The 72,089-nt window shown below is 36.3% G+C and overlaps 2 protein-coding genes across 2 annotated transcripts; one reads left to right on the top strand and one right to left on the bottom strand.

Moving 5' to 3' along the window:
* Positions 1-45,769: 45,769 nt before the first annotated feature.
* LOC6045897 lies at positions 45,770-48,021 on the top strand. The gene is made up of 3 exons (XM_038250675.1): positions 45,770-46,180; positions 46,237-46,839; positions 47,097-48,021. The coding sequence occupies exons 1-3, from the start codon at positions 45,938-45,940 to the stop codon at positions 47,823-47,825; spliced, it is 1,575 nt and encodes a 524-aa protein (XP_038106603.1). The 5' UTR covers positions 45,770-45,937; the 3' UTR covers positions 47,826-48,021.
* Positions 47,869-52,825, bottom strand: LOC119766234. The gene is made up of 3 exons (XM_038250674.1): positions 52,623-52,825; positions 51,363-52,559; positions 47,869-47,936 (listed from the first exon to the last, which is right to left on the bottom strand). Exons 1-3 carry the CDS (start codon positions 52,723-52,725, stop codon positions 47,869-47,871), a joined length of 1,368 nt encoding a protein of 455 aa, XP_038106602.1. The 5' UTR covers positions 52,726-52,825.
* Between the last annotated feature and the right edge of the window lie 19,264 nt (positions 52,826-72,089).

Here is a 72,089-nt window from a genome sequence, read left to right as displayed (position 1 = left end):
CTGTGGATTTTTGGAATTATGCAATTTTAATTTAAAAAAAATTGAATATAGAGACTTTGGATTTTTCGTGATTTGGAAAATTATTGTGACATTTTGGCAATTCAACGCTTTCTCCACAATTTTTAATGAGTTTTCAAAGTAAAATAATTTTTCAACTTTGAAAAATCTTGTTTTGATGTGAGTGCGTATATTCCTGCAATATTACTCATATTTGTGAAGAGGAAGAAGGGGGGTCTGAATTGTGGCGGGGTGCATTAAAAACCAATAAAATTATTTTTGGGATCAAAATCTACTTTATGAACTTGATATGATTTTTGGAAGATTTCAGTTGTTTGCTACTATAAACTCAACTTGATGTGGCATTGTTGGTCAAATAAACTCAACAAGATTTTTCGCAGATACGCCTCGAACAATTTATGTTCGTGGCCATGTTCGGTTATCTCTTAACCATACCCTGGGGTGAACTTGACTTGTTCGTGTTTTTACGAACATGGGTAGATTTTTGCAAGATGCAACTTTCTGCCCGGGTTTGTTCTCTTTTTTTTAATCTTTTGTATTTGTAATAAAAACTGGATTGAAGCAAAATTTTAAGAAAAAAAACTAAAACTAATCAACGTTTCAATGATTGCAGTTTTTAAAATGAAGTTGTCGTAGTTTAAAATATTTTTTACAATCTTCTAATTGCTAGAAATTTATTAAAAAGAGATGCTTAATCGTGGGAGTGACAAAGGATCGACAAAGTCAATTAAATTGGAAAAAAAATTGCTAATGTCGAGATAACTTTCAAATAATTTGAAATGGCGTGTTTCATTATTCATTCCCCCTATTTTCATAGTTAAATAATTTAATTGAATTCGTAATCAGGTTTATGACATTTTTTTTTTAAATAATTTCCTTTTTCCTTTAACAAAAATATGGCTTTCAAAAATAATTGCAAGCAAAATATTGCATTCATCTAAACGAGCGGAACGTAAACGGTAAGGAGCGTTATATCGATAATGGCATTTTGAGTCAGTTCCTGATCAAACTGGTGATCAGAATTTATTGTATTGATTGTATTGAATTAACTGAAGTATAAATTTAGAAATATAAAATTTGAAATTGATCAAAAAAAACTCTCTGCGATGGAAGTTTGGGTTTGCTCCTGGTAAAACTAGAGATCAGAATTTATTGTTTTATATCTCTGAAGTATAAATTTAAATTTTGCCAAATTACCAAGTGAAATTTAAAAATGTTTAAAATCTTAGAACGTCAGTTCTTCCTATAAATTATTAAATAATTTAATAAAACTTTCGGTGATGGCAGTTTGGGTAAGTTCCTGGTAAAACTAGTGATCAGAATTTATTGCTTTATATCTCTAAAGTATAAATTCAAATTTTGCTGCCAAGTAATTGGTGAAATTTGAAATTGATAAAAAAAATCTAAGAAAGTTAGTCATTTCTAGTAAATTATGAAATAATTTAAAAAAAACTCTCTGCGAAGGCAGTCTGAGTCAGTTCCTGGTCAAACAAGTATTCAAAATTTATTGTAGTATAAATTCAAATTTGATTGAAGTATAAATTCAAATTTTGCCAAACTAGTGAAATTTAAAATTGATAAAAAATCTTGGAAGGTCAGATATTTCTAGTAAATTATTAATTAATTAAAAAAAACTCTCTGCGAAGGCAGTCTGAGTCAGTTCCTGGTCAAACTAGTGATCAGAATTTATTGTTTTATATCTCTAAAGTATAAATTCAAATTTTGCTAAATTACAACAAATCTCTCTCTCTCTCTCTCTCTCTCTCTCTCTCTCTCTCTCTCTCTCTCTCTCTCTCTCTCTCTCTCTCTCTCCTGGTGAAACTAGTGATCAGAATTGAGTGTTTTATATCTTTGAAGTATAAATTCAAATTTTGACAAACTATCAAATGAAATTTAAAATTGATAAAAAATCTTGGAAGGTCAGATTATTAAATAATAAAAAAAAACGCTCTGCGAAGGAAGCCTGAGTAAGTTCCTGGTCAAACTAGTGTTCAGAATTTATTGTTTTATACCTCTAAAGCAGGGCTGTGGAGTCGGAGTCGGAGTCGGAGCCGGAGTCGGTGGAGTCGGGTCTTTTTGGGGACCTGGAGTCGGAGTCGGAGTCGGAGTCGTCAAAACTCGAATAGCTGGAGTCGGAGTCGGAGCTGGCTAAATTTTATGAGCTGGAGTCGGAGTCGGAGCCGGAGTCGTAAATTTCTGATAGACCCGGAGTCGGAGCTGGAGTCGGACTTATCAATATATTTTATATAAATTATGAACTTATGTATTGTTCAATATTTGTTATAATTCAGGTTAATTACCAATTTTTAAAATTTATTTATTGAATCGCGTGCACTGTGTTGACATTTTTTTTAATCAATTTATTTTTTGGATCAAGATAATTATCAGATGTCATGTTGTTTTTGAAGCATGGTGATTGGAAAGCTCTTATTGTGTTATTTCACTAAGATCACAGCATGACAATCTGTTAATCCTCTCTTGTCAATGTTTGTATATACTAAACTATAGTTTCATAACTTATACAATAGTAAACAATTGTTACTGTGTAGTCAAAAAAATTAAACATATTTAAATAATTCCTATCTGCCTCTTTTTGCTTATATTTACAGTATTTAAAAAAATTATTTACACCCCTTGGGCCCTATGCGCATTTTGTGATGAAACATGTAAACAATTCAAAGTTTGACAAAAACCTAGTACTACGTTTTATTTGCTACAAAATGCTCATGAAAAAATAATTTCTATAAAAAGTTTTATAACAAACAAGCTTTTCCCGGCAGACTTCGTCCTGCCCTTTTTTCGTTTGTTGACGTTTTTCGCTTATTTGCTTATTCAGCCTCCTGTGATCAAAATTTGATTTTACGCAGCTTTTTCCATACAATCTGCAGATTTTCCGGAATCGGTTCCAGAGTGGCCAAAGTGTCAACTAATTAGCGTAAAAACCTTCCTTGGGCTTATACGAACCCAACGCAACAAAGAGCGCTCCAATCCGACTTTCCGTTATCAACTGATGCGCGTTCGAACAAAACCGTCGAAATTTTTTATATATATAGATACTATTACAGAAATCAAAAAATGTGCAAAAAAAGTTTGTACACCTTTCGAAAAATTAACATAAATAAAGTTATTTGTTGACAATTCACCATAACTCCAGTTTCCCAACTCCAAATAGGCATACTTGACTGATTAAAAAAATAAAAATCTGGAAATTCTATATAAAACTTATCTAAACTTAATTTTGAAAACTTTAATTCAACTTAATGTCAATATATTACCATAGAATTGGGTACTAAAGCCCTATGTCAATTTTTATGTACAACGGTAAAAAACACGATTTAAATCCATTTCTGATCACTTTTTTCATTTTAATGCAAAATTTTTTTTTGACAAGGCAACACTTTTTCGATGGATTAACTATGGTCCCCTTGGAACGAGCTGTCAAGTAGGAGCTTTTCTGTCAAGAAGGACCGCGAGGTTAATTTTTCAAAATCCATTTTAAACTCTTTGTAGTCGTCCAAAGGGTCATTGTACTGAGAAAAATGATCTTTATCGTTGTAAACAATAATATCAGCAATCGAAGCTTCATTTTAGGACCCAATTGCTAAGATTTTAAGTAGATCCTTTTCAATAGAAAATAAAGGTTCACTATCGGTACTAACGAAAAAAAAAAATATTTAAAAACATTTGTAAAATTGACATTATAACTCTACTAATAAATTATCAACTATTATACTGCCCCTTATCACATAAATGTCCCATATGCATTTTCATCGTTTTTGAGTTATTGATGCAGTTTGATTCAAAATCGTGTGCTCTTTCAAAAGAGCATATAACATCCAGTACTTTTTTCTAGAAATTAGAAATGCGTTTTTCTCAGGGACATTTATGCGAACATGGGCAGTATCAATCTACTTCTTGGAACGCAAAATGCTCATTTTGTATGTGAATAAAAATAAATCAAAGTGTCCTGCTGAAAACATTTGAAACAAACAAAAAATATCGAAATTAATTTCCAACTAATTTCGAAATAATCATTGAATTTATTAGATATATCGATTACCTCAATGTTTACAATTTCTCATAAAGTGTTGATCCTTAAGGATCCACTACACGCGAACATTTTTTGCTTCGACTTTTTTACGGAAATTGTCATAACTCTGAAAAGAAAACAGTTCCAGAGTTTTTTTTTTTTTGAAAAGGACCAATAAACTATTGTCTTTCATAAATGAAATTAAATATGTCTTTATTGAACTTTCTTATAATAATTACATTTCATTTACATTCTAAGTGGTATGGCTACATGCTCTTCATCTTTGTTATATTTTTCGTTTTCTTATTAACTGTTCACATTCATTTATTTACTTCAAATTGTTTTACATTTTTGCATTAAATCGAATACATTTGGGTAAAAAAGAAAAAAAAAACGCTTTAACAACTAATCCTAACTTAAAACTAAAAAAGGAAATTCATTGAAATATTCAAAATCATTAGAACGAGTAAACTACGAACTGTATTTTAAGATAAATCCTCCAAGCGTTCTTACTTGTTCCGCACGAGTTTTGCAACCACGCAGTGTTGTTGTCATCTCGATGAAAATGTTCAGGAGTTCTTGTGGTGAAAACAGGTCACTACTGCCTTCACCCGTTGATGTTGATTGGTTTTCCCTCGGTTGCTGACTGAACCCTGGAGGTGTTGTATGCTCTGCAACTCTTTGCCGCTGATTCAACGGCAATGGCTGCAGATTTGGAACCACTCGAACAGATCCCGCTCCCGCAGGTGACGCCAAAGCAGGAAAATCCACGTCCGTGTATGCTGGTGGTGTTTTGCGACGATTTGGTTGGTGCCTCGTCGTCGCTTGCTGCCGAATTTTTACAAACTCAGCACGTTTTGGGCAGCTCCGATTCTTGGTCGAATGGTCGCCGCCGCAATTGAAGCATTTCGTTTCGATGTTCTCGTTGATTGTTTCGCAAGCTTGAGTTTTGTGCTCACCTCCGCAGGTTGCACAACGACTCTTGATGAAACAGTTCCTTCCACCATGCCCAAACTGCAAGCAGTTCGAACATTGCGTCACGTCACGGTGCACTGGACGATAACGTTCCCAAGTCACGATGATGTTGAAAATTGCCCGAACTGCTTTCAGCTCAGACGGCGTTGTCGATCCTTTCTCGAGATGAACCAGGTACAGTTGATCACGATACTTGATGTCCTTGTTGTGTCTCGTCATCTTGAAGACTTCGATCACGTTCAACTTAAGAGTTTTGAGCTCTTCTTTCAGCACACTCACATCCATGTCGTACAGACCTCGGAGGACCTGTTTCATGGGGCGTTTACCTGGATCGTCATGGCTGTAGTATTCAATCTTTGTGTTGTTCAGGAAATCCCGAACGTAGTTGTAATCCTTTCTGGTAGGTAGCAGAATTTTGAGTCCATCAGCACACAAGCGAATGGAAGCTCGTAAAGCACCAGATTTGATAAACCCGGTCAGCCACTTTCGCACCGAATCCGATGACGATGTTTTCACAAAAATGGGTGGCAACTTTTCCCGTCGTTCAAATTCTTCCTTCTCGCTCACGTCCACAGGGAGGGTAGCGAACTGGTTTCCAGACAATTTTTGAGCGTCCTTGCTCAAACTGCCTGGCTTTGCAGGTAGCGCTTCGGCATTCTTTAGCTTCTTCAAATCTGCCGATCCTGCTGGTGAGGACCGCCTCTTTTTCTTGCCGTGAGGCATTTTTGCACTTTTTAAGCACTTTTTTGGTTTGTGAGGGACGCACGTCTGACTCGCTTCTCTGCTGATCGCAGACTCATTGTCTTTCATATGTTTATAGGACCTAATAAAAAAACTCTAGAGTTAGAGTCCCACTTTTGGCATTAGGTCCTGTAGAAATGTTATGCAAAGTTAACAAAATTTCCAACAAGTTTTTTTTGGCTTTTTGAAGAAACTATTGAAACGATCAGATTAGTTTAGGTCTTGTTAACTTGCATAACTTTTCTACAGGACTTAATACAAAAAATGGGACTCTAACTGTTTTCTAAAAGATTCTAAAGATTAGGTGTCGGAGTCGGAGTCGGAGCCGGAGTCAACAATTTGTGGAAAGCTGGAGTCGGAGTCGGAGTTGGAGTCGGCTAGAGTTGGAAGGCCGGAGTCGGAGTCGCAGCCGGAGTTATCAATTTGTGGAAAGCCGGAGCCGGAGTCGGAGTCGGAGTCGGCTTAACTCAGAAAGCCGGAGTCGGAGTCGGAGTCGGAGTCGCTTGAAATATGACCCGACTCCGCAGCCCTGCTCTAAAGTATAAATTCAAATTTTGCTAAATTACAAAATGAAATTTAAAATTCATAAAAAAAAAATCTTAGAAGGTCAGTCATTTCTAGTAAATTATTAAATAATTTAAAAAAAACTCTCTGCGATGGAAGTCTGAGTTTGTTCCTGGTCAAACCAGTGATCAAAATTTATTGTTCTATATCTCTGAAGCATAAATTAAAAATTTGTAATTAACAAGTGAAATATAATATTGTTTAAAAATCTCGGAACGTCAGTTCTTTCCAATAAATTTTTAAATAATTTAAAAAACTTTCAGTGATGGCAGTCTCAGTCAGTTCCTGGTCAAACTAGTATCCCTGAAGCATAAATTCGATTAGAAATATTAAGTAAAATTTGAAATTGTTAAAAAAAACTCTCTCTCTCTCTCTCCTGGTAAAACTAGTGATCAGAATTGAGTGTTTTATATCTTTGAAGTATAAATTCAAATTTTGCCAAACTACCAAATAAAATTTAAAATTGATAAAAAATCTTGGAAGGTCAGATATTTCTAGTAAATTATGAAATAATAAAAAAAACTCTCTGCGATGGCAGTCTGAGTCAGTTCCTGGTAAAACTAGTGATCATAATTTATTGTTTGGTAAATTACCTAGTGAAATTTAAAATTGATAAAAAAAATCTTAGAAGTCATTTCTAGTAAATTATTAAATAATTTTAAAAACTCTCTGCGTTGGCAGTCTGAGTCAGTTCCTGTTATAACTAGTGATCAGAATTTATTGTTTTATATCTCTGAAGTATAAATTCATATATTGCCAAATTAGCAAGTGAAATTTAAAATTGTTTAAAAATCTCGGAACGTCAGATATTTCCAATAAATTATTAAATAATTTAAAAAACTATTGGTGATGGCAGTTTGGGTAAGTTCCTGGTCAAACTAGTGATCAGAAATTATTGTTTTATATCCCTGAAGCTTAAATTAAAATTTTGCCAAATTGCCAAGTGAAACTTAAAATTGATAAAATTAATCTTAGAAGGTTAGTCACTTCTAGTAAATTATTAAATAATTAAAAAAAACTCTCTGCGAAGGCGAGTCAGTTCCTGGTCAAACTAGTATTCAAAATTTATTGTTTTATATCTCTGAAGCATAAATTAAAATTTTGTCAAATTACCAGGTGAAATTTAAAATTGATAAAAAAAAATCTTAGAAGGTCAGTCTCTGCGATGGAAGTCTGAATTTGTTCCTGGTCAAACTAGTGATCAGAATCTATTTTTTTAGATCCCTGAAGTAAAATAATATAACGGATGTGAAATTTAAAATTATTAAAATATCTTGGAACGTCAGACATTTGTATAAAAAAAAATTGGGAAAGGAGTCTGAGAGTCAGTTCTTGGAAATATAATTTGATTTTTTATATTGCAGTGTCAAATTACAAAAGTAGCAAAAAGCTTGGAAACTCAGTTGTTTGAATTTAGTTTTTTAATATAAAAAAATTCTGAGATTGGAATCCAAATCAGTTTTAAGTCAGGTTAGTGATAAAAAAAAATAAAGCCATGTTGAATTTCAAAAATCTTATTTTAATATCCTTCTCGGATGGGAGTCTAATTCAATTCCTGAAAATGTAAGCGATCAGATTTTTTTTAAGCCTTGTAGTATAAATTCACAAATTGGTATAATACCATGCCAAATCAAGAAATAACAAATAATTGTTTGAAAATAATTATTTAATAATTTAAAAAAACACTTTTGGGATAACAGTCTGAGTCAGTTTCTAGTCATGTTATTGATCAGAATTCGTTGTCCGCTGAATTTAAAATTTTATGATTTTTAAAAATTAATTAATAGAAAAAATATGAATAATTTAAAACCCCTTCTAGGATGGGTGTCTGATTAAGTACCTAGTCATATTAGTGATTAGAATTGGTTGTTTCATATATATATTTTTAAGATAGAGTATGATATACAGTATGTAAAAAAAGTATTTACATCCCTTGGTCACTATGCACATTTTGTAATGAAACATGCAAACAATATAAAGTTTGACTGAAACCTAGTACTACGTTTTGTGGTTTGGTTGAGCGTTTTTTTCAGAATGCATTACTATGAATGCAAAGAGACTATAGTTGTTCCTTTTAATTCTGCTATTATTTTAATATCTTGACAGATACTCTGTGTTCTGTTCTCGACTCTCGAGGAACAACACGTCTCTTTGTATTAATAGTTATGCATTTCCATTGTTTATTGTTTTATCTGGATATAAAACAATAATTTCTGATCACTAGTTTGACCGGGAACTTACTCAAACTGCCATCATTGAAAGTTTTTTAAATTGTTTAATAATTTATTGGAAATAACTGACGTTCCAAGAATATTAAACTATTTTAAATTTCACTTGGCAATTTGGCAAGTTTTTAATTTATACTTCAGGGATATAAAACAATTATTTCTGATCACTAGTTTGACCAGGAACTAACTCAAACTGCCATCTCAGAAAGTTTGTTTAAAATTTTAAAACGTGGGTTTCATTGAAAACCTAGATGTTTGGGTATCAAAAGATCTGAAATGTTATGCCCTTTGGTGTCATCCATAAAGTATGTCACGCTCTAGGGGGGGAGGGGATCCCTGAGCAAGTGTGACATTGCATGTTATAAGTATAGGAAAAGCGTGACAAAGGGGGGGAAGGGGGGTAAATTTTGGCTGATTACTAACATAAAAAGGAACTGATTCAATGTAAGTTTGAGGGTGACTTGCAAATTAATAAAGAAATAGTAGTTTATGCAACAAGTTGCACAAAGAGGATATTTTCAGCACGAGTCGTACATTTATCTAACGAGGTTCACCGAGTTGGATAAATACGACGAGTGCTGAAAAAATCAAGTTTTGCAACGAGTTCCATACAACATTTTTTGCAATTCCGAAAAACACCCATTGGGTGAAATTTAAAGTCAAATTTTCATGTATTTTGTCAATAAATCGTTTAAATAAAAAAAAATGCTGAAAGGTGTTACTTTTCGAAACAAGTGCTGAAAAGTTCAACTTTTCAGCACCCATTTCAGTGCTGAAAAGTAGAACTTTTCAGCATTTATTTTGAAAAGTGTTGCTATTCGATACTGTTATTTTTGGTACAGAAAAATAGGCTATTTCGTCGTTCAAGAATGACAGGAAAAGTAAGTAGTTTCACGACGGAATTGCAAAAACTTTTATTTTTGCAACTATTACAGAATTCTACCTAAGTCAAACTTGAACGTCTTTTTGATATTTCTAAAAATGTTTGATGAAAGTTTTGACGACATTTACTAGTTTCACTCAGATTGAAACGTGTGAAATTGTTTTAATTATAAAATATTTTGAACATATTATTTGTATCCGAAAGTGGGGATCAAAATATTGATAAATTTTACATGATCATTCAAAATGGGTCCGCGGGCCACAAAATATCACCTCGCGGGCCATACCCTGCGTTAGAATGTCTATTTTTCGAAAATGAGCCGGAAAACCCGGAAATTTTCTGGTGGATCAACTGGGTCAAAAATGGAGATTTTGGGTTCCGCAAAAAATTTAAACAACAATATTTGAAAAAAAAAATTTCAAGTTATGATCGTTGTTCTAGCAGTTGTTCATGCATTCTGGACCACCGGAGATCTTCCGGATTGGGCGGGTAGGTCTCCAACCCCGGGGAAACCGGTCATCCATGTACCTCAGAACCACTTTCGGACCGATCTGGCCACTTTGGGACCGGTTCCCGGTACTCCGGTGAAACCCGAAATATGGCAAATAACGGGATTATTTAAGAACAATTCTGGACCCAGCTATTTGGGTGTCAAAGTTCATAATTTCCAAAATCTAGCTCATCCAGGAACCCCAAAATCATTTTTGGCCGATCTGGCCACTTTGAGACCGGTTCTTGAAACTTTTATGCAATTCGAAATATAACTAATGACGCGTTTATTTTAGATTAATTTTCGACAAGGCAATATAGGTGCCTAAGTTCATTTTTTTTTAAATCAAGCTCATTGATGATCCCCACAATTTTTTCTTACCAATCTGGTCTCTTTTTCAAAGCAATTTTTGATCAGGCAATTGGGTGTAAAAATTCATCATATATAATTTCACATCCACATTGACTAGTTACTTTTTTTCTGAAGGAGCCCAGGAACCGATTCAATAGTTGCCAGATTTGTTCAAAACAAGTTATTGTGATCATGAATGCGCCTGTTCTTGAAAATGATGAACTTTTACAACCATCTTGCCTATGCCTAGTCAAAAATCGTTCTGAAATAATCCCATATTTTCAATATTCCAGGTTTCTCCGTAGTTTCCAGAATCGGCCCCTAAGTAACCAGATCGGTAAAAAATATTTGTGGGGATCATGAATAAGCTTGATCTGTAAAATGATGATCATTGACATCCATATTGCCTTGTCGCAAGTTGTTCTGAAATAATCCCGTAATTTTTCATATTTCGGATTGCACCGGAGTTACTAATACCAATCACCAAAAGTAATTTTGGGGTTCATGGATGTCCTATCTTTTGAAAATGATGAACTTTGACTCCCAAATGGCTGGGTCCATAATAATCACATGATTTGCCATTTTCCGGGTTTCCCGGAGTACCGGGAACCGGTTCCAAAGTGGTCAGATTGTGCCAAAATGGGTTTTGGGGTTCATGGATTTCCTATCTTTAGAAAATGATGAACTTTGACCCCTAAATGGCTGGGTCCATAATAATCACATAATTTATTTATTCGTCAAATTTGCCATATTCCGGGTTTCACCAGAGTACCGGGAACCGGTTCCAAATGGCTGGGTCCATAATAATCACATGATTTGCCATTTTCCGGGTTTCCCGGAGTACCGGGAACCGGTTCCAAAGTGGTCAGATTGTGCCAAAATAGGTTTTGGGGTTCATGGATTTCCTATCTTTAGAAAATGATGAACTTTGACCCCCAAATGGCTGGGTCCATAATAATCACATAATTTATTTATTCGTCAAATTTGCCATATTCCGGGTTTCACCAGAGTACCGGGAACCGGTTCCAAATGGCTGGGTCCATAATAATCACATGATTTGCCATTTTCCGGGTTTCCCGGAGTACCGGGAACCGGTTCCAAAGTGGTCAGATTGTGCCAAAATAGGTTTTGGGGTTCATGGATTTCCTATCTTTAGAAAATGATGAACTTTGACCCCCAAATGGCTGGGTCCATAATAATCACATAATTTATTTATTCGTCAAATTTGCCATATTCCGGGTTTCACCAGAGTACCGGGAACCGGTTCCAAAGTGGTCAGATCGGTCCAAAAGAGGTTTTGGGGTTCATGGGTGTTCTATCTTTTGAAAATTATGAACTTTGACTCCCAAATGGCTGGGTCCATAATAATCACATGATTTGCCATATTCCGGGTTTCACCGGAGTACCGGGAACCGGTTCCAAAGTGGTCAGATCGGTCCAAAAGAGGTTTTGGGGTTCATGGATGTCCTATCTTTTGAAAATGATAAACTTTGACTCCCAAATGGCTGGGTCCATAATAATCACATGATTTGCCATATTCCGGGTTTCACCGGAGTACCGGGAACCGGTTCCAAAGTGGCCAGATCGGTCCAAAAAAGGTTTTGGGGTTCAAGGATGACCAACCTTTTGAAAAAGATTACAAGCTTCTTATCCCATGCTTTTTCATCCAAAGCGCTTAGAAAAATCATAACCATTTGTTTGGCTGGCCGCACCACATGCGCAAAACATTTAAAAAATATACTATACAATATACTACATCATAATCTATCAAAAGAAACAAAAACGAACATTTTTTTTTATTAATTTATCACCAAACTTCTCCCACCGCGAAACATCAGTAAAGTCACGCATGGCTTGGACAACAACACTCCTGCTGACCAACGACAAAGATACCTAATTTAAAAAGATAGACAACTCCCAAAATCTGGGAACAACGCTCAATCATCAAAACCGCAGAGCCATCTGGTGGGCTGACATTCAAGTGTCGAGCTTTCCAATGCCTGTACACGCACACAATGAAACAAAATATGCGCGCACGCACACAGTCAAACATGGTAGTGATGTTGTTTTTCGTTCATCTCTTTCGCACTGTTTTGACCTCGGTTTTGACCAAATTTTGACAGAGCGAGGAAAACATTCAGCGAAATGGCGAGCAAGTTTTGGAATTTCACAGAGTCTCGGCCCGAAACTTCAAACACGAACAAAAGCGGCGTTCCGAAGATTGGCAATGACGTTTTGGAATTTTGACAGTCTGGAACGCATGAATTACCCCATTATCGGTTTCCCGCACGGGTGAGGTGGATATTGTTGCACATGGCAAAAGTTGTGAATTTTGCAACTTTTTAAATTTATGCTAAATTTCGAAATTTAAACACAAATCTGCAGTAAACTTATTTGAAAATATAATAATATAATAATAAGCTAAAGGCACGATGATTTGATTTATTATCTGGCTCAGAGAAGCGATAAAAGCGGAAAAAATTCTTTTCTAGAGTTTAACGAACTTTTGTCTGTTTGTAAGTCTTAAAGTTAGTACACAATGGTTATAGAAATATTTCCAAAAAAAGTAAATTTTTCGGTTCGTCTACACAAAATCTCATGTTTGTAAACAAACGACGCCATTTTGCCAATGTTCTTCGGTAGCTCATATCAGGCCACTGCCGGGGCCCTGGAATTTCATGATTAAGTTAATTATTAATTTTTTATTAATTAAGTAAATTAATTATGAACAAAGGGGCCCTCAAGACGAGTTAATTGATAGGTTTAAAAGCAAAACTATTTTCAGGTGATTCGGTAAGACCGGATTGGCCAAATATCGGACACAGGTCAGACGGGTGTTACGGCAATATTTGTATTTCTTTGAATCCCAAAACATTTTTTTTATTAATAATCTTTTGATTGTGTGCATGTGTTTTAAATACTTGTTTATTTTTTAATTTAAATTAACGAATTTCTCTATTTATTGCTAAATTGATCAATACGTATCACTACACAATCGAAAAACAACAACAATGTTCGCTAACTGATTGGTTTGCTTCAAATAAAAATTCAAAACAAAAGGCGCTACGCACAGCAAAACACATCCGTCTCGTGCGGTGGCGCGAAAAGCAGTGACAGCAGCAACAAGCTTTTTCGTTTCTTCTCTTCGCTGCGCTGAAACTTTATTTTTTTCTCTCGCTCTCCCACCATCGCTTTAAAGCTTAATGTTTGAATATTTTCCCGTTCGCATCGGAGTGGCGCTAGTGTTTTGATGCCTGAAATTTGACGGAGTTGACGGCATGTGCCAACGAGGTGCGCTGCCGACGGGCGGCTGTGAACGCGCGTTGGAGGAAGGCCATGAGATGCGCGCACACACAAACAAACAAACACCAAAAATGATGCAAATTTTCAAAAGTTTGCATTTGTCTAAAAGATTTTCTCAAAAACTATTCATCCTAGAGATTTGGTCCCAAAGAACAAAATGTAGAGGATGAGTTGCTCGAATTACGTATGTCGTAAAAAAGGTACCTTTTCTAACAACTAGTTTCCCGGCATTACAAATAAAATCAAAAAAATTTTTAGTGCAAAATGTTCAGCAAAGAGTACCTACTTGAATTTTGCATGTAATAAGATTTGAGAAAAAACCTAACCATGTTCGAAAATCCCTCACATTTACTTGCACCTTAAAATCGAGATCTACAAACTGACATGGCGGGCGCCGTTGGTGGCCAATGACTGTTACCTATTCGCAACTGATCTAGTTTTAGCAATCATGGTGTTTTATCTTTTCAGCGCATTCATACAAGCTTATGATCATTAGGGCTGAAAGGATATTACGGTTCTGTTCGTCAACGGAGGGGCAACCATGGGTGGTATCTCATGCTCATGCTCAAATGATGTTTCAAAGCGAATGCCTTCATTGAAAACCGGAAATTTCAAACTTGATTTTAAATATTTTTGATATACCCCCTAAAGAAATGACTTGAAATTGTGGAAAATTTTCTAAGTCAGGATGCCACATTTTGGTTTTATTTTAGTATTAAAGTGTTTTATCAAATTCCTCTGAAACTATGGGATTTTTTTATAAATTTTGACGAGATAATTAATTTTGCGCTAAAATGAGTTGAAACCCAAAAATGTTAAAGATTTTCATTTTTTTTTATATACCCACTTAGATTTTTTTTTAAATCTTTGAAATTTCTCTAAGTCGGGATAACCATTTACTTTGAAAAACGAGTCAATCGACAGATTATTGAAATTTGGTGAATTCCAATCCACTTTCATTTTGATAACACTTATTTTTCAATCTTGTTATTTTTCAGAAGCTTCAAGAACTTCAAGCACAGGCCGTTCATCAATGACAAATGCATTCGATGTGGTGAAGAAAATCACTACACGGAGAGACTGTGCCCAGAATATTTAACAAATAAAATTGTTGATTTTACTTTCGTAAATTTTAACATAAACGTACTTGTCACTGCCAATTTTCAGTTAAATCAACCAAAATTCAGTATTAATTTAATAACCTGTTTGTTGAAAATGCTAAAGGCAAAAAGCTAACAGATTTCCCGAACTCGAATGAACGTGCTCGACTGTTAGCTTTGGTTTTAGAAAAATCAAGAATTATTTTTGGTGGAATATAATTAACAATTGGTTGAATATTTAAAAGATGAACTTGGGTTTGTTAACGTCTGTCATTTGAAGTCAGGATTCGAACGAGAGCGGTCGATTTGTTGAGTTTGTGTTGTTAATTATGAAGTGAGAGGATGTGAAAGGTGAAAATAGCACTATTTGGCTAATGTTGAAGTGGCAAATCAAAGTGTCGCAACTGGGGAGGTGGAATTGGTGAGTAGGTTTGTTGATGATTTCTTTGCAGGTGATAAACTATTAAGAGCAAGAGGACGACCTTCGCCATGAGGACCTCTAATGCGAGTGAGTTGAACACGTTATAAGAATGTTTGATGGAAAGAGAGGGCAGTAGAAGGGAGATGCGGGCCAACTCTTAACGGATAGAGCAGCCCGGGCAAATTCAACAAAATGTTGGTTAATTCAAGTAAGTATGGGTTTATTTTTACACAACAATTTAACTATTGTGATTTTAATTAGGAAACAGAATCATTTGAAATCTTCATGCTTACGACGGATAAAATCCTAATGAACCATTTTTTTTCAGAATCAACAATTGTAAAATACATAGAAATGCGTACACATGACAACATAAAAAATAGAGATGAAGAAAAATATCAAAAAAATAAAAATATATAAAAAAAAAATAATTATTATCTTGAAAGTTTCGTTGCAATACGACTGCTCAATAAACTGGTACACGGAGAGACCGTGCTTAGAAATTTTAACAATTAAAATTGTTGATTTTACTTTCGTAAATTTTAACAAAAACGTACTTGTCACTGCCAATTTTCTATTAAATCAACCAAAATTCAGTATTAATTTAATAACCTGTTTGTTGAAAATGCTAAAGGCAAAAAGCTAACAGATTTCCCGAACTCGAATGAACGTGCTCGACTGTTAGCTTTGGTTTTAGGAAAATCAAAAAAATTGTTGGTTGAATATAATTTACATTTCGACGTCGTCGTGCTATCATGTCGCACCCGCCATTTTGACGTTCCGAGAAAAACGCGTTTTAATGTTTGACCTTGAATAAACAAAAACCAGAGCACGCAATGTAAACAATAACAAACACGTTTTGTTTGGATGACCATTCTGTGCATTGTCCCGAAGTTTGGTTGAAGTTGGTTGCTGGAGTCCCGAGTTATAATCAAAGATGTTTACGGTAGTCTAACTTGTACGTGCGTCAAACGCATCCTGACCTGAAATCCCTTTGCCCTTTGTCGCACTTACATCAATTTTCAGGGAGTGACAAGATAGCACGACAAGATTGAAACTTCTTTTATATGTAGAGTGACAAAAATTTTCGGAGCTATATTGGTTTTCATTGAATATCTCAGGATTGAAATCGAATTTTGGGGATCTGTGAAGGTCAAAAGATGAGGCATTGTGAGCTGCACAAAATGGCGTTCTTAACTCAATTTGGCCCAAAATGCACGTACGACAAGTTAGCATGACGGCGACGATTTGGTTGAATATTTCAAAGATGAACTTGGGTTTGTTTACGTCTGTCATTTGAAGTCAGGATTCGAACGAGAGCGGTCGATTTGTTGAGTTTGTGTTGTTAATTATGAAGTGAGAGGATGTGAAAGGTGAAAATTACACTATTTGGCTAATGTTGAAGTGGCAAATCAAAGTGTAACTGGAGAGGTGGAATTGGTGAGTAGGTTTGTTGATGATTTCTTTGCAGGTGATAAACTATGAAGAGCAAGAGGACGACCTTCGCCATGAGGACCTCTAATGCGAGTGAGTTGAACACGTTATAAGAATGTTTGATGGAACGAGAGGGCAATAGAAGGGAAATGCGGGCCGATTCTTCACGGATAGAGCAGCCCGGGCAAATTCAACAAAATGTTGATTAATCCAAGTAAGTATGGGTTTATTTTTGCACATTAATTTATCTAATGTGATTCTTATTAGAAAACTGAATCATTAAAAAGCTTCGTGCTTACGACGGATAAAATCTTAATGAACCTTTTTTTTCAGAATCATCAATCATAAAATACATAGAAATGCGTACACATGACAACATAAAAAATAGAGATTAAGTAAAAAATAAAAAAAATAAAAATATATAAAAGAAGATAAAATTATGTAAAAAGTTTTGTTGCAATACGACTGCTCAATAAAATGGTAAGTAAAACTCAAAATATTTTTTCAGGAATCGGAGTACGTTGAATAAATTGAATCAAATGCAATGAAAATTTGTTGCCAAAAGTAATTGTTAAATTAATGCAACCTTGGTAAGTAGCATTATTGATATTTCTTCTTTCCTCAATATAATTACATTTATTTACGTTCCTTTTTGCAGTTTATAGCCGAAATTAAGAATTTTGTTTTAAATTACTAATAAATTTCATATGTTTATTTGCAGCAAAAGGTTCGCTTTGGTGTGAATTCTGTGTCCAACCATAAGAAAAATAACTAAACCTGAGACCATTGTAGATGATGATGACTTATCGGATGATTTAACAGTGATGGTAAGTGGATACAACACTTAATTTTATACAACATAATAAAAATATAAGCTTAAAACTTGGTGAAAATTTTGCTCGATTTCTATTTTTCAGGAATCCATGTTAAATTAAACATCTTTTTTTAAATATGTTTAACAATATTTGTAATATGCTTTTTTATTATTTTTTAAGTTTAATGCAACGTAATTTTTTAAAACATAAATCAAACTTTACATGTTTTATAACAACAGTTATAAAAAAGTTTTGTTTTGATGCTTTTTAACAGTAATTTAACAACTTCATGCAAAAAAAAAAAAACAAATTAATACAAAACGTTAAATTTTTAGGCAGAATAAATCCGAACATAAAAACATTCAGCACTAATTTGTGAGGCATTATTACAAAATTTACCGCAAATTCAATAAAATATTGCTAACAACTGCTAGTTATTGACTACTGATGTACACAAATTTTTCTGTATTCAAGTAAGACATTAGTTAAAATATAGCTAGAAATTCGGCCCAGCCTGTATCGTTAGATAATTAAAGAAAATATATATCAACACTTACATAAATTATGTCTAATTAAGAAATGTTTTGTTATAAACCACTAATAATTTGCTGCATGCAAAAATATTTTGGTTGATACAACGAAAAAAAAATGTTGAAAAATAGTTGAAAAATATGTCCCAGCCAGTTTTTAACAGAATATTCCACAATATTTCGGCTGAAAACGTGAAATTTTTAGTTAATTTTCTGAAAAAAATATTCTAGCAGTCAACTGCTAGAATTTTTTTCGGCCATTTAACCAACAAAAATGGCAATTCCAACTATTTTTGCCTTCCTCACCTCACTGAGGCAAGGCTATAAAATCACTCGAAAAATTAACTTTTTAAATACGACTCCTAGATATACCTTCACGTATACCTATCGACTCAGAATCAAATTCTGAACAAATGTCTGTGGGGATGTGTGTAGACATGATTTTTTTTCCACACGATTATCTCAGAACTGGCTGAACCGATTTTGGCCGGATCCGCCTTATTCTGTTCGTTTTGGGGTCCCCTAAGACCCTATTAAATTTTATTCTGTTTAGTGAAGTACTTTTAAAGTTATGCCAAGAAAAAGTTTTTGTAGCTACAAAAAAGGGTGATTTTTCCATAACCTCAAAGGCCGGGTCTTTTTGCTTACGCGCGAGTCGCGCAGCATGCGTAGGGATTTTGGTCTACGCGGGGGATTGGCAGCCACACCCCCTTGCATGCGTATCGCCCGGTTGCCACATTGCTTAAGCAGTGTCTGCGTCTCTTCTGGAAAAAATCTGTATTAATTATGATGCTGCATCATTTTGTCTCGACAAAGATTTACACGAACTTTTTACTGAAATATATCGAGAAATTAAAAGTGAGAGTGTGTGTGCAACATGGAGTTAAATTTTTCAAAGTGCCATGGTAATATTCATAGCAACTTCACAGAAAGTTTAACTCCATGTTGCACACTCTCACTAATTTCTCGATAACTCATGAGACTTTTCTCCTTTATTTTGGAGAGTTGGTAAAAAAAAGAATTGAAAATTGCTGTTCAGGTAAAATCAATAATTATAAAAAAATAAATGAAAAATAAAATAAAAAAAAACTCTTAAATTAATTTGTAAATACAACCTAAAATACAACATGAATGCGAGGAAGGCACCAACCACCTTAAGGTGGATTAAGTAACGTTTTTTAGTTAATTTTAATTACCGGTGGTCAGCAATTTCGGGTTAGCAAAATCAACAATCGGTTGTTGAAAAATAGCTGTGTAAAAAATTAACCCATACTTTTAGTTAAATTAACCAAGATTTTCTTAGATTTGCCCCGGCCGGTCTCTCCGTGTAAGTTAAACTCAAAATATTTTTTTCAGGAATCGGAGTACGTTGTATAAATTGAATCAAATGCAGTGAAAGTGTGTTGCCAAAAGTAATTGTTAAATTAATGCAAACTTGGTAAGTAGGGGTAGGCGTGGCTGAATGGTTACGCTGTTCGCTTTGTAAGCGGAAGGTTCTGGGTTTGATTCCCATCTGCTCCTATCGAGAAATTATGGAAAGAAGGAATTCTGAACACTTGAATATAAACGAAAAATTCACTAGCTCGCCGGCGGGGTTCGATCCCCCGTCCTTTGGGTCAGCAGACAAAAATGCTAACCACCAGACCATCGAGGCTTAGTTGACTAGAAGGATTAAGAATGCTATAAGAATCCAAGAAACTTGATTGGAATCTGTGTACCTAAGAACAGGACATGCAATATTGAATGCAAGTTGAATTCAAGGACACTTACTGGTTGCATAATTGTTAGGCGAATATTGAACTTTCAACACGACCAGAATTCACCACAAAAAGCTTGGTGAACCGAATTGGAATGCTTCCAAAATGAATCCAAGAACAAACGAAGAATTCAGGACTATAAATAGATTTGACCGGCCGCATCACTTACCACGGTGAATCCTGGCTTCACACCCATCTTACTAACACCCTCAAACCTCACGTGATACTTTGTCGAAGACGCAGCCGATTTAGCGGTCTTCATCACTCAAGTATCGGACTAAAATTCCTATCCACTTCCCCGTGTCTTACCACTGGTCGTGGCCGGCGCTGTGATTGGCTAGCATGATAGGGACATTTGAAAGTTGCGAAGTGGTGATGATTGGTTCCTACTCTTCATCTGTGGTCCACGGAGCAATTCTTGGAGGTCCTGGCCAATAACAGAGTAGCAACTACGGGTAGACACCAATGCTATGCTAATTAATGCAAACTTGGTAAGTAGCATTATTGATATTTCTTCTTTCCTCATTATAATTACATTTATTTACGTTTCTTTTTTCAGTTTATAGCCGAAATTAAGAATTTTGTATTAAATTACTAATAAATTCCAAATGTCTATTTGCAGCAAAAGGTTCACTTTGGTGAAAATTCTGTGTCTTGAGACCGTTGTAGATGATGATGACTTATCGGATGAATTCACAGTGATGGTAAGTGAATACAACACTTAATTTTATACAACATAATAAAAATATAAGCTTAAAACTTTGTGAAAATTTTGCTCGGTTTCTATTTTAAGGAGTTCACGAGAAATTTGTAATATGCTTTTTTATTATTTTTTTAGATTAATGCAATGTAATTTTTTAAAACATTAGTCAAACTTTACATGTTTTATAACAACAGTTAACAAAATTTGTTTTGATGCTTTTTAATAGTAATTTTACAACTTAATAATGCAAAAAAAAATAGAAATTAAAAAACTCATCATTAATTTTGAGGCATTATTTTAAAATTTACTGCAAATTCAATAAAAATATTGCTAACAACAGCTAATTATTGACTACATGTACGAATATTGTTTGTATTCAAGTAAGAATTTAGTTAAAATATAGCTAGAAATTCGGCCCAGCCTATATCGTTAGATAATTAAAAAAATATATATCAACACTTACATAAATTATGTCTAATTAAGAAATGTTTTGTTATAAACCACTAATAATTTGCTGCATGCAAAAATATTTCGGTTGATATAACGAAAAAAATTGTTGAAAAATATGTTCCAGCCAGTTTTTAACAGAACATTCCACAATATTTCAGCTGAAAACAAGAAATTTTTAGTAAATTTTCTGAAAAAAATATTCTAGCAGTCGATTGCTAGAATTTTTTTCGGCCATTTAACCAACAAAAATGGCAATTCCAAGTATTTTTTTAGTTAATTTTAATTACCGGTGGTCAGCAATTTCGGGTTAACAAAATCAACAATCGATTGTTGAAAAAAAGCTGTGTAAAAAATTAACCCATACTTTTAGTTAAATTAACCAAGATTTTCTTAGATTTGCCCCGGCCGGTCTCTCCGTGTATATAAACTGTGAAATTGCAGGAATCGAAAAGAAATCCTAATTTCCACGGGAGTAGCGTTGCGATCTTCATGTTTTAAAGCTCGTAGAAGACTATCAAATGTTCATTACTAGTTACAGCAGTGCTTCTCAACCGGTGAGGAATTCCCCCCTGGGGGGGAATTTGACCAATGACAATGAGGACGTATAACAAATCGAATTTATTTATACTTGTTTGCGAAAAAATATCATAACATGTTGGCAAATAAATTTCAATGATTTTTATAAATGATTTTTGTAAATTTTCACGGTTTTTAACGTCTTTAAGTTTGATCTTCGCAATATTTTTCAAAAATGATTAGCTTTATTTTTGAAAGGGAAAACATTCATTTTGAAACTTATAACATGGTTTCATACATGAGTCGTTCTTTAACTATTAGATTTGCTTAAAAAATTCTCGTTATTTCTTACTTCGAAAAGAGCACAACAAGTTTTTTAGCATTTGAAAATTAATATTCTTTAAAAAAATACTTATAGAACAGAACACTGAGAACTTTTGTAAAGTTTTGAATAAAATATGAAATGTCTGAAAAAATGCTTGTTTTAATAAATTAAAACTCTCAGTTGTAGTTCTCACAGAATACATAATTAAGTTGTTTAATTTTTATTCTCTAAGACTTATGAAAAAAATTAGTAATTTTTTTCTCTAGGTTTCGAGATTCAATTTGTTAAATCAAACGATAAAAAGTTGTAAACTAACAGGCTCTCGTCACAAATAAACAATCAATTACTATGATATTTATTCATGCATTGATACAAACAAGTTCAAACCAATGGGAGGGGGAAGGAGAATGAGGCTCTTATAATAAGTCAAGGAGGGAATGGAACGAAAAAGGTTGAAAAACGCTGAGTTACAGTTATGTAAACCAAGCGTGGTTGCCTCTCACCCAGTCGGCATGGGTTTGATCCCAAAAGGTTCTGGTGGCATTTTTCGAGACGAGATTTGTCTGATCACGCCTTCCGTCGGACGGGGAAGTAAATGTGTCCAAATATGCCCAAAAGTGAGATTCTTATTGAAAATCCTGAAATTTTATTAGCGATTTTAAAAAGTCATTTTTATATGAAAAACATTTTTTCCCCAACTTTAGGCTCGGGTATCAATGGGTTAATCTCAACCAATTTCACTCAAAATTTGCACAGATGCTTGAAATAACCCAGAAAACCGTTTTCCGCTTATGGAGCAGGGGTCATTTTTTCTGGGCACCCTAGTAAACAGTCTAGTCTGCCCGCTCCTAACATAAACATTATTTGACGTGAGAAGGATAGACTTTGTTTACACTTCGTCTTAGGCGCAATTACATTGTTTTACTTGAAACAAAAAAAAATACGGGTCTTAATATTTTGGTCAAGGAACCCCCGGAAAATGTTGAGTACGATCAGAGAACTTTTTATTTGTTTATGCTCTTTTCAAATGGAATTGCTGTATAGTTATGACCTGGGTGCAGACTAGTGGTTCGCAAAGCGGCCTCAATTTAGAACTGTCAAAGCGGAACCATAGACTTTGTTTACACTTCGTCTTAGGCGCAATTACATTGTTTTACTTGAAACAAAAAAAAATACGGGTCTTAATATTTTGGTCAAGGAACCCCCGGAAAAATGTGTAGTACGATCAGAGAACTTTTGCAGTTCTGATTCACAAAACTCCACCCACTGCATTTTTTCGCAATTGCAATGTTTCGTCAGGTGTCGATGCAATTTTTCCTCAGGTGGAAAACATTAAGCCTATTTTGCTGCCCATCGATTAGTCAACAAACAAAAAAAAAGCGCGAAGCACTTCATTTTTCAGCGAAAACTTTAACATCAACAGATCCCAAATGTTTCAAAACAAGTCAATTCAGCAGCAAAAAATATATCACGCTTGTGCTTGAACATAGCCTTCAGCTTTGTTTATGTTTACAGATGTAGTGCAGTTGTAGTAGTGGGGAGTAGAGAGCCTGGATCTTATTAGAGAACGGACATCTCAAACCAAAAGTACCAATCGAAGCACGACAACTGTCAAACGGAGGTACCAATCGAGCAAAATCCTTTGTCTTATGCTCGATTGGTACCTCCGTTTGACAGTTCTCGTGCTTCGATTGGTACTTTTGGTTTGAGATGTCCGTTCTCTAATAAGATCCAGGCTCTCTAGAGGGGAGCATTAGGGAGCATTCGAAAATCACATTATGCATTCTGTATTTTCAGCACCCAGGTTATCAGAGTCTCGGCCCGAAACTACAAACACGAACAAAAGCAGCGAACCGAAGATTGGCAATGACGTTTTGGAATTTTGACAGTTTGGAACGCATGAATTACCCCATTATCGGTTTCCCGCATGGGTGATGTGGAAATTGTTGCACATGGCTGAAGTTGGGAATTTTGCAATTTATGTTAATTTATGCTAAATTTCCAAATTTAAACACGAATCTACAGCGAATCGATGTGAAAACTAAAGATACACTAAAGGCACGATGATTTGATGTGCAATCTTGATCAGAATCGCGACAAAAGCGGTTTAAAAATTGAAAAATAATAATAAAACAAATTCTGGTCTAGAATTTAACGAAATTTTGTTTGTTTTGTAAGACTTAATGTTATTGCACAATGGTTATAGAATTTTTGCCAAAAAAGTATTTTTTTTTGGTTCGTCCACAAACAATCTCATGTTTATAAACAAACGACGCCATATTGCCAATGTTGTTCGGTAGCTCATATCAGGCCATTGCCGGGGCCCTGCAGGTTATGATACAAAATATTTGTAATAGTCCATCAATTTGCTTACACATTTATAACAAATGTATAACATGTTCATTCTCAATCAGATGTCTTGTGTTACACTGTTTAACAGTTATTAGCATGCACTTTATTTAACGTTTGACACTTACTACTTTAATTGAAAACATGGTGTATTACACAAGCAAGATATATTTATATATATATATATATATATATATATATATATATGTATATATATGTATATGTATATATTTTAAATCAACACAAAAAGGCGCGTGCACCGTTAGAGATAAGCAGTATTATGGTGAAAAATCCAAATCTAACGACGTTTAAATATCAGCAGTGATCCCTATACACGATTTCGTTTGCTTGTCTTGCGTACACTACGAAAAAGTATTATTGGTTTTTACGAAATCCTAAAAAAGTAATCATAAACATAAAACAAACATTTATATGTCAAACTAGATCAGTAAATATATCTTTTCAACCAAATCTTCCCCTAATGTTTTATAAAACCTCAAAAGTGTTTATAAACATTTTTGAACATTTATTCTAACCATTTTTGAGAAAACTACTATTTTTTGGTAAACATGAAATTTTGAAAACATGGATTGGTCCAATACATCTCTTGAGACTAAAATTTCACTAAAATAGTGTTAAGGGAGCGTTCTTTTATTACGTAACGCAAAAAACGGATTTTTGACCCCTCCCCTCCCCTCGTATCGTGAAAAAACTTCCATACAGATTTTTAAATTTTTGTAGAACAGTAACACAGCCTACGCAACCGCCCCTCCCCCCCCCCCTCCCGCAGAACGCTCCCAGTTGTGTATGTGTATTTGAAAACAATGTCTTGACAAACAAAGATTTGGTGCAGAATACTAAGACGCGTGTTTTTCGAAACTCTGATTCTGAATAAAGTTCTTTTTTTTTTAACGCTGAAAACTGTTGATTTAGATCATGGCTTTCTACAGCCATATATACATGATATACAGCCTTGGATTTAGATTGTGTTTGTTTGTTTTTTTTTTAATATAAAAAGCATTTTGTGTTTCATGTGGTTTACTTTTCCTTCAGTTTTTTTTTATCTGTGCTTCATCGACAGCTGTATAGGTGTACTGAAAATGCACATTTCCTTATACCCTACCTACTTGTCGTTACTTCGTGGGGTAGATACTTTTACATTTACTTTTATTATGTACCGTGGAGTTTGCTTGAAAATGAAAGTTACATGTTCGGTAAATCACACTCATGGTACGTTCGTTTGAGGGTTAGTTCCGCGCTGAGTGCAGCACTCATAACTGTCAAAGTGTTTTTTTTTTCTTTAAGAAACTTGCGCTAGTTCCGCACACGTTTTGCCGCCATCTTGGAACTGAAACTCTACACTCAGCCAAAATACTTCATACTAGAGAGCCTGGAGCTTATAGGCTCCCAAAACCAAAGCTAAAAACTCTATTCGCCACCTACATTCGAGTAGGAGAACTTTGGTGCAAGGTTACGTTTACATTTTTGCGCGATAAGTGCAAAGGGAAGTGAAAACTATTCTAAGGTTTTTTAAAAGAAAATTGATCTTTTGGAATAAAATAAAGTTAACAGGAGGTAAGAAATAAAAAGTTCTATCGACTGACTTCTTGATTTTTTAGCTAAGTTGCCTTTTTCATTGAAAATTCTGAGATCCGGATTGAAAACGCGAGAATGAGGTTAGATTGCTAATATTGAAAATCAATCCAATTATCATTTTTCAAGCCGATCTTTGCTTTTATGGTAGAAGTGACTTTAAAAAATATTTGTCCACTTGAATAATCTACATTCTAAATTGATTAGTTAGGTTTTGGTTGATTAAAACATTCCCTTATTTTGAATCAGATAATGAACAGGTTAAATCGGCCATCACAAAAATATTTTCGTTTATATCAATTAAGCTATTTATTTCTTACCTGAAAATGGTATAATTTGCTATTAATGTCGATTTTATGATGAAATAAAACAATTTCAAATTTCAAACCAATTTACTCGCTGTAGGTTATAATGAAAACATCACCACAAGTTTGAGCGCCCTCTAGTGGGGGGTAATTTTGACGTTTGATTGCCTATTAGAGAACGGAAATCTTAAAATACTGAAACTGGCACCACTACATGTACATCAGTCAAAATAGCTTGCAGCAGGGTTTATCATTTCTATACATTTTCTCAGGATTTTTCGTGTTTTCGGTGTCATTATTTTTCGAGTTAGTTCTGTGGATGGTGGTGGTGGTTGGATATTTATGTTCATGTTGTTTCATTTGTGGTTCCATCTGAATTATTAGTTTTTTATTAGTGAGCAGTTCTCTAGGATTTCGGTCATTCGATTTTTTGTGTATTTTTTAATCCGACTAAAACTTTTTTGGTGCCTTCGGTATGCCCAAAGAAGCCATTTTGCATCATTAGTTTGTCCATATAATTTTCCATACAAATTTGGCAGCTGTCCATACAAAAATGATGTATGAAAATTCAAAAATCTGTATCTTTTGAAGGAATTTTTTGATCGATTTGGTGTCTTCGGCAAAGTTGTAGGTATGGATACGGACTACACTGGAAAAAAATAATACACGGTAAAAAAAATTTGGTGATTTTTTTATTTAACTTTTTAACACTAAAACTTGATTTGCAAAAAAACACTATTTTTATTTTTTTATTTTTTGATATGTTTTAGAGGACATAAAATGCCAACTTTTCAGAAATTTCCAGGTTGTGCAAAAAATCATTGACCGAATTATGAATTTTTTAATCAATACTGATTTTTTCAAAAAATCGAAATTTTGGTCGCAAAAATTTTTCAACTTCATTTTTCGATGTAAAATTGAATTTGCAATCAAAAAGTACTTTAGTGAAATTTTGATAAAGTGCACCGTTTTCAAGTTATAGCCATTTTTATGTATATTTTTTCAAAATAGTCGCAGTTTTTCATTTTTTAAAATTAGTGCACATGTTTGCCCACTTTTGAAAAAAATATTTTTGAAAAGCTGAGAAATTTCTCTATATTTTGCTTCATCGGACTTTGTTGATACGACCTTTAGTTGCTGAGATATTGCCATGCAGAGGTTTTTTTTTTTTGAATTAAATATACTTTATTGAATCTTTCTTATAATAATTACATTTGGTTTACATAATAAGTGGTCAGCTGTGGCTCTTCAGCTTTAATTTGCTTTTCGTGATTTAAACACTGTTCATTTCCATAACTTTAAAAATATATGATTTATCATTTTTGTAACACTAGGTACAATGAGGAAAAAAAAATGTTAAGAAAACATAACCTAACCTAAAACTAACTTAAACTTACAATAAACTAAACCAATCCTTGAATCAAGGGGTATTCAGAAATAGCACATTTTTCCCTGAATTTCAAACATTTTTCTTGAATCTTCTGATCCAACATTTTTACTTCTGCTAATTCATGAACCTCACTTGATCTTGTCCAGCCAGGAACATTCAAAACCATTTTGAGTACCTTGTTTTGGACACGCTGGAGCTTCAATTTATGAGTTCTAGCGCAACACTCCCAAACAGGTACTGCATACTCAATAACGGGGTAAATTATTTGTTTGTAAACTGCTAGCTTATTTTTCAAAGAAAGCTTTGATTTTCTGTTAATTAAAGGATACAAACACCTGATGAGAATGCTGCACTTGTTCAATATTTTGTCTACATGCTGCCGAAACAAAAGTTTCGAGTCAAGTATGAGACCTAAATAGACAACTTCCTTTGACCAGGGTATCGAAACATCATTCATTTTTATCAAAACATCATCCTTTGGGACAAATCTGGCCGATTTGGAAAGAGAAAAATGATGGTTTGAGTTTTGCTGCATTTATGCGAATTTTCCAGTCGCCAAAGTATTCAGAAAGAACGTCAAGACCCTTCTGAAGACGGCCAACTAAATATCTGGTTATTTTACCCTTATAAATAACGGCAGTGTCATCAGCAAAAAGTGACAACACACCATTACCAGGAAGAGTAGGCAAATCAGATGTAAAAATATTGTACAGAAGTGGGCCAAGAATACTTCCTTGGGGAACCCCAGCATCAATGTTGAATAATCCAGAAGCAATCCCATTCAGAAAAACCCTGAACGATCTCTCCGAAAGATAGTGCTTGATAATTTTGATAAGATACATTGGAAAACCGTACAAATACAGTTTATGTATCAAACCATCATGCCAAACATTGTCAAAAGCCTTCTCAACATCCAACAAAGCCATAGCAGTTGATTTAGACTCAAGCTTGTTCTGCTTGATGATTTTAGTTACTCTCGTAAGCTGATGAGCAGTATTATGTCCCTTACGGAAGCCAAACTGCTCATTCAAAATTATATTATTATCGTTGGTAAAATCCAAAAGCCTTGAATAGATGACCTTCTCAAAGAGTTTGGACAGACTACTCAAAAGACTAATGGGACGATAACTTGTTGGCGATGTTGGATCTTTTTGAGGCTTCAAAATTGGTATGACTTTGCCCAGTTTCCAATTGGTGGGGAAGTAACCAAGTTGCAAACATTTATTGAAAATATTGGCTAGATGTTGAAAGAACTGATCACTCTGTTTTTTCAACACTAGATTAAAGATGTTATCAAAGCCAGGAGCTTTCATATTTTTCATTTGTTTTACTGCAACTTTGACTTCCTCACCAGAAACATGGGAATCTGCAGGAAATTCAAAGGTAGAGTTATTAATTGTTGAAATACTATTGGCAACTGATGTTTCTTTACGGCTGGTCATGGAAGCGCCAAGATTATGAGAACTAACAAAATGAAGCCCAAGTGCATTTGCCTTTTCCTCGGATGTAATCAAGGAGAATCCTCAACAATAAGAGGAGGAATAGGCTTTGGTTTGTTTTTAAGAACTTTTGAAAGTTTCCAAAATGGTTTTGAATAATTCCCAAGCTGGCTTACATGTTTTGAAAATTCTTGATTTCTGATATTGTCAAGTCGGTCTTGTATGATTTTGTTCAAATTGTTCACTGAAATCTTTTTCATAGTCCCCAGTCCGTTGATATTGTCTCCTATAAACATTCCTAAGTCTAATCAAGTGTTTAGTATCTACGTCAATATCAGTTACCTTAAAATTAACAGGAACCTCCCGAACGTTGGCAGCCTCTGCTTGGTTGATAGCCTGCTGGATCACCTCCAGCGAACGATCAATATCGGCAGAAGTTTCCGGGTGTTGATCATAGTCGATGTTGCTGTCGACCACTTGCTGAAACTGCTGCCAGTCAACGTTGTGGTAATCTTTCCGGGTTGGTTGCCGCTGCGGAGTAACGGAAGCTCCAACCTCCACAACCACCGGATAGTGATCAGAACTCAACTCTTCAAACACCTCAGGATGAGCCACGTTCTCAGCCATATTGGTAATGAAGAAGTCGATGATTGAGTGATTCCCAGACCGAGCCACCCTCGTTGGACGATCTGGACTCACAACGTTGTAGTATCCGTTTTGCAGATCGTTGTGCAGAATCACTCCGTTCCGATTCCTCCTGCTGTTGCCCCAAACTTCATGCTTCGCGTTGAGGTCACCAGCGATAATGTATTTTGCGCTCCGCCGTGTCAGCTTCTGGATATCGCTCTTCAGTTTTGCTGCTGAACCATCTCTGGAATTCACCTGACGTGGGCAGTATGCAGCAATGAAGAGTACTGGGCCAACCGAAGTGGGAATTTCCACCCCAACGGCCTCGATGATGTCCAGCTTGAAGTGTGGCAGCCGGCGTGGCTTGAGATCACGATGAACAGCGACAAGCACACCTCCTCCTCCAGAGGTGGTCCTGTCGAGCTGCGTCGCGATCTTGTAGTTTTGCAGATAAACTTTTTCACCGGGCTTCAGATGAGTTTCCGTGATGGCAGCTACGTCGATCTCCTTCTCGCGAAGAAAATCCACCAGCTCTAAGTTCTTCCTCCTAATGGAGCAAGCGTTCCAATTCAGCAGCTTGAGGGACCTACGATCCATACTGGATGACGAACGAGGTCAGCACTTCAATCTGCTGGGTCTTGGTTTTGCATCCACGCAGTGCAGCGGACATCTGTTTGAAAATATTGAGGAGTTCGGTTGAGGTGTAAAGATCATTACCATTTTCCTCAACTGCTGGTTCTTGGGTTGGTCTTGGCTCCTGGCTGAAGCCCGGTGGTGGCGGTCTCGGCTCCTGGCTGGAACCCGGCCGTGGATGATTCATCTCAGCTCTCTTCCTGGGATCCAACGGCAACGGTGCCAAGTTCGGGACCTGGCGTCGCGGTTGAAGAGGTGGAAAGTTTTGCTCCACCAGGGCTGGAGGAGTTCTACGACGCTGAGGCTGATTCTTCGTCGATGCTTGCTGCCGAATTTTCACGAACTCAGCTCTCTTGGGGCACTTTCGGTCGGTTGACGAGTGCTCACCGTTGCAGTTGAGGCACTTCACCAGCGAATCTTGGATGCACTGGGATGTGATGTGCGCATCGGTACCACATTTGGCGCAACGACGCTTTAGGTGGCAGTTCTTACCTCCGTGCCCGAAGCCCAGGCAGTTGAAGCATTGTGTGACGTCACGATGCACTGGTCGGTATCGCTCCCACGACACGATAATGTTGAAAACCGCTCGAATTGCCTTCAGCTCAGGAAGCGTCGTCGATCCCTTAGCCAAATGCAGCAGGTAGAGCTGGTCACGGTACTTGATGTCTTTGTTGCGTCGGCTCATTTTGTGCACGGCCAACACATCCAGTTTCAAAACTTTTAGCTCGGCAGCTAATTCCTCCACTGGCATGTCGTACAGACCTCTGACGACGATTTTGTACGGCTTATCCATGGCGACATCATGGGTAAAGTACTCCGCCTCGTTTTCGGTCAAGTATTCCTTGACCAGTTGATAGTGCTGCCTGGATTGCACCAGCACCTTAAATCCGTCCTGACACAGACGAATGTTGCCTTGGACTTTCCCAGACTTGATGAGTTCAACCAGCCCCGCTCGAAAGTCGATCGTTGCTGCTGATTGCCGCACATAAAAGGAGGCAGTTTCTCCTTTCGCTGTTTCACTTCATTCTCCTTTGCTTCCGCTACCTGGTCCTCGTCAGGCAGTCCAGCGAACTTGTTGTTCTTCAAAAGCTGCTCCTCATGCGACGAAGAGTTCTCCTCATCCATCGGTACAGTACCGTCGCTCTTTTTCGTCTTTTTGCTGTTCGATGTCACTTCCAAAAGCACCTTCCTCTTGGAAATCCCCGGTTTTTGGCCATCAGTTGAGGCCTCAACCTTCCTTTTGGAAATTCCCACTTTTTTGCCTGCTTGAGCCGCAGGTAGGGCGATATTGCCGGCGTTTTGCGCCGGGACGCGACGAGTCATGTTGAATCAGACAACCTTCTCCAACGAATGCTCGGATATTAATGCCATGCAAAGGTTTAAAAACAGGAAAATTGATGTTTTCTAAGTCTCACCCAAACAGCCCACCATTTTCTAATGTCGATATCTCAGCAACTAATGGTCCGATATTCAATGTTAAAATATGAAACATTTGTGAAATTTTCCGATCTTTTCGAAAACAATATTTTCAAAATTTTCAAATCAAGACTAACATTTCAAAAAGGCCAAACATTGAATATTACGCCCTTTTAAAATGTTAGTCTTGATTTGAAAATTTCGAAAATATTTTTTTTGAAAAGATCGAAAAATTTCACAAATGTTTCATATTTTAACATTGAATATTGGACCATTAGTTGCTGAGATATCGACATTAGAAAATGGTGGGCTGTTTGGGTGAGACTTAGAAAACATCAATTTTCCTGTTTTTAAACCTTTGCATTGCAATATCTCAGCAACTAAAGGTCGTATCAACAAAGTCCGATGAAGCAAAATATAGAGAATTTTCTCAGCTTTTCAAAAATATTTTTTTCAAAAGTAAACAAACATGTGCACTAATTTTAAAAAATGAAAAACTGCGACTATTTCGAAAAAAGATACATAAAAATGGCTATAACTTGAAAACGGTGCACTTTATCAAAATTTCACTAAAGTACTTTTTGATTGCAAATTCAATTTTACATCGAAAAATGAAGTTAAAAAATTTTTGCGACCAAAATTTCGATTTTTTGAAAAAATCAGTATTGATTCAAAAATTCATAACTCGGTCAATGATTTTTTGCACAACCTGGAAATTTCTGAAAAGTTGGCATTTTATGTCCTCTAAAACATATCAAAAAATAAAAAAATTAAAAATAGTGTTTTTTTGCAAATCAAGTTTTAGTGTTAAAAAGTTAAATAAAAAAATCACCAAATTTTTTTTACCGTGTATTATTTTTTTCCAGTGTATTCCGTATCCATACCTACAACTTTGCCGAAGACACCAAATCGATCAAAAAATTCCTTCAAAAGATACAGATTTTTGAATTTTCATACATCATTTTTGTATGGACAGCTGCCAAATTTGTATGGAAAATTATATGGACAAACTAATGATGCAAAATGGCTTCTTTGGGCATACCGAAGGCACCAAAAAAGTTTCAGTCGGATTAAAAAATACAAATATTAAAATTGAAGAAAAAAGACCGATTTCGTAGAGAATTGCTCTAGTGTTATTTTACACAGATTCCTGGAATTATTTTCCAATTAACTGTCTATATGTAAATGTATCTACTCACTACATGTTTTATTTAAATATTCATATTATTACTTATCCTATTCTTTTCCTAACATACCATATCCTCATACCTTATATGATCAAATTTCTCAAATTGACGAAACTTTCTAAAAGAGCATGGGAAATGTCTGGAGAATTTGTATTTTAAATTACTGCTACTCTTTACTGCCCACCATTGAAAAAACGGCTAATATCCACTTTTGGCAAAAACGAGATATTAGCACCAGCTGGTAGAGGACGTTCCAACGCATCTTCTGGACCTTGAATTTTACTGAAATAATATTTAGACTTGGCTGCCGATAAGAAAAACCAAACGGCTAATATGCCACTCTTATGGGAAATTGCCTTGACGGAGATTTTGTGACAAACACAAAAACGCGTTTTTCTCGGAATACTTGATTTGGCATAATAGCCGAATTTTCAATTATGGGCAGTTTACAGCTTCCTGGAATCAGCCTGATTATATTTATTATTTATTATTATTACAAAACTAAATGCCACTAGTGAACAACAAAAACATCCCCTCCCAAATCCCCACGGGACTGTATGGGCGTAGCCTTGGAGCACAGTGTGGAAATTTACGTTCTTATATAAGTTTGGTTGTACCGGGCAGTAATCAAATTGTCTAAGAATATTCAATTGACCATTGTGGCACCCCCTACAGCGTGGTGCAGACCCGTTATGCTATGCTATGCTATGCTATCAGTCAAAATAGCTTGCAGCACAGCAATAGAGAATTTGCAGCAAAGCTAAAAGACGTGTGTCGCCACCTATGAACAAATAGCGTAAACCTATGATTTTCAGAAAAAAATGTGTTTTTTTCTTCCTAATCAACATTTTTATAAAACTTATGCCGGATTCGGATGAGAAAAATTATTTCCAACAACTTGGTGTATAACTTTCCAATATTTGTTTGATTTTTCTATGAGAAAACTGTAAATTTAGAAAAAGCTAGTAATTTGGACTATTTCACAAGAAAGTCTGTCAAAAATCATTAAAAATTGTTGAATATACGTTAACACATCTGTTATAAACTATATAACTGTTTATTTCCTTGATATGTACAGGGAAACGCATTTTTTCGTGTTCCAAAACATGTTTTTTAAAGAAAAAGGTCACAAATTTTTGCGCGCTCAAAAGTTGATGTTCATTATTCTAAAGCAAAAATTTTTTCTCGTCTTTTGCAACCAGTTTCATGATGATTAATGCAGGGAATCATGAGAAATAAGCGATTTTGTTCTTTAATCGACAGAAAGGCATACGACTTTAGGCAAGTAACCTTATTTTGGCGCCACCTACATTTGAAACGCAGTCGCGCTGCAAAACCTCAATTGTCAAAGCACCTGCGTGACTCTTTTCAGATTCTATTTTGATCAGTCAATTGAACCAAAACAAACTGAGTTTAAACATAGTTTATGGTTGGTGTAAATCTAAAATAAGATGCTGCGTTTGCAAATATTTCCAAAAAAAAATCCCACGAAGTTATTAGCACCAGAAACTGACCATTTTTGAGCGGCATTAACACGCAACGACATAATGAGTTTACGAATCAAATCAAAATTGAAATGTAAAAAGAAAATTTAAATTGTTTTGTATTCAATTTGTGTTTTGCACATTTTCGAATTAAATATAAATCACCCTAATTACAATACTTCCCATCGATTGAACGCCAACTGATTTTTTTTCTGCTCGATTGGTACCTCCGTTTGACAGTTCTCGTGCTTCGATTGGTACTTTTTTTTTTAGATGGCCGTTCTCTAATAAACTCCAGGCTCTCTACTTCATACCAGCCATAAGGATACTATATAGATTTCTTCCATACACTAGCCATATAGATTTTATAGAATCAGTAAATGAATTTCATTCATTTACTGATTCTATAACCTTATAGATGTAATATATATGATCAACTGTTGCTTTCATAAGTAAACCTTATGAAATTTGAATATGAGAAGCTTGCAACTTTTGGTACTGCTGTTTTTTTTGCTCTTGTTATTTGCTTTGCTCTTGCTGCCGTGGTTATGTTTTTGTGCACTTTCTTCACGATGTTGGGCAGCGTGTGGTCAATGTCAGCGGTGCTCTCTACGGCGTCCTCAACGACTAACTCAGCCATTCTCAACCTTCTTCTAGGCTGGTACCCCCTGCCGTGTAAATCAAGTAGGCCCGGTACCCCCGTTGAGAATCGCTGGACTAACTGATTCCGGGAGAAAGGGGTGGTCTCGGTAGGTTAAGGACATTAAGGGGCTTGTTCGACCTGAGGTGCTTCGGGTGACTGAGAAGAAATGAAAAAGGACGGTTATTTCGAGTTATAGAATAATTTTATTGAACTTACCGGTTTGACAACCTTTATTTCCGCACTCCGCTGTGGTTCTTTGGTACGCCCTCAGGTTCTGCCGCCCGGGCATGACCAGCTCGTCACATCCTTCTGCAGCTTCTGCTCGTTTCGGGTCACCGACTTGCACTACTGACTTGTTGGCCGCCTTGCTAAGCGTCAATTCAACGGACGCGTTCAAATTTGCGGTTCTGTTTTCGGTGCACCTCGACACAACCAGTAGTTTCCATTCAAGTGTTCAATCTTATTCTTCAATGGAGCTGCCTCTTAAAACCGATCAATTAGGGATCTCAGGCTCCGCTTGATCACCGGCTCTCAAACAACGGCGAACGATTTTGAAGCTGCTGATGCAGATTATATATTTCGCGTTGTCCGAAGATCTTTCAGCCGGTCACTTCTAGACGGAAATGTGTTTATATTACTCGAACCTCTGAAAACAATACAAATTATACAATATTAGTTAAAACAAACGAAGAACATAAAATCTGTTAAACAAACCTAAACAATGCAAGAACCTGCTTTGTTACATGTTAGATGTGCTCCGCCATACTACATTTACTGTTTATATGGTTTACCATATGACTTTTTCACATAAACAGCAGCAATGAAAGTAATAAGTGAACCTTATATGTTTAGTATAATCGCTCATACCATAAGTTACGCATATGAAATGGAAAAATGAGGATGTTGTTGGTGTCTATAAGGTTAGCCATATGAATTTCAATAGATATTTTGGATGCACATTCGCATTCGATATTATTTCAGTTTCATCATAGAATAGGTATAGGTAGAATTACAACTCGTTGCTCTTCCCATATAAGAGCAACCTTACCAGCGTGAGTATTAGGCAGGTTTTAGCGTTTTGTAACGCGTGTTAGTAACTTTGCTCCCACACCGGTCGTTGCTAAATGGGTTGCTAAACTAAAACGTAACGCGTCGGTTGGGAGCGAGTTACCAAATCTAGCAACGCGCTAGCAACGCAACTAAAACTTGGAACTGTTAAAGTTCAAAACAAAGTTTGTTCAGTTTTTATGTTCGAATGTTGTTTATGTGTTTTTTTTTCGTCTTTTGTCGGTCGAAGTGACCAAACCGCGCAAAAATTAAAAAGGAGTTGGATTGCGGCAAAAGAAAATCCGGTAAGTATCGTGAAAAATGGCCTGGATGCCGGGTTTACTGGCCACGGAACCGGATACTGAAGGATTGACTGTTCATGAGAATGGTTTTCCCAGTTTTCTGAATACTCCAAACAGCATCCTTCCTCTAGCGCAGGAAACTCCTTCCGGATGGTCACGGAGCTGGCAGCAAAATCCGGCAGCATCATCTCATGCGCAGGGAACTCCTTCCGGATGATGTTTGCTGGTTTCGTAACCATCCGGAACGAGTTCCCTGTGCAAGAGGGAGGATGCTGTTTGGACTTCCGATAGTCAGAGCCGGCAAAAACATCCGGAAGGAGTTCCCTTTACATCAGGGAGGATGCTTCTTTTTTTGCTGGTTCCCACATAAGGTATTGGGGTCCTTTTCGACCCCAAACTTTAAAAAATCGTCATAAATCCAGTTTTTGACCGATTCCGGTTCTTTTGGTCACAAATGAAAGCTTAGGACGTCCCCTTTTCGAAACCGACATGAAAAACCGGATTTGGACACCGGTGGCCACGGGAATCGGCTACAACCGAAAAAAGACCTTTTTGAGACCCCAACTTTGACGACCTGTATCTCCGGTAAATTTCAGCCAATCAGGATGCTCCGGGTTGCATTAGACAGGTATTTACCTGTACTTTGACCACAAATATTAATATCAGGGCCAGGTGACCTACTGGTTCCGGAACATCCGAAAAGTTCATGTTTTAATGTTTTACACATATATGTGATACAAATACCCTCACAATGGTTGAAATTGATCCATAAAACTTACTAAAAATACAATACACGATTGCCAGAACCACTCTGGAGTGTTAGTGGCCACTTCCGGGTATCCTGGAACCGGTTCCCGGGTACCCGATGAACGGCCAACTTGACTTTTTTGGTGAAAACCCATCATGTTGCACTTCAAACTCCATGAAATTGAAAGATTTGTCCATCTTTGGTAATGCCGTTATTAGCTGAGCCATCCTGGCCAATCTGGAACCGGTTGCCGGTGGCCCCTTGGGGACACTTCCGGAATATGAGAGAAACCCTATCATCCGATATATCAAACTTCATAAATTTGAAAGATATGTCAATCTACGGTCATGCCGTTGTTCACTGACCCATTCTGGCCAATCTGGAACAGGTTACCGGTGGCCCCTTGGGGACCCTTCCGGAATATGAGAGAAATCCTATCATCCGACTTGTCAAACTTCATGAAATTGATAGATATGTCAATCTACGGTCTTGCCGTTGTTCGCTGACCCATTCTGGCCATTTTGGAACCGGTTCCCGGTGGCCCCTTGGGGATACTTCCTTAATATGAGAGAAACCCTATCATCTTACATATCAAACTTCATGAAATTGTTAGATATGTAAATAAACATCGACATATCAAACTTTATGAAATTGAAAGATATGTTAATTTACGGTCATGCCGTTGTTCGCTGACCCATTCTGGCCATTCTGTAACCGGTTACCGGTGGCCCCTTGGGTACACTTCTGGAATATGAAAGTAACCCTACCATCCGACATATCAAACTTCATAAAATTGAAAGATTTGTCAATCTACGGTCTTGCCGATGTTCGCCGATGTGACCCATTCTTGCCAATCTGGAACAGGTTACCGGTGGCCCCTAGGGGACACTCTCGGATTATGAGAGAAACCCCGTTATCCGACATATCAAACTTCATGAAATTGATAGATATGCCAATCTTTGGTCATGACGTTGATAGTTGACCAATCTTGGCCAATCCTGAACCGGTTACCAGTGGCCCCTTTGGGACAATCCCGGAATATGAGAGAAATCCTATCATCTGACATATCAAACTTCATGGAATTGAAGGATGCAGGCACCTAGCTAAGGGGGTGGGCTTCGGGCAAACCCCCTGAAATTTTTGGAAGACAAATGGGAGAGAGGGAAGAAGAAGAAAAAAGAAGAAAATATCATCAAAATAGTTTTCAATTTCATGAAGTTTGATATGTCGGAAGATAGGATTTCTCTCATATTCCGGAAGTGTCCCCAAGAGGCCACCGGTAACTGGTTCCAGAATGGCCAGGATGGATCTGCGAACAGCGGCATGACATTAGGGGTGCTCAAAGTTTTTGAAGGCCGGGACAAATTTGAAGCTCAAATGGGCTTGCGGGCCAAATTTACAAAAAAAAAATGTTGTTAAAAAAAATAAATTACGTTATTTTAATGTAAATAATCAGATATTTCTGTTATTCAAAAAAAAATCTTTTCAAAATAATAGGAACCACAAAATAACGAGTTTCTTTGGTATTGTAGATTCTGGTATTTGAAAAAAAAAAGTTCTTAGCTGAATGTACTTGCATCTTCAAAAAAAAATGTTTTGTTTTTATATTTCGAAAATGGTGGTCACATTACATTTTTTTTTTTTGAATTAAATATACTTTATTGAATCTTTCTTATAATAATTACATTTGGTTTACATAATAAGTGGTCAGCTGTGGCTCTTCAGCTTTAGTTTGCTTTTCGTGATTTAAACACTGTTCGTTTTCATAACTTTAAAAGCATATGATTTATCATTTTTGTAACACTAGGTACAATGAGGAAAAAAAATGTTAAGAAAACATAACCTAACCTAAAACTAACTTAAACTAACAACAAACTAAACCAATCCTTGAATCAAGGGGTATTCAGAAATAGCACATTTTTCCCTGAATTTCAAACATTTTTCTTGAATCTTCTGATCCAACATTTTTACTTCTGCTAATTCATGAACCTCACTTGATCTTGTCCAGCCAGGAACATTCAAAACCATTTTGAGTACCTTGTTTTGGACACGCTGGAGCTTCAATTTATGAGTTCTAGCGCAACACTCCCAAACAGGTACTGCATACTCAATAACGGGGTAAATTATTTGTTTGTAAACTGCTAGCTTATTTTTCAAAGAAAGCTTTGATTTTCTGTTAATTAAAGGATACAAACACCTGATGAGAATGCTGCACTTGTTCAATATTTTGTCTACATGCTGCCGAAACAAAAGTTTCGAGTCAAGTATGAGACCTAAATAGACAACTTCCTTTGACCAGGGTATCGAAACATCATTCATTTTTATCAAAACATCATCCTTTGGGGCAAATCTGGCCGATTTGGAAAGTGGAAAAATGATGGTTTGAGTTTTGGCTGCATTTATGCGAATTTTCCAGTCGCCAAAGTATTCGGAAAGAACGTCAAGACCCTTCTGAAGACGGCCAACTAAATATCTGGTTATTTTACCCTTATAAATAACGGCAGTGTCATCAGCAAAAAGTGACAACACACCATTACCAGGAAGAGTAGGCAAATCAGATGTAAAAATATTGTACAGAAGTGGGCCAAGAATACTTCCTTGGGGAACCCCAGCATCAATGTTGAATAATCCAGAAGCAATCCCATTCAGAAAAACCCTGAACGATCTCTCCGAAAGATAGTGCTGGATAATTTTGATAAGATACATTGGAAAACCGTACAAATACAGTTTATGTATCAAACCATCATGCCAAACATTGTCAAAAGCCTTCTCAACATCCAACAAAGCCATAGCAGTTGATTTAGACTCAAGCTTGTTCTGCTTGATGATTTTAGTTACTCTCGTAAGCTGATGAGCAGTATTATGTCCCTTACGGAAGCCAAACTGCTCATTCAAAATTATATTATTATCGTTGGTAAAATCCAAAAGCCTTGAATAGATGACCTTCTCAAAGAGTTTGGACAGACTACTCAAAAGACTAATGGGCTGGTCATGGAAGCGCCAAGATTATGAGAACTAACAAAATGAAGCCCAAGTGCATTTGCCTTTTCCTCGGATGTAATCAAGGGAGAATCCTCAACAATAAGAGGAGGAATAGGCTTTGGTTTGTTTTTAAGAACTTTAGAAAGTTTCCAAAATGGTTTTGAATAATTCCCAAGCTGGCTTACATGTTTTGAAAATTCTTGATTTCTGATATTGTCAAGTCGGTCTTGTATGATTTTGTTCAAATTGTTCACTGATCTTTTGTCATAGTCCCCAGTCCGTTGATATTGTCTCCTATAAACATTCCTAAGTCTAATCAAGTGTTTAGTATCTACGTCAATATCAGTTACCTTAAAATTAACAGGAACCTCCCGAACGTTGGCAGCCTCTGCTTGGTTGATAGCCTGCTGGATCACCTCCAGCGAACGATCAATATCGGCAGAAGTTTCCGGGTGTTGATCATAGTCGATGTTGCTGTCGACCACTTGCTGAAACTGCTGCCAGTCAACGTTGTGGTAATCTTTCCGGGTTGGTTGCCGCTGCGGAGTAACGGATGCTCCAACCTCCACAACCACCGGATAGTGATCAGAACTCAACTCTTCAAACACCTCAGGATGAGCCACGTTCTCAGCCATATTGGTAATGAAGAAGTCGATGATTGAGTGATTCCCAGACCGAGCCACCCTCGTTGGACGATCCGGACTCACAACGTTGTAGTATCCGTTTTGCAGATCGTTGTGCAGAATCACTCCGTTCCGATTCCTCCTGCTGTTGCCCCAAACTTCATGCTTCGCGTTAAGGTCACCAGCGATGATGTATTTTGCACTCCGCCGTGTCAGCTTCTGGATATCGCTCTTCAGTTTTGCTGCTGAACCATCTCTGGAATTCACCTGACGTGGGCAGTATGCAGCAATGAAGAGTACTGGGCCAACCGAAGTGGGAATTTCCACCCCAACGGCCTCGATGATGTCCAGCTTGAAGTGTGGCAGCCGGCGTGGCTTGAGATCACGATGAACAGCGACAAGCACACCTCCTCCTCCAGAGGTGGTCCTGTCGAGCTGCGTCGCGATCTTGTAGTTTTGCAGATAAACTTTTTCACCGGGCTTCAGATGAGTTTCCGTGATGGCAGCTACGTCGATCTCCTTCTCGCGAAGAAAATCCACCAGCTCTAAGTTCTTCCTCCTAATGGAGCAAGCGTTCCAATTCAGCAGCTTGAGGGACCTACGATCCATACTGGATGACGAACGAGGTCAGCACTTCAATCTGCTGGGTCTTGGTTTTGCATCCACGCAGTGCAGCGGACATCTGTTTGAAAATATTGAGGAGTTCGGTTGAGGTGTAAAGATCATTACCATTTTCCTCAACTGCTGGTTCTTGGGTTGGTCTTGGCTCCTGGCTGAAGCCCGGTGGTGGCGGTCTCGGCTCCTGGCTGGAACCCGGCCGTGGATGATTCATCTCAGCTCTCTTCCTGGGATCCAACGGCAACGGTGCCAAGTTCGGGACCTGGCGTCGCGGTTGAAGAGGTGGAAAGTTTTGCTCCACCAGGGCTGGAGGAGTTCTACGACGCTGAGGCTGATTCTTCGTCGATGCTTGCTGCCGAATTTTCACGAACTCAGCTCTCTTGGGGCACTTTCGGTCGGTTGACGAGTGCTCACCGTTGCAGTTGAGGCACTTCACCAGCGAATCTTGGATGCACTGGGATGTGATGTGCGCATCGGTACCACATTTGGCGCAACGACGCTTCAGGTGGCAGTTCTTACCTCCGTGCCCGAAACCCAGGCAGTTGAAGCATTGTGTGACGTCACGGTGCACTGGTCGGTATCGCTCCCACGACACGATAATGTTGAAAACCGCTCGGATTGCCTTCAGCTCAGGAAGCGTCGTCGATCCCTTAGCCAAATGCAGCAGGTAGAGCTGGTCACGGTACTTGATGTCTTTGTTGCGTCGGCTCATTTTGTGCACGGCCAACACATCCAGTTTCAAAACTTTTAGCTCGGCAGCTAATTCCTCCACTGGCATGTCGTACAGACCTCTGACGACGATTTTGTACGGCTTATCCATGGCGACATCATGGGTAAAGTACTCCGCCTCGTTTTCGGTCAAGTAATCCTTGACCAGTTGATAGTGCTGCCTGGATTGCACCAGCACCTTAAATCCGTCCTGACACAGACGAATGTTGCCTTGGACTTTCCCAGACTTGATGAGTTCAACCAGCCCCGCTCGAAAGTCGATCGTTGCTGCTGATTGCCGTACATAAAAAGGAGGCAGTTTCTCCTTTCGCTGTTTCACTTCATTCTCCTTTGCTTCCGCTACCTGGTCCTCGTCAGGCAGTCCAGCGAACTTGTTGTTCTTCAAAAGCTGCTCCTCGTGCGATGAAGAGTTCTCCTCCTCCTCATCCATCGGTACAGTACCGTCGCTCTTTTTCGTCTTTTTGCTGTTCGATGTCACTTCCAATAGCACCTTCCTTTTGGAAATTCCCGGTTTTTGGCCATCAGTTGAGGCCTCAATCTTCCTTTTGGAAATTCCCACTTTTTTGCCTGCTTGAGCCGCAGGTAGGGCAATATTGCCGGCGTTTTGCGCCGGGACGCGACGAGTCATGTTGATTCAGACAACCTTCACCAACGAATGCTCGGATAACAATGGTCACATTACATGTTGAACAATTCTAGATTAAATTTTCAAAAGGTTCTATCTGCATAGGAAACCCATGAGGGATAGGTTGTTTTGAAAATGTAATCTAGAATTCTTCTATAAGTTAAGTGTGGCTAATGAAAAATCGTTGAGATCCAGAATTTCAACATTTCAATGAATTTTTTTTTTTGGAAAATGTTTTAAGCTTCCGTATAGTTAACCTGCAATCATTTTTTTTTTTTTCAAAAAAGCGAAACAACATTTATTTTTTTCATCGAAAATTCACTAAAATTCAAATTATTTTTAACAAACCCAAACATGCTCAAATGATTTTAAATGCAAAGGAATGCATATTTAATTAATTTCAGCTGAATGCTCTTAAATTTATTTTTTTAAGTTTTTTGAAAATATATTTTTGCTCCTGGTTTTTCGAGTCAATTTTTAAATAATGGTGGAGGGGTGGGTTGATCGACGAAAGCTTTGTAAAATATTTGCTGCAAACTTGATCCTCCGATTTCCACATTTTGTCTGCCTGAATCAGTTGATAGTCAATCAGATTCGTTATCTAACTGTAATGAGTTCGAATCCCTTATGAAGTGCAATGTAAGATTGAGGGTGACTTGCAAATTAATAAAGAAAACTTTTTTTGCATCTATTACAGAATTCTACCTAAGGCAAACTTGAACGTCTTTTTGATATTTCTAAAAATGTTTGATGAAAGTTTTGACGACATTTACTAGTTTCACTCACATTGAAACGTGTGAAATTGTTTTAATTATACAATATTTTGAACATATTATTTGTATCCTAAAGTGGGGATCAAAATATTGATAAATCATAAGTTTTTTTTATCAGCAAAAAAATAAAAAAGATTAGCATATAAAAGCCTAAAATAAACCATAATTTTGAAAAAGCATAAAATCACTTTACAAGTGGTCAACGGGCCATTTTACATGATCATTCAAAATGGGTATCTTTCAATTTCATGAAGTTTGATATGTCGGATGATAGGATTTCTCTCATATTCTGGAAGTGTCCCCAAGAGGCCACCGGTAACCGGTTCCAGAATGGCCAGAATGGATCAGTGAACAACGGCATGACCGTAGATTGACATAACTATCAATTTCATGAAGTTTGATATGTCGGATGATAGGATTTCTCTCATATTCCGGAAGTGTCCCCAAGGGGCTACCGGTAACCTGTTCCAGATTGGCCAGAATGGGTCAGTGAACAACGGCATGACCGTAGATTGACATATCTTTCAATTTCATGAAGTTTGATATGTCGGATTACAGGGTTTCTCTCATATTCCGGAAGTGTCCCCAAGGGGCCACCTGTAACCGGTTCCAGATTGGCCAGAATGGGTCAGCAAACATCGGCATGACCGTAGATTTACATATCTTTCAATTCCATAAAGTTTAATATCCAACATGACAAGGTTTCATAAAAATAATCAAGTTGGCCATTTTTCTGGTATCCGTTTCCATGTTAACTGGCCATTTGGCCAATAAGCATCCAAAGTGGTTCTGGAAGGCGCCTTCTGTTTTTGTAGTATGTTTTTTGTATCAATAATAAAATATAATTTAAAATGGTGAAAGCTTTTATGTTTTCTTCAAACAATGATTTCGAATCATTTTCATGAAACTGCCATACAGCAACCACCGGTAAGGTTGCCGGGTAGTAAATTGCTAACCCAATTTAGCAACGACCGGTGTGGGACCGGGTGACTAAACTAAAATAGAAGCGTTACGGGTTAATAAAATAGCAACAATTTCCGCAACGCACCGGTAATGATGCTCTAATCGCTTGGCGACACTGCCGACAGTACCATCATCAGGCCAAACGGGGAACTTAAAAAGTCTGCAAACTAAATGAGGTGCGCATTTTTTTTTGACACGCTGTCATTTGCAGTGACAGATCGCGGGCGCGATTTTATTTGACATTTCTCGGGTTATTTTTCAAAAGGTCCTTAGCGCCAGTTGTTAACAAAGCGGTTTTTTAATCGGTTCTTAATCAATTTACGAATAATCAAAATCAAAAATGCTTTGAATTATTCATCTGCACGTCCTTTAAATGAAAGTTGATTTGTTTAAATTTCGGAAGCTTCCCAAGTAGCACACTTTGTTCACTAAAAGAATTCCGAACTGATTGTTGAACTCATTTAGTATGTTTTCCAAACTTCCCCGCGAACTCTATAACGACGGTTTTAGCGCACGTTTCGCTGTTGTTGAACATGTTAAAGTACGGCTTGTTTTTTTATATGTTCTAGTAATAATCTTGGAACGTCTTGCCAGACTCCTATACAACAAGCTTCAAATTACTAAAATTCATCATGACTGACAACTAATCAAAATTTTGTCATCAAAACATTAGTTGAACACTTCGTTTAAACTTTTTACGATGTATTGGGTAAATGTTATGAAAACATGATAAGAACGCTATTGAAACATGTTAAGAATATTCTGTTCAGTCATGTTTAATAACTGATGACAGCAAAACCCCAAAAAAATTCTTGATGAACAAGTCGAAAATGTTGAAACGAATATTTTTGTGATGGCATGTTCTTATATAAATATTATCGCTGTTGAGAAAACAGCAAAACAACAAAGTTAAAAATCGGTGTAAAAAAAATTATTAGCAATTTAGAAATTTTTATTTGCCATATTTTTTTTATTTATGTATTCTAGAAGCAATTTATGGGGAATAATTATTGGAATATTTATTTTGTTGATTTCATTGCTTTGACGAGATTCGATCCTAGACTCCCCGCTGCTGCTACATTGCTTGATGAGATTCCGGCGCGCTAGTGCATGTACCTATGAAGAGAAGATACTGAGGCTCGGCTAAAAGCTTTATTTAAACTTCACATTCTGATGAAAAACATTTACTCGCTCTACTCTCTCAATAAGTTCGACAAAAGTTTTGAAAACTTATAAAACGTATAAATTGAAACAATGTTCACTTCTCAACCCTCAAAATAATCCAAAGTCATGCCAGTTGTTCGAAAAACACCACTACGACTGAGATGTAACATCATTCCCACATCCCCTATTGTGAACGTTTGGAATGAGTGCAAACAAACAAGCTTTGAACTTCACTAAAACATCCCTCCAATCTATCTGAAGCGATTGGATTGAACTAGAAGGGGTGCCAATATTTGTTTTTTTTCTTTTGAGTGGTTGAAGTCGTTTGTTTTTATAAGCGATGGAAAATGTATGGTAAATTCAATTCAAAATAAAACAGACAATTTTAAATAATGCAAACAAATGTTAACAATCACAGTTGAACTCCTCCAAACGTTAGGAAAATCCTATGAATAATTGTTAAAACTTCAATTGTATTTTTATTAAATTGCTCTGGCCACACTGCCAAGTTTGACGCGTGAAAGATTCGCAACCGAAGCTTGGTTAGTTCTGTTTTGATGTTTGTGTCGTGAAGTGCGCCATGTTTTCCGTCGCGCAAACCCGGAAATCCAAAAATTCCAAGCCGGAATTGATGGCCGTTCCGTCGTCGTGGGTTGGGGACAAATGTGTTTTTTTCCCCCAAATGAAATAACAAAGCTTTCAAAGGATCCAAAGTCTAAGCCCGGTAAGAATTGGGCCGCCAAGCCAGCGAAAATTTTGGCTGAAGCAGATTCTTACGAAGCGGCAGAAATCCGTGTGACTGAACTTACAAGCCAAACCGACTCCGAAGATGCCAGTATCGGAACTCGGCGTAAGCCGCCCGCCAAGAAAGTAAAATTTTCTTCAAATGTGTACGAGCTTTCAGAGGTAAACTTTCTCTATCCAAAAATTGAACGCATTTGTTACAGGATCTTTTTTTTCAGGTGCAACCCGGCGGGTTCTCCTTGGCTGCACCAGGCGACCTGGCCGTGACAAGCACACCGGTATCGACGAGCCTGCCGGCCGCAACAAGCACTCCGACAGCAACAAACGCTCCGGCCATAACATGCGCTTCGGCCGCAACAAGCGCTCCGGCCGCAACAAGCGCTCCGGCCGCAACAAGCGCTCCGGCCACACCAAGTGCTCCGGCCGCAACAAGCGCTTCGGTCGCAAGAATTGCATGTGAAGGATCGGTTACACCGACCGGACTGGTCGTTACTGAACAATTTCTTCCGACGGGTGAAGGTTCAAAGATTCGTCCAGCTTTGAACAACAGTATTATTTATACGGCGCCGATGGAGAAGAACCATACCATGCCAACTGGCGGCTTTCTACAGGTCGTTCCTGTTGAACAACTGGGGCAGTCCTCACATTACGTGGTGCAGCAACGAGGAGGAGTAGGCCAACAGCTGAACGGACCCGGTTTTGGTAATCCTGATGACTCGGAACTGAGCATTTCCGCAATGATTTCTGACATGATGGCGCCGCTTACACCAGCTTTGTCCACGACACCACCGTGTAACGAATATGATGGAACGGAAGTCACGGTAATTTATGTTTAATTATCTCTCTCTCTCTCTCTCTCTCTCTCTCTCTCTCTCTCTCTCTGTGTCTCTCTCTCTTTCTCCTTTTCTGTCCAAACTTCTAACCATTCAACGATCTGCTTCAAGGATAACAATGTAAACGGGCTTATGATGTGAGCAAACTACCCTTCCTTACTATTTGGCCCTTACACAATGTTCTGCTTGCTTCATACATTATTCATGTAGCAAATAACACATTTTTTTTACAAATTTACTTACAGATTACGACTTCAACTGGGGCATACAAGTACATCCAGCTACAAGATGGATCAATGTTGCCTATTGTGGACACGGATAAGATCGTGAAGAAATTGGACGATAATAACGCGCTATTGATGCATATTTGCAATTTTGTCGCTAACATGGAGCTATATATTTCGAAAACGAACCCAGCTGATAACATGGTGGAGACGCTTGGTGAGAAGGAGAAGGAAACATGTGCTAGAGCTCTGAAAATCGATACAGGTGCTGATTTGTTGCAACTCGAGGCGGGCCTGAAGAATGCAAGTTTCGGGGTTAGATTGCTCAAATACTGCAAGTCCCTCTTCAAACTTACGGGCAAACGCGAGGGTCGTGTTTTTTTCAAAACTTTCATGAGGACAACAATCAACCCGCATGTGTTTACGCCTTATTCCTGGCAAGGAAACTCTAGGACGAGCGAAAACGAGAGCTTTAAGGAAGCTTTTCCGAAATTTATTGATTTTGTACAGAACGTGGTGGTGGCTGCTGATTATCAGCACACCAAAGAAGACAATGAAAAATGTTTCCAAAACTTTCTCAGAGCGAAAAATGAAGAGATCAAGCGCTTCAACGCCGGGGGAGCGAAACGCTCAGCTCTTGCGCGTAAGCGCAAGCAACCAGCTGATCAGGATGAGGACAACGAGTCCAGCGAAGAGGAACGGGACAACACGGACGAAGAGCAAGAACCTGGCGATAAGATTCAAGTTTAAAGTGCTCAGATTTTTCGCGGAAGGGCAAGCAACCAGCTGCTGATCAGGACGAGAGCAACGAGTTCATACAAGAGGAGCAGGAGCCGGAGAACACGGACGAAGAGCAAGAACCTGACGAGAAGGTTCAAGTTGAAAGCTAAGTGACTAAATTTAAATTGAACAAAAACCTGTAAAATCAATAAACAACAAATCAACTGCCCAGAATAAAATAATCGTTAAATAAACTCTATTACAATTTCACTTATCATAACAAGAAAGAAACAAAGAAAGTAGGGAAATCGCTCGTTCAGTCTTTAACCGGTAAACTAACTTCGTAAGGAACCGTTTTGAAAATTTCAAATGGGCAGCAGCGCCAGCGAGAGCAAGCCAGGGAGGGTGAAGAAAAGCCCCAAAAAATCATTCCCTATTTTTTGTTCTGGTGTTCGTGAAGCCACCCCTTTTCGTGGGAGGTGCGTATTGGCCCTAACCCACCACATCCCAACCCCGCCGCTAGAGGACTTCGATTTGAAAATTCGCCAAAAATCTAGTTTTTAACCATTTTTTATCTCTTGAATGCATAAGAAAGCATAAAATTTATAGGGTTGAAAGTTAAATAATAATGGTATCATTTAATGGCAGAAAATGTCACAATCGAGAAAAAAAATTAAAAGTGGTTGTAAAAATATGAAATAAACAAGCAAAGTAGAATGGCTAAATACTGTCAAAGATAAACTAAACAAGATAAATGCAAATTAAAATACTAAAAATTAATCAAGAAACACATAAAACAAAAGAAGTAATATTTTTTGTATGAAATAAAAGTTTTCAAAAAAAAAAATTGATATAAAAATTCTCTAAAAACGAATTTATCCGCCATTTTTTTATCTCTCGAAAGCATTAAAAAGAACTCATAATATTTTAGAAAATTCTAGGGTTGGAAGTTTGACTTATTTTATATCACTTTGCCAATATTTTAATAAATGTATTTTTTCTGGGGTCAACTTTGTAGCATTTCTCATAAAAATAGAAATTCATGCAAAACATTGGGCGGTTAAACTAGAGAGCTTCATTCGTTAGAGAAAAACAATCTTAAATCAAAGGCAGAAGAGAACTGTCAAGCGTAGGTTCAAATTGAGTCAATTACATTGTGTTTTGCTCAATTGGCACCTTTGTTAGATTATTCTCATTGACAAACATAAACAATGTGAATAGAAATTCAAGCAAAACTATATAAATGCGCCAAAGCCAAAGTGTAAACAAAGAGTCTGTCCTGCTCGTTCCTAATGTAAATATCCACTGACGTATACAGAACAGACTGTTTGTTTACACTTCTACTTTGGCCCATTTACATTGTTTTGCTTGAAATATCAGAAATTTTCAGAAATTCCATGGCAAAATTGGCAATCTTGCAAGAAACCCTAGAAAACAAAATAAAACAAAGGATGACTGACTGAATTTTGCTCGAAAACAATGTTTATTTGAGATGACTTACATTAATGAATGAATTAAGGGCAGAAATACGCATTTTGGAAGACTTTTTTGCCTTGTTTCTATAGAAACCATTTTGGATAGTAAATCACTTAAAGGTAGTAATTTAGCACAGCCTAATTCTAAATTTGATGCGTAAATTAATAGAGATGATGACCTTAATGGTGTTGTAAAAAAATCGAACTGATTGCTTAGGTACTTTCCATACAATAGAACATTTCCAGTATCAGTATCGTGCAGGACTAGTGTAAGCATGAGCATGAGCATGAGAGACCACCCATGGTTGTCCTTCTCCGTTGCTGAACAGGACCGTAATAACCTATCAGCACAACCGATCATACGCTTCAACGATCTGGTGATGTTTCCCTTATCAACAGCATGCAAGAATGCGATGAAAAGATAAAACATCAAGGTCATCAAAACTAGAACTGCTGCAGATAGGTAACAGTCGTTGGCCACCAACGGCGCCCGCCATGTCAGTTTGTAGATCTCGAGGGAATGGGACGGGAATGTTAGTCAGCACAGGCTGCTACCAAGGGTGGGTTCTATACGATATCCACACCCCCGCGTGTGCCGGAAAACTACTTCTACTTGGGATTTTGTTAGTAGGAGAGGATAATGGTCAGGATTCATCATAGAAGATGATGATGTGACCCAAATAATCGATAAGTTTTGTTTAATGGGTGATGTATTATTCCCAAGGCAAGCAATCGGATGCTGCTGTTGAGACTATTCCCGTTTATTTGTGATTTATTTAGGATTAAATGGATTATCTTAGACAGCCGGCTGTGGAAAGATAAAACCACAAAGAATGTATTTAACAGGTGAGATATTAAACTCTACGTAAAGTGTTTAGTTCGAGTGGATCATAGACGATTTCAACTTTTGAATAGTTATAAGAATAGCGACCGATGATGAGTTACGAAGCTACAAGAAGGGCTTGGTAATCGCGTAGGAGAAATACTCGTTATCGTGCTCTCCGGGCTATAATGCTGAGAGTTTTTTTCACGCGTTTTACGGGAAACGTCTATTCGAATTTTAAATTTAGACCTCGTAAGCGTATAGCGCACCTACAAAACACATATTTTCAAGTCGTAGAAATAATACAAGGAAAACGGTTATATCATTTATCAAAAACGGCGACGAACGCGCAAAACAAAACTAACCCGACGCGTTGCTTGGACTTAACTATCGAACTAAATTTGTTTATTTATACATAATATAAAAATCGATCACACGACTACCGAAAAACGCTACCCGTTCATTTGTATATCAGCATGAGCTTGCCCTGAAACCAAATATTTCATTAGTAATTTTCATACTCTCTCATTCATTCATTCACTCAGCCAATCACACAAAAAACTAATTAATTTAAATTACTGTTTAAGGCACACAAACAGCGACACAAAAAAAAACAACCCATTGAACCAGACGCAGACATATGCTTAAATATCAATTCATTTTAGCTATTGATGCATTTTAGCGCAAAAGAATAGCAAAATAAAAGAAACGTGAAAAGGTTCATCTTTTAGTTAATCGTAAAAAAATTGGTTGTAAAAATAATAATTAGACAATCCGGCAACCCTGATCAGTACAATCACATGCACACACGCATACATGCTTTGGCACTCTCTCGCTCTGGGTTCCTATTGGAATTTCCTCACCAGTTTCTGCCGCTGCTCCCGCCGAGAACTTAACACCAGTCCCAAGGCACGACCAAAGAATTTGTCAGAAAACCTCGGCTCGGCTGCCGCTCTGCTCTCTCAAATTCATGTGTGCTGCTGAGTGTCTCCTTTGCCCTTTTCCTTTCGTCCAGAGTCCCGTTACCGTATTCACATTACAGCTCACTTACACCAACGCAACCCGCGCTACGACATACGCTGTAACCCGCTGTAACCTCGTGTCATCGCTGAACAACGCACGCATACAGACAACCAAACTCCTTCCTTTTTCTTTTCGACGACACTAATACACAAGCACGCACCGAACCGAATCGAACCGACGCCGCGCAAACCATCAATTTGGATTGGAAAAATCTAAGAGAAAAATTGAATTTAACGGGAATCAAACATAAAACCATCAAAAACTCGACCGCAAAAGCAATCCCAGCACAAACATGGGCCGAATCACACAAAACATGGAACAAACACTTCCCAAAACAGCCTAAAAACACAAAAAACCGCACACGCGAAGCACAACGATCCGCACTCGATGACAGCACAAACCGCTCTCCAGTATCGTGCAGGACTAGTGTAATCTTAAAAATATTTTTTAGCTTAGAAATGATCCAAGAATCCTCGTTATGCTTCGAATTTATACAAAAGTTTTTGATTTTAATCCCTGCGTACAGCTCAAGTTGTTTTTCATTAATTAAAGTGGCTAATTCTTGTGGAGCCTCTTCCGAACCTAACTGAGCTATTAATTGTGGGCTTTGATCTTCTTCAGATGTATCAAGTACATTGACATTTTGCTGAATTTCAATAATCCTTTTCGCAACCTGGGAAAGAGGTTTATTCCCACTCCTAATTAGATTTTTTATACAGAAAAGCTTGGACTCAAACGGATACGCGTCAAATTTTCCCAACGGGCCGAACCGTTCAACATCGTCCACAAGGTGGATTAAACTATGTAAATTACTACAGAACATGTGATCTCCGTATAAAATTTTCACGCCTTCCAGAAAATCTTTGATAAGGCATCGAGCTACTTTGTAGTTATTAATAGATTGATTTTGACGACTGCAGATTTGAATGGCACAAAAGAAGTGCAGGAAGTGATCAATAATCTCCTTAGACGTGAAAAACTTTGTAACGACAACAATACTTGCGTATAAAAGAAAAGTTCTAAACTCTGTGCCTTTCCAGCGAGGTAAGTTCTCTAGCCCACGCAAAGGGCGCTGAATTTCCTTGGGCAGCTTGCATAATTTCAAAAAATTGCTGATTTCTTGAATTTGAGCGGCAGACCATCTGGCGTTCTGATTTCCCAAGATTCCGGATTTCCAACCAACCAAAAACCGTTTTGTAATCCCAAGGTCAATTAAATGCAAGGCATCACCAATCGGGAAATCCTTAATCATATCAAGTCTAGTTATTTCCTCGAGGATAGAGTCATGTTTATGATGGCCTTCGTAGGTTCGGGAGCGGAATGCTGAGTCGGTTCGTAGAGCTGCATTCAGCTCTGGAAAGATCATCTTCCCATGTGAATAACAATACTCCCCCTCCGTAACACACTTCAAGCAGGAGGCGTATCCGTTGTGCCCAATTACACCTAAATAAAAAAAAAGTTATCCAAATGAATAAATTAATAATTATGAAATTATGCTTTGTTTACCTCTCAGCATGGCTCTAGCTGGGGTGTCACAAACAAAACATCTTAGGGTAACTTCGATGGCGCGATTATTTATTGAAATTCCATGCTGCAGCAACACGTTCATGTCGTCTACAAATCTTCGTAGAAAAGAATTGACATCTTTAGGTTTGTCTGAAATATATTTTATGTTAATTTGTGTACATTTGTGTTAATTCTTAAATTACTTAAAAACACATGATTTTGTTCAGAAACAGGCTTACGGAAGTTTGCTAATAATTGATTATCAAACATAACAAAAAATTCAAACGAAATGATAGAAAAATCATTTAAATGAGCAAAAACAAAATAGATTTTAAGTACAGTCCATACTCGATAATCTGAAGGCCTGTTGGCAAGAAATTTACTAAATACGGCACCTCCAAGGCCGTTGGATAATCGAGTCTGTACTGTATACTTTATGATTCGATGTGTTTTTAAGAATTTTCAACAAAGATTAATAATTTTCTTACACATTCCACTGAAAATCCCAACAACCAGAGGTGCAATCTCGTCCATTTCATGGATTTTGACCAGGATTGGCCAAAATGCAGACGTCGAACTTTTACTGATGGGTACGCCGTCAATGTTTACAATCAAAGATATTTTCGTAATACTTTGATTTTTGCTGAACATCAGTACTTTGGTGAGCACTTTTTGCAACCCGTAATGCCAGTATTCTCCTCCCATTTCGTCGTCGTGTGTAATTTGTACTTTGGCTGGAGTTTTTACTAACGTCCGAGCATCAGCCGGAAGTACATTATCGGGAATATTGGTCTTCAGAATAGTTAATAGTGAATTAACAGCCGTGTGCTTAATTTGATGAGTAATAGCCCACGTTTTCAAATGATCCCGGAACTCGTACATGGAGCTTTTACTGTCCACGTTAGAACCCGCTGGACCCTCTTCGGCACTTTGTGTTGTTCCAGCGTGTCCTTTCGAAGCCTCAACCACATCCATGAACGAGGCGATTGCTGGTTCCATTTGGGAAACGTTTGCTACTTCCTGTTGCCACCCATTTGCCGTCGATTCCATCGGGTTCGGGTTTATTTCGGGAACCCGCTTCGCAGCTTCCACTATCATGGCCTTTTTCTTAACACGGAATGAGCCATTTCGCTTAATACGACGCCAAATTTCGTTTGTAATAAGCTTTTTCGGAAATTTTGGCATTTTAAAATACACTTAGCGAAACCTTGTGACAGCTAAACTTCTGCACTAACCATTTTCAACAAACACAATTTGTGGATCAAGCTATAGAAACATGTTACTCAATATTACATTCTCTTGTTTTGCAAACCACACATAAACAACTTGTTTACGAGAAATCCAAGCCGAAGCCACATGTCAAATCTATGATGTTATCATGTTTAGCAAACAGAAATGAAACATCATGTCTGCAAATGTCATTTTGCTTTTCGAGTTCTACAATCATGTTTCATTTAAGTCAGAATAAACTTCAAAATGAACTATTCGTAATCCGTTGCTACACTTGGCATTTGTGTTACACAACAATGTTGAACAATGGTTTTTAAATCAAAATGTAAACAATTGATCATTTTTGATGACACTTGTTCAATAACTAACGTGTTAAAACGCTTATGCAACAATTGTTCAACAAAAAAATAAAAAGCGATGTTTTGCTTGCTACTTGGGTTGAGTGCTTCGGAGGTTCAGAGCTGGAAGAGCTTTTCGGGATTTCTCGCCGGATAAAAGCTTTACTATTTTTTTTTGTTGGGGATCTCCGCTCGATGGCTATCCCTAAACACGTGGCATTTCCCCTTTTGTCATCGATTCTTTTCGGTCGTTCCCCAGAAACGCACCACAGCTAATAATTTAACAGTTGGAGAACCTAAAAAACATTCCTGTTGCCAAGTGTCGGTACCGGCGAAAAAATCGTTCCTGTAGCTGAGTTTGAGTGCTGGCGAAAGTCCGATCCAAAGAACTTCGTAAGCTCTTGCAATTATGAACCACCGGAACGTACGGAACGCTAAAGTTTGCATTTGCATTTGCAAGACATTCTTTTTAATAACTGTCGAAATAAAATCCAAAGTTTTTTTTTAAAAGGTCCTTTCAGCTATTGTCTTTTATATGTTTATAGTACCTTTTTTTTAAAAAAAAAACTCTAGAAATATAATTTACAATAAAAAAAACCATTGACATTATTTTTTGCAGGATTATTCTTGAAATTTGTAAAATAATATTCAATGCCCACCTAACTACGACCATCTTGTACCTTGGAGTAGGTTAGTTCCCCGTTTCGCCACCAATCTCAGTTAGGCAGCACTGTTTTGTCTCCCGGTTAGATTAATGAGTGGCAACTCTACCTATACCTTTTCTATGCTAAAAAATCTAAATTTTAATCCATATTTTTCTAGAATTGATTTTTTTACACCATTTGGGAACCCTAAGGTCTTCTATCCACGACCGTTTCCAATGACCGTGAGAAGACTCTAGAAAATCCAGCTGCCAGCTAAATCCTCAATAAATTAATATGATAAACAAAGATTCTGGATTTTGTTTCTAATCTAATCAGAGCCCAGCGCAACAAATCTTTCGAAGGGATCCTGTAGAGTGCCTTAGGTTTTTTTTATTTTTTTTATTTATATTTATTCAGTTTTTCTTTTCCATGTACATTTATTCAGTTAAAATATTATTGAGTGTCCAATCACAATCGATTACTTTTCACCTCAATTTTAAATACTAGCAACTTTCATTTATTCATGAAATATTGTAGCTTTCGCTATTCAGTGATTTCAAATGTAGGAGGTCCTACATGTACAAAAGGGAAAAGGGATACCTTAAAACTAACTTATAAACTAAATAAAAGGCGGACCAATGCAGCTGAAGACTGCAATGATTTTTGTCGAAATGCATCAATTATCTTATTGGACATAACATCCAAAGTGTCAACTTCGGCTAATTGATGAAGTTCACTGGTGCTGAACCAGGGAGGAAGTTTCAGAATCATTTTCAGAATTTTGTTCTGAATCCTCTGAAGTTTTTTCTTCCTGGTTAAGCAACAGCTTGTCCAGATCGGCACAGCATACAGCATGGCAGGTCTGAAAATTTGTTTATAAATTAACAGTTTATTCTTGAGACAAAGTCTAGAATTCCTGTTTATAAGCGGATACAAACATTTAATATATTTGTTACATTTAACCTGGATACCTTCAATGTGATCCTTGTAAGTAAGGTTTTTGTCAAAAGCAAGTCCAAGATATTTCACTTGATCCTCCCACTTTAAATTTACCTCATTCATCTTTATAATGTGATGACTTTTTGGTTTAAGAAAATCAGCCCTTGGTTTGTGAGGGAAAATAATAAGTTGAGTTTTTGCAGCATTTGGAGTAATTTTGCTTTCAAATAAGAATTGAAAATATCCATGTTTTTTGTAATCTTCTTGTGATGACACGAAGGCTTCTACCTTTGGCGGAGATGCTTGTATCATCAGCAAAAAGTGATTTCTGACATCCTGGGGGCAAATCAGGCAAGTCAGAAGTAAAAATATTGTATAAAATTGGACCCAAAATGCTTCCTTGAGGGACGCCAGCACGTACAGGTAGTTGATCAGATTGGCTGTTCTGATAACATACCTGCAGAGTACGATCCGTTAAATAATTTTGAATAATTTTCACGATATAAATCGGAAAATTAAACCTTTTTAATTTCGCAATCAAACCTTTATGCCAAACACTGTCAAATGCTTTTTCTATGTCTAGAAGAGCAGCGCCAGTAGAATAGCCCTCAGATTTGTTGCTTCGAATTAAATTTGAAACTCTCAACAACTGATGAGTAGTTGAATGCCCAAGGCGAAATCCAAGCTGCTCATCAGCGAAAATTGAATTTTCATTAATGTGCGTCATCATTCTATTAAGAATTATTCTTTCGAATAATTTACTAATAGATGAAAGCAAACTTATGAGCCGATAGCTTGAGGCTTAAGCAGGATTTTTATCCGGTTTCAAAATCGGAACTACTTTGGCATTTTTCCAACTACTGGGAAAATATGCCAAATCAAAACATTTGTTGCAAATTTTGACCAAGCTACTTAAAGTTGCTTCAGGTAATTTTTTAATTAAAATGTAAAAAATGCCATCCTCACCAGGGGCTTTCATATTTAAAAATTTTTTGATAATAGATTTTATTTCATTCAGATCCGTATTAAAAACTTCATCTGATGAAAATTCTTGTTCAGCAATATTCTGAAATTCTATTGAAATTTGATCTTCAATAGGACTCAAAACATTTAAGTCGAAATTATGAGCACTCTCAAACTGCTGAGCAAGTTTTTGAGCTTTCTCTCCATTAGTTAATAGAATATTATCACCATCTTTTAAAGAAGGGATTGGTTTTTGAGGTTTCTTAAGAACCTTTGAAAGTTTCCAAAAAGGTTTGGAATAAGGTTTAATTTGTTCGACATCTCTTGCGAACTTTTCATTTCGCAGGAGAGTGAATCTGTGGTCAATAACCTTTTGCAAATCTTTTTGAATTCGCTTCAGTGCAGGATCACGAGAACGTTGATACTGTCTTCGGCGAACATTTTTCAGACGAATCAGAAGCTGAAGATCGTCATCAATAATCGGAGAATCAAATTTGACTTGGACTTTAGGAATAGCAATATTCCTAGCATCAAAAATTACATTAGTTAAAGATTCCAAGGCTGAATCAATATCAGCTTTGGTTTCTAAACCAAAATCATGATTTAAATTATTCTCAATATGATGCTGATACCTGTCCCAATAAGCTTTGTGGTAATTAAACACAGAACTATTGGGTCTGATAACTGCTTCATGAGAAATTGAAAAAGTTACTGGATGGTGATCAGAATCAAAATCAGCATGAGTCACTAAAGGACCACAATACTGACTTTGATTTGTCAAAACCAAATCAATTGTTGATGGATTTCTAACAGAAGAAAAGCAAGTTGGTCCATTCGAATATAAAACCGAATAAAGACCAGAAGTGCAATCTCTGAATAGAATTTTACCATTGGAATTTATTTTTGAATTATTCCAAGATTGGTGTTTGGCATTAAAATCACCGATGATCAAAAATCGAGATCTATGCCGAGTAAGTTTATTCAAATCCCCTTTGAAATAATTTTTATTTTCCCCAGTGCATTGGAATGGCAAATATGCAGCTGCAATCATAATTTTCCCAAAAGAAGTTTCAAGTTCAATGCCCAAACTTTCAATAACTTTTAACTTAAAGTCACGTAATGTGCTATAAGTCATACTACGGTGGATAACTATTGCAACTCCACCGCCATTTCGATTCATTCTTTATAATCTGGATCACTTTTCAAATAAGTGCCAGTTTTTAAAAATGTTTCGGTTATAACAGCAACATGCACGTTATGAACTCGTAAAAAGTTGAAAAATTCATTTTCTTTCGCTTTTAAAGAGCGAGCATTAAAATTCATAATATTGATGAAATTACTTAGATCCATGATTAAACTTCAGGGTAAGAACAACATCATTCGCAAATTTTAATCCAATCTGGATAGCTTCCATCATGGATGTAGCATTACTCATTGTTTGAATCAAACCAAACAGTGAGTTTTGCAAAAAAGTCATTTTTTCAAACGTAACATCGCCGAGATCAGAAGATCCCAAAGCGTTGCCAGCAGAAACATTTTCAAATGAAATTTGAGGTACCTGCCCAAATTTGAAGATTGGTAGAGGATTTAAAATTCGTGGATGAACCCGAAACGACGTTGGCATCAGAAATACCATTAGTGTTACCTAACTTTTCCACGGTAGGGGTATTTCTAGCATTGTTCGAGTGAGACAGCACGAACGTTTTTTTTTTTTTTTTTGAATTAAATATACTTTATTGAATCTTTCTTATAATAATTACATTTGGTTTACATAATAAGTGGTCAGCTGTGGCTCTTCAGCTTTAGTTTGCTTTTCGTGATTTAAACACTGTTTATTTTCATAACTTTAAAAGTATATGATTTATCATTTTTGTAACACTAGGTACAATGAGGAAAAAAAAAATGCCAAGAAAACATAACCTAACCTAAAACTAACTTAAACTTACCATAAACTAAACCAATCCTTGAATCAAGGGGTATTCAGAAATAGCACATTTTTCCCTGAATTTCAAACATTTCTCTTGAATCTTCTGATCCAACGTTTTTACTTCTGCTAATTCATGAACCTCACTTGATCTTGTCCAGCCAGGAACATTCAAAACCATTTTGAGTACCTTGTTTTGGACACGCTGGAGCTTCAATTTATGAGTTCTAGCGCAACACTCCCAAACAGGTACTGCATACTCAATAACGGGGTAAATTATTTGTTTGTAAACTGCTAGCTTATTTTTCAAAGATAGCTTTGATTTTCTGTTAATTAAAGGATACAAACACCTGATGAGAATGCTGCACTTGTTCAATATTTTATCTACATGCTGCCGAAACAATAGTTTCGAGTCAAGTATGAGACCTAAATAGACAACTTCCTTTGACCAGGGTATCGAAACATCATTCATTTTAATCAAAACATCATCCTTTGGGGCAAATCTGGCCGATTTGGAAAGTGGAAAAATGATGGTTTGAGTTTTGGCTGCATTTATGCGAATTTTCCAGTCGCCAAAGTATTCGGAAAGAACGTCAAGACCCTTCTGAAGACGGCCAACTAAATATCTGGTTATTTTACCCTTATAAATAACGGCAGTGTCATCAGCAAAAAGTGACAACACACCATTACCAGGAAGAGTAGGCAAATCAGATGTAAAAATATTGTACAGAAGTGGGCCAAGAATACTTCCTTGGGAACCCCAGCATCAATGTTGAATAATCCAGAAGCAATCCCATTCAGAAAACCCTGAACGATCTCTCCGAAAGATAGTGCTGGATAATTTTGATAAGATACATTGGAAAACCGTATAAATACAGTTTATGTATCAAACCATCATGCCAAACATTGTCAAAAGCCTTCTCAACATCCAACAAAGCCATAGCAGTTGATTTAGACTCAAGCTTGTTCTGCTTGATGATTTTAGTTACTCTCGTAAGCTGATGAGCAGTATTATGTCCCTTTCGGAAGCCAAACTGCTCATTCAAAATTATATTATTATCGTTGGTAAAATCCAAAAGCCTTGAATAGATGACCTTCTCAAAGAGTTTGGACAGACTACTCAAAAGACTAATGGGACGATAACTTGTTGGCGATGTTGGATCTTTTGAGGCTTCAAAATTGGTATGACTTTGCCCAGCTTCCAATTGGTGGGGAAGTAACCAAGTTGCAAACATTTATTGAAAATATTGGCTAGATGTTGAAAGAACTGATCACTCTGTTTTTTCAACACCAGATTAAAATGTTATCAAAGCCAGGAGCTTTCATTTTTCATTTGTTTTACTGCAACTTTGACTTCCTCACCAGAAACATGGGAATCTGCTGGAAATTCAAAGGTAGAGTTATTAATTGTTGAAATACTATTGGCAACTGATGTTTCTTTACGGCTGGTCATGGAAGCGCCAAGATTATGAGAACTAACAAAATGAAGCCCAAGTGCATTTGCCTTTTCCTCGGATGTAATCAAAGGAGAATCCTCAACAATAAGAGGAGGAATAGGCTTTGGTTTGTTTTTAAGAACTTTTGAAAGTTTCCAAAATGGTTTTGAATAATTCCCAAGCTGGCTTACATGTTTTGAAAATTCTTGATTTCTGATATTGTCAAGTCGGTCTTGTATGATTTTGTTCAAATTGTTCACTGAAATCTTTTGTCATAGTCCCCAGTCCGTTGATATTGTCTCCTATAAACATTCCTAAGTCTAATCAAGTGTTTAGTATCTACGTCAATATCAGTTACCTTAAAATTAACAGGAACCTCCCGAACGTTGGCAGCCTCTGCTTGGTTGATAGCCTGCTGGATCACCTCCAGCGAACGATCAATATCGGCAGAAGTTTCCGGGTGTTGATCATAGTCGATGTTGCTGTCTACCACTTGCTGAAACTGCTGCCAGTCAACGTTGTGGTAATCTTTCCGGGTTGGTTGCCGCTGCGGAGTAACGGAAGCTCCAACCTCCACAACCACCGGATAGTGATCAGAACTCAACTCTTCAAACACCTCAGGATGAGCCACGTTCTCAGCCATATTGGTAATGAAGAAGTCGATGATTGAGTGATTCCCAGACCGAGCCACCCTCGTTGGACGATCCGGACTCACAACGTTGTAGTATCCGTTTTGCAGATCGTTGTGCAGAATCACTCCGTTCCGATTCCTCCTGCTGTTGCCCCAAACTTCATGCTTCGCGTTGAGGTCACCAGCGATGATGTACTTTGCGCTCCGCCGTGTCAGCTTCTGGATATCGCTCTTCAGTTTTGCTGCTGAACCATCTCTGGCATTCACCTGACGTGGGCAGTATGCAGCAATGAAGAGTACTGGGCCAACAGAAGTGGGAATTTCCACCCCAACGGCCTCGATGATGTCCAGCTTGAAGTGTGGCAGCCGGCGTGGCTTGAGATCACGATGAACAGCGACAAGCACACCTCCTCCTCCAGAGGTGGTCCTGTCGAGCTGCGTCGCGATCTTGTAGTTTTGCAGATAAACTTTTTCACCGGGCTTCAGATGAGTTTCCGTGATGGCAGCTACGTCGATCTCCTTCTCGCGAAGAAAATCCACCAGCTCTAAATTCTTCCTCCTAATGGAGCAAGCGTTCCAATTCAGCAGCTTGAGGGACCTACGATCCATACTGGATGACGAACGAGGTCAGCACTTCAATCTGCTGGGTCTTGGTTTTGCATCCACGCAGTGCAGCGGACATCTGTTTGAAAATATTGAGGAGTTCGGTTGAGGTGTAAAGATCATTACCATTTTCCTCAACTGCTGGTTCTTGGGTTGGTCTTGGCTCCTGGCTGAAGCCCGGTGGTGGCGGTCTCGGCTCCTGGCTGGAACCCGGCCGTGGATGATTCACCTCAGCTCTCTTCCTGGGATCCAACGGCAACGGTGCCAAGTTTGGGACCTGGCGTCGCGGTTGAAGAGGTGGAAAATTTTGCTCCACCAGGGCTGGAGGAGTTCTACGACGCTGAGGCTGATTCTTCGTCGATGCTTGCTGCCGAATTTTCACGAACTCAGCTCTCTTGGGGCACTTTCGGTCGGTTGACGAGTGCTCACCGTTGCAGTTGAGGCACTTCACCAGCGAATCTTGGATGCACTGGGATGTGATGTGCGCATCGGTACCACATTTGGCGCAACGACGCTTCAGGTGGCAGTTCTTACCTCCGTGCCCGAAACCCAGGCAGTTGAAGCATTGTGTGACGTCACGATGCACTGGTCGGTATCGCTCCCACGACACGATAATGTTGAAAACCGCTCGAATTGCCTTCAGCTCAGGAAGCGTCGTCGATCCCTTAGCCAAATGCAGCAGGTAGAGCTGGTCACGGTACTTGATGTCTTTGTTGCGTCGGCTCATTTTGTGCACGGCCAACACATCCAGTTTCAAAACTTTTAGCTCGGCAGCTAATTCCTCCACTGGCATGTCGTACAGACCTCTGACGACGATTTTGTACGGCTTATCCATGGCGACATCATGGGTAAAGTACTCCGCCTCGTTTTCGGTCAAGTAATCCTTGACCAGTTGATAGTGCTGCCTGGATTGCACCAGCACCTTAAATCCGTCCTGACACAGACGAATGTTGCCTAGGACTTTCCCAGACTTGATGAGTTCAACCAGCCCCGCTCGAAAGTCGATCGTTGCTGCTGATTGCCGCACATAAAAAGGAGGCAGTTTCTCCTTTCGCTGTTTCACTTCATTCTCCTTTGCTTCCGCTACCTGGTCCTCGTCAGGCAGTCCAGCAAACTTGTTGTTCTTCAATAGCTGCTCCTCGTGCGACGAAGAGTTCTCCTCCTCCTCATCCATCGGTACAGTACCGTCGCTCTTTTTCGTCTTTTTGCTGTTCGATGTCACTTCCAAAAGCACCTTCCTTTGGAAATCCCCGGTTTTTGGCCATCAGTTGAGGCCTCAACCTTCCTTTTGGAAATTCCCACTTTTTTGCCTGCTTGAGCCGCAGGTAGGGCAATATTGCCGGCGTTTTGCGCCGGGACGCGACGAGTCATGTTGATTCAGACAACCTTCACCAACGAATGCTCGGATAACAATGAGCACGAACGTTTGATTTAATGATGCAGGTACAACCTGACTTTGAGAAAATTTCGGTTTGGATTTCGGCTGATGCTTAGTTTCTTAAAATGCTCCCACTTTACCCGTACATGGAACAAAAACTGAACTTTGTCCAAAAGTTTCAAATTGTTGATTTCATTTCTGTTGAAATGAATCAGATAAAATTGTGAAGTCAAACCAAAGCGAGAAATATTCCCGTTTGATTTTTTCTTCATTGGTATTACTTGGGATGGGGCAAAGCCAAGCAACACCTTAAGTTCGTTTTTGATCTCATCCACCGACAAGTCGTTGGAGAGACCTTTCAGGACCGCCTTGAATGGACGAGCATTCTTGGTCTCATACGTGTAGAAATTGTGTTTGTGGTTTTTCAAATAACCAACAAAAGTTTGGTGATCTTGTAAAGATTCCGTCAACAAGCGACATTCTCCTCTTCGACCAAGCTGGAACGAAACCTTCAAATTGCAAGTTTCTTCAGTTGCGTTCGGAAACTGGCCAAATCGGAGACGGAAGTCACTACAATTGGCGGAGCCTTTACTCGTTTCTCGACGGCAGAAGGCTCAGTACGAGGAGAAGGATCCTTGTCAACAGTTTCGGATAAAACACCGAAACTGTTTGCCAATGGAATTGGAGGATTGACCTCACTTTCAGAATCAGAATCAGACCTCGGATGAGGCTGTTTTCTTTTTCTGTTTCCGTTAGCCGGTTTAGCGTTCAAACGCTTCACCGACGTAACGACCAAATCTTCAGAAGATTTGCGTTTACCTTTGTTTTGACGCATTTTGCAAGCAAAGTTCTCTTAAAAAGATGGCTTCGTTTGTAAAATACAACAAAATTTCAGGTGGGGTTAGTCTTGAAAAGACTGTTTAGAATTTTGGAAAACAACTCAGGTAGTCTTTAAAAAGACTGTGAATTTTGTTTGAAATAACTCTGAGCTTAGGTAGTAAAAAATACCGCAGCTCTAGTGTCCGTTCACCACGAAGGTTCGCAAGACACTGATATGAGTGCCTTAGGTTAGATGACGCCTAGCACTCTTTTTGTCATTTATTAACATTTGTAGCAGTCATGCAATTTGAACGGAACCCGTTCTGCGTTCGTTTTCTTTCTTCAAAATGAACTGAACCCACAGCACAGGAGCCATTGCTTTTCGTTCCAAAAACAGAACTTCACTTTTTCGTGCCGTTCTCTTCAAAGTTTGGAACGCGTTCTGTGAACCGCCTGTAGCCAAAGGCCCTCTATGGCAACTGTTTAACTTAAATAAACATTCAGTAGAATAATTTGTACAGAGCTTAGTTAGCTCGGTGGTAACATGCAAGTACAGTATTCGAAGGAAGTGAGTTCGAATCTCAAGTATTTGAAATAATTTTTTTGTGTGGTTTTTTTTTTATTCTTTATTATAGAGTTTTTCAGCCGGAGGCTGGTTCAACTCTTTTTTGTGTGGTTGGGTACAAACTTTTTGACGATTGAAATTACATTTTTTGTACAAATCAAGAGAACCTTAAACTGGGGTCAATCGGGACACATGGGACGAATTGGGACAGCAGTTTTAACTATGTTGGAGTACAATATTTAGATTTTTCCGGTTGATTCAGGTTAGAACAGACTCAGACCAACAAAATGTGTACATCCATTTCCAAATTTAAGGGTGCACAGCAACGAAGGAACCCACTTTAACTTTTGGGGGGGGAGCGGGCGATTATCGTGGGTTGCCAGTGCCAGTTCAGACCCTTCATCCAAGACGCAATCCCTAAATCCAAGACGCAATCCCTAAAAAAAAAATTTTTTTGTGTTGCACACGCACACCACTGAACTTCTTTTTTGCCCACACGCATACACCCTCTTACGAAGCGTTACGATACGACGAACTGTCATTTTTTTTAATTTTGTCGGAACGTAGGCTTCATCGTAATCTGTTCGGTTCGTACCTTTTTTTTTGCCATTTGCCAAGGATTGGACAATCCGTTGCTGTGTCCACCTGTCGCGGTGGCGCAATTGGTGGAGCGGGAAGAAACGTCCAGGACGCGGCGGGATCACCCGCGTGGCAAACATACCTAAGTGTCGCCCCAGATGGCGAGAACCGGCCAGTGTGACCACGATCGGATGTTTTCACGAGCAGGAGTTGGAAACTAAAAGAATATCCTCGGGGACCTTCTGGCGATGGAAGGTTCCGGCAAATAGTGCACCAGGTTGGTTGAATGTATTATGTTTGAAATGTAAATTCTGTACGGGATTCCTTTTTAGTTGTCCACCTAGCACGGGAAAAACGGCATCGGCATCTGACAAACAACATGGTCCAAAACAAAACCATCGATATTATCAACGTGCCGCCCTCCATCGGGTCACTGGAAAAGGGGTGACGTCATCTTCCGGCAGTGCACGGCGCTGCCTTTTTCTCGCAAAAAGTCATGCCGAGGAAGCCTCGTCGTAGTGGTCGTCCTGTAGCAGAGTTGAACGTCAAACGTGCAAGATTGCGACAAGTGCTCGGAGTTTGCTGCCCAAAACGACTTCACTGAAGAAATTCAGTTTTTCGGGACGTTCCTGGATCTAGATATCAGAAGCGGATGTAGCATCGACCGGGGCAAACCATTTGCAGTACCTGATGTAGCTGCTCACCATCAGAGCGAAATCTGGCGCCGCATGCTCATGAAGAACGTCATGAAAAACGTCGTAGCCGACAAAAACCAACAGCAACAGCAGCCGGCAAGTCAACAGCCGCGCATTCCGGCCCCACAAGAGCTCCAGTTCCACATCCAGAGATGAACAGCGCAAGATGCTGCAGGCCTTCGAACCGGCCGTCCAGCAGTTTGTCCAGTTCGTCTGCCCCAACATCCAGCGCATTATGTCGCTGCTGAGCCAAACGGTCGCCGGAGCGAAACAATTCTATGCGCCGCCACCGCAGCATTCTGTGGCCAACTCATTGTTCCCCGGCAGTCCAACTCGCTGCAGCAGATTCAACATCTTGCAACTTCAGGGACGCCACGCCGCCGGGGCCGGCCAAGGTCGCTTCGGCAAGAGTTTCGTCAGCGTTGATTAGCTAAAGTGCTGCACATTTGTTCCTATTTTTTCTATTTTCGAGAGAGAATTGACTTCTCGCACCCTTTTTGTTCCGCTTCAGCTGCAGGAAAGTAGCTTTTCTTTAACTATTCAAAGTTCATTTTTTTTTTATTTAATTTGAATTTCACCTCAAAACAATAATTTTTCGATCCATTCTTAACTGTGTTTCGTTCCCTCGCTATTTTTTACGACTTAAAGTTGCCATCATTACTAAATATTAAAAAAATGCAAAAGTTTTTAGTTACAAAAAAACTAAAATACAAAATCACAAATTACAAAATTTTAAAATAAAACAATTACAAAAAAAAACAAAATTATACAAAATTTCCTAAATGCAATTTTACCTAAATTTCACTATATTCATCAAAATTTTGCTTATTTTATCAAAAATGATTTGATGTTCACAAATATTAACTATATTCATCAAAATTGAATAAAATTGAACTCAAAAAAATGTCATCCAATAATAATAAACTTACCTCGTTTTTATTTAATTTACCATAATTAATTTAATTGTGTAACTAAATTCAGCTAGTATTAATTTTTTTCTAATTTTATACTGAATTTTAACGAAAATGCACTAATTTTTAACTTGTAGTTACTAAGTTTTACAAATTTAAACTAATTTGTACTTATCTGTTAAAATTTTACAATTTTAGACTAGTTTTATTCTATTTAAACTGAATTAAACTTATTTTAAGTAAATTGAACCAAATTTTAATAAATTTTCCTAAATTTTACTTCATTTAACTAAATAAAACAAATTTTGCCATGATTAAGTAATTTAAATCAAAATTTGCTTATTTTTAAGTTCTATTCTCTTATTTTGACTTATTTTGAACTACCGTCATCAGGGGTAACATTGAGTCTGTGGGGTGAGATTGGGTCATACAAAAATGCTGAAATTTGTATGACCCAATCTCTCATCAGGGGTGACATTGGGTCTGGGGGTGAGATTGGGTCATACAAATTTCAGCATTTTGTATGACCCAATTTCACTCCCAGACAATGTCACCCTGATGACGGTAACTAATTTGAAATTTAGAAACTAATTAATACCTAATTTAAGCTTATTTAAACTAATGTTTACTTTATTTTGACTTATTGAAACTAAATTTGATTAAAGTTAACTAAATTTAACTTAATTCAACGTAATTTAACTTAATTCAACTTAATTTTACTAAATTTTACTAAATTAAACTTGATACTCAATTAACGTAAATCATGTTCAATCAATTTAAATTAAGATAAATTAATTTAAATTCAGTTAAATTTTGTTGAATTTATGTATTTTTTTAAATAGAATTATATTTAGTTAAATTAAGTTGAAATACGTTGAACAAGGTTAAATAAAGTTGAATTATATTAAATTTAGCTAAAAATAAAGAAACATAGATAGACTTAGTTAATTGAACATTATTAAATTTCAAATAACTTTATTTAACTTGGGTTATTTAAATTAAGCTTTATTTAACTTAATTTATCTTTTTTAAACTTAAATTACCTTAATTTAGCTTAATTTATCTTTATTTAAATTAAGTTATTTCAATATTTAGCTAAAAAAGAAACTAAGATAAACGTAGTTAATTGAACATAATATAAATTCAAATAACCAAATTTAACTCAGATTTTTAAAATAAAGCTTTATTTGACCTAATTTATTTTTATTTAACCTAAATTTCCCTTATTTAGCTTAATTTAGCTTTATTAAAATTAATTTAACTCAATTCTACTAAATTTAACAAAATTTAACTTAATTAATCTATTCTGAACTAAATTTTGCTTAATTTATCTTTATTCAACTTAATTTAAATAAACATACCTAAATTAAATTAAATTTAGTTTAACTTAATTTTACCTGATTTAACTTAATTTAACTTGATTTAACTTAATTTATTTTAATGTAACTTTATTTAATTTAATTCAACTTAGTTTAACATAATTTAACTATATTTAACTTAATTTATCTCAATTGAACTGTATTTAACTAAATTTAACTTAACTGAATTTATTTTTATCGAATTTCATTTTACCTGATTCATCTTTATTGAACTTAATTTACCTTAATTTTACTTAGATTATTTGAATTTATCTTTTATATCTTAATTAAAATTAATAGTACCTAATTAACGTAATTCAACTTAATTTTAGTGAATTTAACAAAATTTAGCTCTATTTCACAAAAAATAATTAAATTCATCTGAATTCAATCAAACTTAATTTAATTTAACGTAATTCAACTTATTTTAACTTAATTTAACATAATTTTACTAAATTTAACTCAATATAACGTTAGTTATATTCAATCAATTTGAATTAAGATAAATTTTGTTAAATTAAGTGAAATTTTAACTAAGTTTGATTAAATTTAGTTAATTTTTACTATATAACGTAATTCAAATAAATTTATCTTAATTTAACATAATTTTACAAAATTTAACCTAATTAAACATTAATTATGTTCAATCAATTTAAATTAAAATAAATTATCTTAATTTAAGTGAAATTAAGTTAAATTTAGTTAAGTTTGATTGAATTTAGTTAAATTCAGTAAAAAAAAAATATAATTATATTTAGTTAAATGAAGTAAAATTAAGTTGAATTACTTTAAATTTAGCTTTAAAAAACATAGATACACTTAGTGAATTGAACAAAATTCAACTTCGAATAACTCAATTTCACTAAGATTATTTAAATTAACTAGCATTTAACATTATTTAACCTTATTTAACTTTAATTACCTTAATTAATCTAAATTTAGCCTAATTTATCTTTTTCATGTTAATTTACCTTAATTTTACTTAATTTATATCAATTTAACTTTATTTAATTTATGTTATCTCAATTTAAATAAATTTATCTTTATTATCGTGATCTACTTTATTTTTTACTAAATTGAACTCTAATTAACAAAAAATAACTAAATTCAATCAAACTTAACTAAATAAAACTTATTTTGACCTAATTTTATTTTAATGTATTTTAATTTAATTTAATTTTACCAAAAAAAACACTGAATTAAGTTAAATTCTATTAAACTTTATTAAATTTAACGTATTTCATTTAAATTTAACATAATTTATCTTAAGTTAACTTAATTTATATTATTTTTTCTTTATTAAACTTAATTTATTATAATGTAGCTTAATTTAACATAATTGAACTTTATTTAATTTAACTTAATTAATCCTAATTTATCTTTATTTAAATTAATATGACTCAATTTATCATAAATGAATTTAATTTTACTGAATTTATCTATATTTAACCGTATTTAACTTAATTAACAAACATTAAACTATTTGTTACTAAATTTGTATTAATTTAGCTGACTTTTACTAAATTTTACATAATTAAATCAAATTGACAAAATTTAACATAATTTTACTTAATTTTACTAAATTTTACTCCAATAATAATAAGTTTAGCCTAATTTAACTTTATTCAACTTAATTCAACTAAATTTAGCTAAATTCAACTGAAATTTACTCAATTTAACTTAATTTCACTAAATTCAACTGGATTTCACTACATTTAACTTAATTTACCTTAATTTTAATTAATATAATTGAATTAAATTGAATGTAACATAATTTTACAGATTTTATTAAATTTAACTAAATTCATCTACATGTCGCTAAATTTAACCATTTTCAGTTAAATTTAACTAAATTAAGTAGAATTCAGCTTTTTTATTTTTTCTAAATTTAAGTAAATTTTACCTAGCTAACTAACTTTAACTAAATTGAAACTAGCTGGAATTAATTTTGTTAAATTTTCACTTATTTTTACTTAATTAAACTAAATTTGCTTGTTTTTAGCCTATTTTTTATTAATTTATTTAAATTTAACTCAATTAAACAAATTAATACTAAATTTAACTTAATTTAGCTAAATTTATGTAAACTTTACTAAATTAAACTTATTTCAACTTGATATAAGTAAATTAAACTTAATTTAACGTTATTTAACTTAGTTTACTTAAATATTACTAAATTTAGCAATATTTAACATAATTTAACTTTATTATACTTTATTTAACTTGATATAACTTTATTTAACTTTACTTAACTTTATTTAACATTATTTAACTTTATTTAAGTTTATTAAAGTATATTAAACTTTATTTCACTTTATTAACCTCTATTTAACTTTATTTAACTTTACTTAACTTTATTTAACTTTATTTAACTTTATTTAACTTTATTTAACTTTATTTAACATTATTTAACTTTATTTAACTTTAATAAACACAATTTTACCTTAATTTAACTTAGTTTATCTAAATATATCTTAATTTAACTTAACTTAACTAAATTCACTATATTTAACAATACTTAGCAAACCCAATTTGACTATAATTTAATTTAGTTTGAAAATTAACTTAATTTATCTAAATTAAACTTAGTTTAACTAAATTTAACTAATTTAAGAACAACTGATTCTAACTAAATTTAAAGTCAAATGATTCTAACTAAATTCAACTGAATCAAACTAAATTTAACTGAAATAAACTAAATTTAAATAAATTAAACTAATTTTACAAGGTTTAACTTGATTTAACTAAATTTTGCTGAATTCAACATGTTGTAACTAAATTTAACTTAATTTTGTTTTATTTCACTAAATTTTACCGACTTTAACTTAATTGAACTAAATTTAACAACATTTAACTAAATTCAGCCAAACTTTACTAAATTTAACTAAATTCAACTAAATTTGACAAAATTTAACTAAATTTAAATACATTGAACTAAATTTTACTATTTTTAATTATATTTAACTAAATTTTACCAAATTTAACTTTATCGAACTATATTTAGACAAATTTAACATTTTTTTTCTATATCTGTCTTAGTTTAACTGAATTCAACTTAAATTAGTTTACTATAGCTGAACTTATTTAAAATTAACTAAATTCAACCAAAATTAACAAAACTTAACTAAAATCAACTAAATTGAACTTAATTTTACTAAATTTAACTTATTTAAACTTTATTTTACTTAAATTAAGTGAATTCATCTGAATTTATTTAACTTAATTTACCTTGATTTAACTTAACTTTATTTAACTTGATTTAACTTAATTTAATTTAACTTAATTTAACTTGAGTTAACTTAATTAATCTGGACTTACATTTGACTGAATTCAAATAAAATTAACTTAACTAATATATTTTTTTATGAAATTAGTTTAATTATATTCAAATTAATTCAGTTAACTACATTTAACTAAATTTGTTTAAATTTTATTAAATTTAACAAAGTTTTATCAAATTTAACTAGATTTATCGAAATCTATTTCAATTTCACTTAATTTATTTAAATTGAACTGAAAAATACAATAAATTCCTTTGAATTCAACTAAATTTATCTAAATTTATCAAAATTAATCTTAATGTAACTAAATTTAACTATATTCAAATAAGTTCGACTAAATTTAATCAAATTTGACTTGATTTTACTTAATTCACATCAATTTAACTTAACTAAGCTAAATTTGACTGTAATATGCTACATTAAACTGTTTTTAACTAAATTAAACTAAACTACCTAATTTCAACTAAATTTTAATAATTTCTACTAATTTTAAGTTATTAAAACTATTTTATCAATAGTTTTATCAATTTCAGTTATTTAAACCAAAAGGACCAGTATAATTTATTTAAACTTATTAATTCAACTTTTATTTACATAAGCTAGTTTTAAATAGGTTTAGTGGCTTTTATTGTGATTTTAAGAATTCTTTGAATAAACATTTTAATCTGTTTTGTTTTTTTTGTCACCCTATTTGTATTGATCACCCTAACCGCTTTAAACTGAATCCGGAAATACTAAAGAAGAAGAAGCACCCCCAAAATGCGCCCGTTCCGCCATCGCTTTTTTGCCCGTTATCGTGGTCAAAACGGGCCCAAAAGCGTGCCACAGACGGGCGTAACACAGCGGCCAAAATGCGTAACGCCCGCCTAAATGTTGCATTCTGGCACGCAATGGGCCACAACGAGGGGAAAAAGCGTGCTGAAAATCGGGCCCGCTTTTAGGCAAAACGTCCCCGCTTTCTGGCCGTTTTCCGCCCATTTTTCTATGTGGGAAGTTGCTGTCTTCTTATTCCAAAATTGTCAAACTTACGGACCCAATCCTGCAATAACGGAATTGTAAAACTAATCATACTTTGTTGTAAATTACTTTATGGACACTACTTTAGGGGAAGAATAAAAAAATATTTCGATAGTTCTCGTAGTTTTGAAAATACTAAAATATCTGTAACAAAAA

The sequence above is a fragment of the Culex quinquefasciatus genome, chromosome 2, assembly GCF_015732765.1.
Source record: "Culex quinquefasciatus strain JHB chromosome 2, VPISU_Cqui_1.0_pri_paternal, whole genome shotgun sequence".
NCBI lineage: Eukaryota > Metazoa > Arthropoda > Insecta > Diptera > Culicidae > Culex > Culex quinquefasciatus.
The sequence above is the reverse complement of the archived record's forward strand: the minus strand, read 5'-3'. Positions and strand labels throughout refer to the sequence as shown.

Coding starts and splice junctions, on each gene's coding strand:
- LOC6045897 (XM_038250675.1), top strand. CDS start 45,938: ATGTGTTTTTTTCCCCCAAATGAAATAACAAAGCTTTCAAAGGATCCA. Junction 46,181..46,236: donor ATGTGTACGAGCTTTCAGAG/GTAAACTTTCTC, acceptor CTTTTTTTTCAG/GTGCAACCCGGCGGGTTCTC. Junction 46,840..47,096: donor ATGATGGAACGGAAGTCACG/GTAATTTATGTT, acceptor ATTTACTTACAG/ATTACGACTTCAACTGGGGC.
- LOC119766234 (XM_038250674.1), bottom strand. CDS start 52,725: ATGAACGTGTTGCTGCAGCATGGAATTTCAATAAATAATCGCGCCATC. Junction 52,560..52,622: donor AGCTAGAGCCATGCTGAGAG/GTAAACAAAGCA, acceptor TTTTTTATTTAG/GTGTAATTGGGCACAACGGA. Junction 47,937..51,362: donor CGAGTTTTTGATGGTTTTAT/GTTTGATTCCCG, acceptor CCTTCTCGTCAG/GTTCTTGCTCTTCGTCCGTG.